Source organism: Oncorhynchus gorbuscha, linkage group LG10, assembly GCF_021184085.1.
Source record: "Oncorhynchus gorbuscha isolate QuinsamMale2020 ecotype Even-year linkage group LG10, OgorEven_v1.0, whole genome shotgun sequence".
NCBI lineage: Eukaryota > Metazoa > Chordata > Actinopteri > Salmoniformes > Salmonidae > Oncorhynchus > Oncorhynchus gorbuscha.
This window is the reverse complement of record NC_060182.1, coordinates 88722914-88783861: the sequence shown is the minus strand read 5'-3', so window position 1 is coordinate 88783861 and position 60948 is coordinate 88722914. Positions and strand designations below refer to the sequence as shown.

The 60948-nt window shown below is 44.2% G+C and overlaps 3 protein-coding genes across 15 annotated transcripts in view; 1 reads left to right on the top strand and 2 right to left on the bottom strand.

The window, feature by feature from the left end:
• The first annotated feature begins 3650 nt into the window (after positions 1-3650).
• Positions 3651-17107, top strand: LOC124046693 (probable inactive protein kinase DDB_G0270444). The gene is made up of 3 exons (XM_046367374.1): positions 3651-4011; positions 15382-15481; positions 15735-17107. Exons 1-3 carry the CDS (start codon positions 3895-3897, stop codon positions 16976-16978), a joined length of 1461 nt encoding a protein of 486 aa, XP_046223330.1. The 5' UTR covers positions 3651-3894; the 3' UTR covers positions 16979-17107.
• A 7504-nt stretch (positions 17108-24611) lies between these two features.
• Positions 24612-33384, bottom strand: rmnd1 (required for meiotic nuclear division 1 homolog). The gene is made up of 12 exons (XM_046367373.1): positions 33218-33384; positions 32305-32773; positions 31931-32036; positions 31738-31813; positions 31568-31607; positions 30629-30729; positions 30284-30390; positions 30070-30134; positions 29821-29897; positions 26296-26416; positions 25850-25966; positions 24612-25679 (listed from the first exon to the last, which is right to left on the bottom strand). The coding sequence occupies exons 2-12, from the start codon at positions 32758-32760 to the stop codon at positions 25647-25649; spliced, it is 1299 nt and encodes a 432-aa protein (XP_046223329.1). The 5' UTR covers positions 32761-32773; positions 33218-33384; the 3' UTR covers positions 24612-25646.
• Positions 33385-55480: 22096 nt separating this feature from the next.
• LOC124046690 (nesprin-1-like) overlaps positions 55481-60948 on the bottom strand; it is a 182390-nt gene continuing 176922 nt past the window's right edge. For 11 of the 13 annotated variants that reach the window (XM_046367362.1, XM_046367361.1, XM_046367360.1 and 8 more), the window contains 3 exons: positions 59762-59851; positions 58596-58666; positions 55481-56753 (listed from right to left, as the gene is read on the bottom strand). In XM_046367362.1, the coding sequence (XP_046223318.1) occupies positions 56504-56753; positions 58596-58666; positions 59762-59851 (411 nt within the window). In that variant the 3' untranslated portion in view covers positions 55481-56503. The remainder of the gene's footprint in view (positions 56754-58595; positions 58667-59761; positions 59852-60948) is intronic. The other 2 variants (XM_046367371.1, XM_046367370.1) reach the window with 2 other exon arrangements.

Sequence of the window (60948 nt, the reverse complement as noted above, 5' to 3'; positions counted from 1 at the left end):
ACATGTTGATACAGTACCAACACTCTACATGTTGATACAGTACCAACACTCTACATGTACCAACCCTCTACATGTTGATACATTTTCTCCAGCATACTGAGTCCTACATAGCACCTCTACATACTAGCCCATTTTCTTCTATTGGTAAACACATTCAGTCCTGTTATCCCACAGAAATGGTCTGTGTCCCAAATGGCACCCTATTCCTTATATAGTGCACTAATTTGACTCAAAAGTAGTGCACTATGTAGGGAATAGGGTTGCCATTTGGAACACAGAGCCCATGACTGAAAACAGCTTTAAAGAATTTGGCAGATCTACTTCATGTAGAAAGCAGAAGAGGACATTCAGATTAATTGGATTACAGCAACCGGTTCGTTAGTACAATTACTTGTGGGAATGAACCACAGCTGGTCCGTTCGGTCCGTCCGTCCAGTCAGAATTTATGGATGACTCAGTTATAGATTATCATGTTCTGATCATGGGTTTTTATGGATGATGTTACAAAACAAAATATTCAAGCTAAGTAAACTGTATGGCCTATAGGCTCTGCCTCCTCTATGGGAATTTCTCAAAGACATAAATATATTAAGCCAATCACAAATGCTTTTACTAGCTACCACAGTAAAGCAATGAAGCCTTATCAGCATCCACTGATGTTGAGAAAGTATGTGACATCATAATCTTATTCCAAATATCCAACGGATAGCTAGACGTGTTTAGGTACTATATATTGAGGGCTGATTCAATGCGGCCGGCGGGTTGTTTGAGTAATAAAACGAATTCAATCTACATTTAAAAAACTAAAACCAAATTGAAACTGACAGGCAGCATAGAAAATTCCAAAAACAATGGAAAGAGGGTTTATTTTTTGGTCATTTTGATGATGATAAAATATAACAAATGTTCAGTATGGCCCTCTGAGTTTGACACCCTAAAGGTAAGGTGGTTATAACGCTGTAATCAGTGGGGAAAACATCAGCTGTTTTCAGTTAGCTTGGAGCTAGCTATAAGCTAATTAACTCATCCCATTAGCTTAGCATGCAGATCTACAGCACAGCAACACCAGTGTGTTTCAGGGACCTTCTATTGAATTAACGTTTAGGTTTGTCATATGTTCAGAGAAATCTCTGCGCTCCACTACTTTCCAAAGGCTTCTGTTCTGCATTATAAAAGTGTATTTGTTGCTTTTCTTAATGAAGCTTCCCATAGTTAGTCAGTGTAATAAAGCTAAATGGCTCAAGATGAGATGACTACTGCTTTTATGCTGCATTCAACACATGGCTATTGGTTATAACTTTGTTTCACGGTTATTACATGATTATTACTTCCTTGATTAGCAACTGTCTAAAAATGGTTTTAGGTTATTGTCCTGCTGAAAGGTGAGTTTGTCTCCCAGTGTCTGTTGGATAGCAAACTGAACCAGGATTTCCTCTAGGATTTTGCCTGTGCTTAGCTCTATTCCATTTATTTTTATACAAAAAAAACTCCCTAATCCTTACCGATAACAAGCATACCCAAAACATGATGCAGCCACCACCATGCTTGAAAATATGAAGAGTGGTACTCGGTAATGTGTTGTGTTGGATATGCCCCAAACATAACGGTTTGTACCCAGGACATAAAGTTATTGTCTTTGCCACATTTTTTACAGTCTTACTTTAGAGCCTTATTGTAAACAGGATGCATGTTTTGAAATATCTTTATTTTGTAGTAGTGATAACTACTTTATTGAGAAAAAATATACTTACTATGACTGTGATACTGTATGTGGTTGTCCCATCTAGCTATCTGAAGTAAATAGCTCAAATGTAATGTAAAATGTAAATGTTGTTGATCCGTCCTTAGTTTTCTCCTGTCAGATCCATTAAACTCTGTAACTGTTTTAAAGTCACCATTACCCTCATGGTGAGATCCCTGAGTGGTTTCCTTCCTCTCTGGCAACTGAGTTAGGAGGGACGCCTGTATCTTTGTAGAGACTGTGTGTATTGATACACCATCCAAAGTGTTATTAATAATTTCACCATTATCTAAGGGATATTCAATGTCTGCTTTTTTTTTTACCCATACACCAATAGGAGCCCTTCTTTGCGAGACATTGGAAAACATCCCTGGTCTTTGTGGTTGAATCTGTGTTTGAAATTCACTGCTCGGGAAGTTAGACTCATGAACATTGAATTATCTGAGAAGTACTTGGAAGGCAGGCGAAATGAGAGAACCGTTTCAAACTTGTTCTACTGTGTGGTTGGGTTGTTTACCCTGCTTGCTCGTGGTGCTCCATTCACATGCCCGTTTAATCCTAAAATCTCATTATGAAGTTTGTTCCTTCGTCTCCAGAATAACACTTGACCAGTCAGTTGATTTGGATTACGTCTTTTTTTTCAGAGGAGAAAAATTCTTACTCTTTTTATGGCTGTGGCTAAATGGCACCCTTTATCCCATGTAGTGCATCCATAGGGCTCTGGTCAAAAGTAGTGGCCTATAAAGTGGATAAGTTCCCATTGGGATACAAACCCATTTCTTTACACACAGTCCTTTTGTCGTTGAAGTTTTTTTCCAAGTGCATCATCATGGCTGTGTTAGCTAATGAGCAGAGATGATTTAAATATGTTAGTTTGGGATGAAACTAAGAGGAGAGAATAATCCTAGAGCTGTCAGCTTCCCTCGACATTGAAGATAAACCATCCATTAAGAAGGACTGTCCTGGATGGGACCAGAGTCTTTCTACTGAATGTGTCGACCCTTGCAATTCTTCCCATTTGGCTTTTCAACCTGACAACTCAATTAGAATTGCTCTCTTAAGTAACTTGGACCAATGACATTAATATTCACAATGCCATCCTACAATTTTGTTACAAAATTACAATAATTTCACATGAAAATGTAATGGTTTGTTGTCAATAACAGTAACATATAAATATCACACTTTCCATTTCTAAGGAAAAGCTAGTTTTTCTAGTTTATGTTCAAGAAAAAAAACACACAGGTTATTTTCTTCAAAACGTAAATACTCAATGGTGTCTGCAGTTTCCAAATTCTGATGTTACTAAAACAGACAGTCCATGTTCATGTTGTGTTAAATGTTGGGTGGGGTATGACCATTATGCCTCCGTAACTTTCTAACTCATTATTCACGATTCATTCATGATTATCTGCAATCTTGGTAGCATCACCATTAATGTAGAAGTGTTCAGAAACATATTATATTCTTATTTTACAACGACTCCAACGTGACACAAAACATTATTGTCCATTCATTTCCATTGGGCACAACGTCATCTGAAACACAACCAAAACAAACTGCAATGCATCCAACAAGTTTGTAGAGTCAAAAGCTTCATGTCGCCATTGCGTGCTAATATAGGACCAAATACGAAACGTTTGACTACTTTAATAAATATACAAGTGTCGAAAATACTAATGACACCTTTAAATGGGGAGTGTATATAGGCCTAGTTTATAATGATGAGATACGTGTATGAATCAGATTCAGATATTCACCTTTAAATGGAGCTCTTGATGTAATTTATTTGAGTATTAGAGCCCGTCTTAAATGGAAGACAGCTGCGTGCGACTGGCCCTCTCTGCCAGTGCCCGATATGCTTGTTGCAATAGTCATCCCAGGACAGATTCTCAGTCTGTCTGCACTCATAAGACTTGATGCAGCAAGGCAAGGCGTGCCGTACTGAGTCGTAGGCTACATGTGTTAACGGGGAGGGTGTTTTTCTCAAATAGTTTACAAGAGGGCCGGACTGCACCATTTGAAAGCCACAGCGTCAGAGCTATCATACCCAACAGCTTTTGCTGCTGTTTTCATTTTTGGCTATATTCAGTGCCATTGACGTCGGCATCAACTCACACAGGACAGGAGCGAGATCCGCTATAGTTTTGATCATGGGTGCGACTGAATCTACGCGGCCGGAGGGTAGCAGCAAGAGCGAGGACGGGGACACTGTGGCGAATGAGGAAAGTGCGAACAATGTCCAGGATGGCGAGAGTATTGATGCGAAGGTAAAAAATAAATTATAGCAGACTGATGTATTAATAACTAACCAACGGGAAACATATTTATTTATCTACAGCATCATCAATTTGTAGACTTTATATCCCTAAATAGCAACAGTGGGATTTTTTGAGTGTTTTAAAGGAATGGACAGAGGATTGCACAAACAATCAACACACTGTTACATTCATTTAATGATATATGTATCTTATTATTTATTCTTATCAAATGGTCGGTCATTATTAGCCTATTTTAATCAGATAATGTATTTATGTCTCCTGGTATTTAGTGAAAGGCTTCTATCGATAATTAAACCCACAACAATAATGAGGGGATGCTTCTCAACTGTCTGTGAAGTGTTATTCTGGTCGGGCTGCAGTGATAAGGCTTGTCATTCAGTTGATTGAAGTGAGTGAGCCCCAGTGCCAAATATTTAGTTGAACAAAAACACAACCAGTTGCAGTTGATACAGTATTGGTTTTATCTGCTAAGTATTCCACTGCATTCCAAATTATTTGAATTAATTAAAGTACTGTATTTTGGACACAGGAAATAGGCCTATATTTACATTTACATTACATTTAAGTCATTTAGCAGACGCTCTTATCCAGAGCGACTTACAAATTGGTGCATTCACCTTATGACATCCAGTGGAACAGTCTGTGCATCTAAATCTTAAAGGGGGGGTGAGGGGGATTACTTATCCTATCCTAGGTATTCCTTAAAGAGGTGGGGTTTCAGGTGTCTCCGGAAGGTGGTGATTGACTCCTCTGTCCTGGCGTCGTGAGGGAGTTTGTTCCACCATTGGGGGGCCAGAGCAGCGAACAGTTTTGACTGGGCTGAGCGGGAGCTGTACTTCCTCAGTGGTAGGGAGGCGAGCAGGCCAGAGGTGGATGAACGCAGTGCCCTTGTTTGGGTGTAGGGCCTGATCAGAGCCTGGAGGTACTGAGGTGCCGTTCCCCTCACAGCTCCGTAGGCAAGCACCATGGTCTTGTAGCGGATGCGAGCTTCAACTGGAAGCCAGTGGAGAGAGCGGAGGAGCGGGGTGACGTGAGAGAACTTGGGAAGGTTGAACACCAGACGGGCTGCGGCGTTCTGGATGAGTTGTAGGGGTTTAATGGCACAGGCAGGGAGCCCAGCCAACAGCGAGTTGCAGTAATCCAGACGGGAGATGACAAGTGCCTGGATTAGGACCTGCGCCGCTTCCTGTGTGAGGCAGGGTCGTACTCTGTGGATGTTGTAGAGCATGAACCTACAGGAACGGGCCACCGCCTTGATGTTAGTTGAGAATGACAGGGTGTTGTCCAGGATCACGCCAAGGTTCTTAGCGCTCTGGGAGGAGGACACAATGGAGTTGTCAACCGTGATGGCGAGATCATGGAATGGGCAGTCCTTCCCCGGGAGGAAGAGCAGCTCCGTCTTGCCGAGGTTCAGCTTGAGGTGGTGATCCGTCATCCACACTGATATGTCTGCCAGACATGCAGAGATGCGATTCGCCACCTGGTCATCAGAAGGGGGAAAGGAGAAGATTAATTGTATGTCGTCTGCATAGCAATGATAGGAGAGACCATGTGAGGTTATGACAGAGCCAAGTGACTTGGTGTATAGGGAGAATAGGAGAGGGCCTAGAACAGAGCCCTGGGGGACACCAGTGGTGAGAGTGCGTGGTGAGGAGACAGATTCTCGCCACGCCACCTGGTAGGAGCGACCTGTCAGGTAGGACGCAATCCAAGCGTGGGCCGCGCCGAAGATGCCCAACTCGGAGAGGGTGGAGAGGAGGATCTGATGGTTCACAGTATCGAAGGCAGCCGATAGATCTAGAAGGATGAGAGCAGAGGAGAGAGAGTTAGCTTTAGCAGTGCGGAGCGCCTCCGTGATACAGAGGAGAGCAGTCTCAGTTGAATGACTAGTCTTGAAACCTGACTGATTTGGATCAAGAAGGTCATTCAGAGAGAGATAGCGGGAGAGCTGGCCAAGGACGGCACGTTCAAGAGTTTTGGAGAGAAAGAAAGAAGGGATACTGGTCTGTAGTTGTTGACATCGGAGGGATCGAGTGTAGGTTTTTTCAGAAGGGGTGCAACTCTCGCTCTCTTGAAGACGGAAGGGATGTAGCCAGCGGTCAGTGATGAGTTGATGAGCGAGGTGAGGTAAGGGAGAAGGTCTCCGGAAATGGTCTGGAGAAGAGAGGAGGGGATAGGGTCAAGCGGGCAGGTTGTTGGGCGGCCGGCCGTCACAAGACGCGAGATTTCATCTGGAGAGAGAGGGGAGAAAGAGGTCAGAGCACAGGGTAGGGCAGTGTGAGCAGAACCAGCGGTGTCGTTTGACTTAGCAAATGAGGATCGGATGTCGTCGACCTTCTTTTCAAAATGGTTGACGAAGTCATCTGCAGAGAGGGAGGAGGGGGGGAGGGGGAGGAGGATTCAGGAGAGAGGAGAAGGTGGCAAAGAGCTTCCTAGGGTTAGAGGCAGATGCTTGGAATTTAGAGTGGTAGAAAGTGGCTTTAGCAGCAGAGACAGAGGAGGAAAATGTAGAGAGGAGGGAGTGAAAGGATGCCAGGTCCGCAGGGAGGTGAGTTTTCCTCCATTTCCGCTCGGCTGCCCGGAGCCCTGTTCTGTGAGCTCGCAATGAGTCATCGAGCCACGGAGCGGGAGGGGAGGACCGAGCCGGCCTGGAGGATAGGGGACATAGAGAGTCAAAGGATGCAGAGAGGGAGGAGAGGAGGGTTGAGGAGGCAGAATCAGGAGATAGGTTGGAGAAAATGCAAAGGTTTAAATGGTTCACGATTGGAAACTAATCCAACTATTATGTTTCCAGGATACATATTGGCCATATCCATGACTAAAAAGAGAAGACGTTTTACAATCTGAGATTATACAATATACACTATATAGACAAAAGTATATATATATGCCATTTAGCGGCAAAAGTATGTGGACTCCCCTTCAAATGAGTGGATTCGGCTATTTTAGCCACACCAGTTGCTAACAGGTGTATAAAATCGAAGTGCACAGCCATGTAATCTCCATAGACAAACATTGGCAGTAGAATGGCCTTACTGAAGAGCTCAGTGACTTTCAACGTGGCACCGTCATACTAGAGCTGCCCCGGTCAACTCTAAGTGTTGTTATTGTTATTGTGAAGTGGAAACATCTAGGAGCAACAACGGCTCTGCCGCGAAGTGGTAGGCCACACAAGCACACTGGAGTGATGAATCACGCTTCACCATCTGGCTATCCGACGGACTAATCTGGGTTTGGCGGATGCCAGGAGAACACTACCTGCCTCACTGCATAGTGCAAACAGTAAAGTTTGATGGAGGAGGAATAATGGTCTGGGGCTGTTTTTCATGGTTCTGGCCCCTTAGTTCCAGTGAAGGGAAATCTTTATGCTACAGCATACAATTACATACTAGACGATTCTGCGCTTCCAACGTTGTGGCAACAGTTTGGGGAAGGCCCTTTTCTCTTTCAGAATTACAATGCTCCCATGCAAAAAAGTGAGGTCCATACAGAAATGGTTTGTCGAGATCGGTGTGGAAGAACTGTACATTTACATTTTTACATTTAAGTCATTTAGCAGACGCTCTTATCCAGAGCGACTTACAAATTGGTGCATTCACCTTATGACATCCAGTGGAACAGTCACTTTACAATAGTGCATCTAAATCTTAAAGGGGGGTGAGAGGGAATACTTATCCTATCCTAGGTATTCCTTAAAGAGGTGGTGTTTCAGGTGTCTCCGGAAGGTGGTGATTGACTCCGCTGTCCTGGCGTCGTGAGGGAGTTTATTCCACCATTGGGGGGCCAGAGCAGCGAACAGTTTTGACTGGGCTGAGCGGGAGCTGTACTTCCTCAGTGGTAGGGAGGCGAGAAGGCCAGAGGTGGATGAACGCAGTGCCCTTGTTTGGGTGTAGGGCCTGATCAGAGCCTGGAGGTACTGAGGTGCCGTTCCCCTCACAGCTCCGTAGGCAAGCACCATGGTCTTGTAGCGGATGCGAGCTTCAACTGGAAGCCAGTGGAGAGAATGGAGGAGCGGGGTGACGTGAGAGAACTTGGGAAGGTTGAACACCAGACGGGCTGCGGCGTTCTGGATGAGTTGAAGGGGTTTAATGGCACAGGCAGGGAGCCCAGCCAACAGCGAGTTGCAGTAATCCAGACGGGAGATGACAAGTGCCTGGATTAGGACCTGCGCCGCTTCCTGTGTGAGGCAGGGTCGTACTCTGCGGATGTTGTAGAGCATGAACCTACAGGAACGGGCCACCGCCTTGATGTTGGTTGAGAACGACAGGGTGTTGTCCAGGATCACACCAAGGTTCTTAGCGCTCTGGGAGGAGCGCTCTGGGAGGAACTGTACTGGCTTGCACAGAGCCCTGACCTCAACCTCATCGAACACCTTGGCATGACTTGGAGCGCAGACTGCGAGCCAGGCCTAATCGCCCGACCTCACTAATGCTCTTGCGGCTGATTGGAAGCAAGTCCCCGCAGCAATTTTCCAACATCTAGTGCAAAGCCTTCCCAGAAGAGTGGAGGCTGTTGTAGCAGCAATGGGTGGACCAACTCCATATTAATGCCCATGATTTTGGAATGAGATGTTCGACGATCAGGTGTCCACAAACGTTGATTCATGTAGTGTATCTCCATTGTAAAATGTGTTCTATTTTTGGTTCTAGATATGACTAGATACAGTACACGTAGGCTATTCTTTTGTTTATTTCTATACACTTTCTTAATTCCTAGGCTACCTCCAATAACATGGAGTCAATATAATGCTCACAATACATAGGCTATCATAACCATAGAGATCCCATTAAATAGTATTTGACCCAGTGTGTGGCTGTGGATTGACTGCACTGTTTGAATGGAATGTTGGCATATTGGCAGTTAATTTGAAACATTTATGGAATCATTCCTCTAAAGCTGTCGGGCTATTATGTTATTTTACATAATATCTTATCACAGCACTGGCAAACCATGGTTGACCAACTCCCTGACCACAATGGCTGATCTTTATACCATCATAAGAAGGTTCATGTCCATTCTAATAGTCCAATTCCTAATTCTATGACCATAGCTTGTTTTTATTGATCTTATTAGGCGACATATGACTTCAAGTCAATAGGCCTGATCAAAGACAGGGGAATACATTACAGCTCTGTAAGGGACCTGACTGTTCACATTCAAATCAAATTGTATTAGTCACAGTGCGCCGAATACAACAGGTGTAGACCTTACTGTGAAATGCTTACTTACAAGCCCCTAACCAACAATGCATTTTTTAAAATTCCGAATGTGAATAAGAAATAAAAGGAACAAGTAATTCCATCACACATTGTGTCACTGCCCTTTTTGCCGCTTCTCTGCAAGTTAATGTTTGGCTTTTGATTGTGTGTTGATATTATTACGTTGCCTCTTAGCCAGGTCTTCCCTGGGATAAATATGTCATCCTCAGTGGGACTAATCTGGTAAAGAGATAGACCATCTTCTGTGTCATTGGAAAGTACATTTTTTTGCATTATCATGGGCCAGTTTTTTAAACTTTCTACCATATTGTTTCAGTTGCTGGAGACCATATAATAGAATTCCAGTGGAAAACGCTACTAGTGGAACGATGACCTTTCATTCTTAGATGTATCTAAGTTAAGCTTGGGTCCCGGAAGGGAGAGATATAGAATTTGACCTTATCTGCACTCTGTGTAGAGCTACATTGATTATCTACATACTGTAACAAGACATGATGAAGTCTGTTAGCTGTGCCTTTGGGGACTCAAATTCATAAATAAATACTTTTGTTACACCTTGTAACTTTCGTGACTAAGCTGTTATAAATTCCTCTAAATGTGCATGTGTAAATGAGCATGCATATAAATGCTTAACAAACGTTGATAAATAAAATAATTCAATACTTGTTTTTTTTTGGTTGGTATGTGAACACTGATAAATAGTTAATCAATGCATATTCACGATAAGTTATTACCGAACATGATCACTTCTACTCTCTTTTGTTTTGATTTGATGACCAATTTCGATATTCTTTAAGGAATTACATGTAAACAACAGCAACGGCTTTGTTGCTGACAGCAGGTTTTGTCCTAAGAGCATTTTAGTTGGTTTCTCTCTCTTTCTCTCTGTGTGTGAGTGAGTATATGCTGTTTTAGAGGATCACTCCACAGCAGGGATGGATAAAATCATGAGTCAGCAGCAGCTATGATTCAGCCAACTGAGCCAAATTTCTCTATAAATAGACAATGTATGCATCCCAAATCGCACGCTATTCCATATTTAGTGCACTAGTTTTGACCAAGGCCCATAGGGCTCTGGTCAAAAGTAATACACTAAATAAGGAATAGGAGGGTGCCATTTAGGACAGAACCTGAAGAGGTACTTAGTCTGTAGAAGGTTTCACTTTGCTTTACTCAGTGAAGATTGACGGCAAAAACAGGGAAAGTAGCTGTGGGTTGTTCAGTCTGTCAGTAAAAGTCACGCGATTATGTCACAATGTAAAAGCAATGTCATGAAATGAAGAACCAATGTGCAATGTTTATTTTGCACCTTGTCTCATGCATATTGGTCCAAAAACAGTGTAGCAAGCATCACACATTACCATATTATAGAAATAAATGAATGTTATATTTTCTCATTACAATGTTATTATAATGTTATAGGTCAGCAGGACAACAAGGTCAAAACACATGCATGAATTGAGTGACTGGATCCCCAAACAGTGATGCAACATGGCGACTGAAACATTTCATTGTTTAATTTAATTTGACACCCCCCATGACACCCCCCATGCACATTTGCTTAGTTCATCGTTGTCTAGCTGTCATAGAATGGCGAGCATCATACTGTAGGTGTCTCCTCAAAATTCATTTCAACACAGCACAAAAGTTACTGTTAATTATCTGTGGTTCCCGTTAGTAACCCACATTTTCCAATATCACTTGTCTGAGGAGGTAAATTATCAGATTTCTAGAATGCAAAACTTCATGGAGGACATCCTGGTTCCTGAGTTAAAAGCAATACATCATTTTACAAGATAACATGCTGTCCCCCCTTTCTCCCAAGGGAAATACGACTGAGGAAAGTGACTTCTCATACATTTAAGCTATGTTGTATATAAGGTTGTCGTGTCTTTACTATCATTAAATGAAGACTTTTAGTTTTTATGAAAGATTCTCTGTACTTAGTATTACGCGATTAAATTGATTAATCATGTAACTGTAATTAACTAGGAAGTCGGGGGACCAAGGAAAATATTCAGATTACAAAGTTATAATCTTCCTAATATAACTTTCCAGATATTTTCATATCTGATCAATAGTCTTCTGAGTTAATTATTTATTTATTTTACCTCACGTTAGTCTCAGTCCAAACGTCGTAAATTGTTGGTTATCTGCACGAACCCAGTCTTCACTATGAGTCATCCATACATCAATTGTCTTAAATCATTTATTTATTAACTAACTAAACAATCACAGAAGTGCACACACAAACAAACAAAGTAAATATGGTTAAAGAAATGATAGGGGAATGTGCCCTAGTGGCCTAAACCGGCATGGCGGCTTGGTGTACAAAAGGGAAGTGGGGGTCGACTGAGATAATACAACACACAGTTGATAATTATAACAATTGAAATACTAATCCTTTGCACATGAACGCTCACTCATTCGCAAACAATTGCAATCAAAATATATATTTACGCTCAGTGTGTCGTCGGGGTCTCTGCTGAAAAGTTAGTTTCTGTTGGAGAGTTTGTCCTCCCTCTCTGTCGTGGTTAGAATGGATAGTTCAGAGTGACATTCATTCATGTTATTATGGATAGATGTGTCGGCGGTTGTCGTTCTTCGCGTTCAATGATACCAAATTCCTAGCTGCAGACTAGTAATTAATATCAAAGACTTGATCTTATTCTGTCAGTATCGATAGTCTAAGTGTTTAACCACGTGGGATGGTTCAAAGATTCAGCAGTCTGGTCTGCAACCTTTGTCCTCTCGTAATTAGGGATACATGGTCTGTTGCGAAATTCTCAAAGTTGGGGTTTTATTCAGGAGTTGCAGAAAAGGGCCTGTCTTAGGATGCCCGACCCTACTGGGCTCATGGGCGGTCCTCTGATTTAGTTAAACTCAAAAGGGAATTGTAGTTTCCTTCATTAATCAGTCCAAAATCACTTTACACAATTTTGCAAACAGTATCATCCTCACTCATTCATCTTATACAACAAATAGATGTAAACCTCATATCTGAAGCTATTATATAAGCAGCGTTATGGTAATGTGGTCGTATTGTCTCCCATGAGTTGCACCAAATTGTACCAAACAGACCAGTTCGAAGCTGGATTCTTCACCGATCGTTTATACCTTCTCCGGAACATAAATGTTGTTCGGACCTCAAGTTCTGTGAGGTGGAAAAAATTCCTTTGTTCTCTATGAAAATTCACTCTGTCTCTATCCTGTGGCCATGAGGGGATAATCTCCTCCTGGAATTTACAACCTCTCTCTGACCACAGCAGCCTGTGTGTAGGAGACAGGGAGAGGGGGGTGGGGCTTGCTGTATCCACAGACGGCAACGTCCTGACAAAGTGCATTCGGAAAGTATTTAGACCCTTTGACTTTGTCCACATTTTGTTACATGACAGCCTCATTATAAAAATTGATGAAATAGTTTTTTCCCTTCCGCATCCATCTACACACAATACTCCATAATGACAAAGCAAAAACAGAAATATCACATTTACATAAGTATTCAGACCCTTTACAGTGATTACCGTCTCGCGTCTTCTTGGGTATGACGCTACAAGCTTGGCACACCTGTATTTAGGGAGTTTCTCCCATTTTTATCTGCAGATCCTCTCAAGCTCTGTCAGGCTGGATGGGGAACGTCGCTGCACAGCTATTTTCAGGCCGCACCAGAGATGTACGATCCGGTTCAAGTCCAGATTCTGGATGGGCAACTCAAGGACATTCAGAGACTCCTGCGTTGTCTTGGCTGTGTGCTTAGGGTCATTGTCCTGTTGGAAGGTGAACCTTCACCCCAGTCTGAGGTCCTGAGCCCTCTGAAGCAAGTTTTCATCAAGGATCTCTCTGTACTTTGCTCTGTTAATCTTTCATCTGGCCCCTCTACCATAAAGGCATGATTAGTGGAGTGCTGCAGAGATGGTTGTTCTTCTGGAGGGTTTTCTCATCTCCACAGAGGAACTCTGCAGCTCTGTCAGAATGACCATCGGGTTCTTGACCAAGGCCCGTCTCCCCCGATTGCTCAGTTTAGGAAGAGTCTTGGTGGTTCCAAACTTCTTCCATTTAGAATGATGGAGGCCACTGTGTTCTTGGGGACCTTCCATGCTGCAGACATGTTTTGGTACAGACATTTTTTGGTACCCCTCTCCAGATCTGTGCCTCGACACAATCCTGTCTCGGAGCTCTACGGACAATTCCTGTGGCCTCATGGCTTGGTTTTTGCTCTGATATGCGTTGTTAACTGTAGGACCTTATACAGACAGGTGTGCCTTTCCAAATCATGTCCAATCAATTGAATTTACCACAGGTGGACTGCATCTGTTTTTTATTTTTAATACATTTGCAAAAAATTCTAAAATCCTGTTTTCACCTCTGACATTATGTGGTATTGTGTGTAGATTGATGAAATGTTAAAAAATATATATTTTAGTATAAGGCTGCAATGTAAAGCTCTGACAAAGGTTGTGAGGCCGATATGTAAGCTTATTAAAGAGCAGTGATACTATCAAGAGCAGTGATACTATCAAGAGCAGTGTGTGGGATTCTTATTTTTTCTTAGAATAAGGCTGTAACGTAACAAAATGTGGAAAAGGGGAAGGGGTCTGAATTTAAAGGCCGACTGACTAATCGGAATGGCCGATTAATTAGGGCCGATTTCAAGTTTTCATAACAATCGGTAATCTGCATTTTTGGACACCAATTATGGCTGATTGCATTGCACTCCATAAGGAGACTGCGTGACAGGCTGACTACCTGTTATGTGAGTGCAGCAAGGAGCCAAGGTAAGGTGTTAGCTAGCATTAAACGTATCTTATATAAAACAATCAATCTTAACATAATCACTAGTTAACTACACATGGTTGATGATACTACTAGTTTATCTAGCTTGTCCTGCGTTGCATATAATCGATACAGTGCCTGTTATTTTGTCATTGAATCACAGCCTACTTCGCCAAACGGGTGATTTAACAAGCGCATTCGCAGAAAAAGCACTGCACCAATGTGTACCCAACCATAAACATCAATGCCTTTTTAAAAATCAATACACAAGTATATATTTTTAAACCTGCATATTTAGTTAATATTGCCTGCTAACATTAATTTATTTTAATTAACTAGGGAAATTGTGTCACTTTTCTTGTGTTCTGTGCAAGCAGAGTCAGGGTATATGCAGCAGTTTGGGCCGTCTGGCTCGTTGCGAACTGTGTGAAGACCATTTCTTCCTAACAAAGACCGTAATTAATTTGCCAGAATTTTACATAATTATGACATAATATTGAAGGTTGTGCAATGAAGCAATATTTAGACTTAGGGATGCCACCCGTTAGATAAAATACGTAACAGTTCCGTATTTCACTGAAATAATAAACGTTTTGTTTTCGAAATTATAGTTTCCGGATATGACCATATTAATGAACTAAGGTTCGTATTTCTGTGTGTTATTGTAATTAAGTCTATGATTTGATAGAGCAGTCTGACTGAGCAGTGGTAGGCAGCAGCAGGCTAGTAAGCATTCATTCAAACTGCACTTTCGTGCATTTGCCAGCAGCTCTTCGCTGTGCTTCAAGCATTGCGCTGTTTATGACTTCAAGCCTATCAACTCCCGAGATTAGGCTGGCAATACTAAAGTACCTATTAGAACATCCAATAGTCAATGGTATATGAAATACAAATGGTATAGAGAGAAATAGTCCTATAATAACTACAACCTAAAACTTCTTACCTGGGAATATTGAAGACTCATGTTAAAAGGAACCATCAGCTTTCATATGTTCTCATGTTCTGAGCAAGGAACGTAAACGTTAGCTTTTTTACATAGCACATATTGTACTTTTACTTTCTTCTCCAACACTTTGTTTTTGCATGATTTAAACCAAATTGAACATGTTTCATTATTTATTTGAGACCAAATTGATTTTATTTATATTAAGTTAAAATAAGTTAAAATAAGTGTTCATACAGTATTGTTGTAATTGTCATTATTACAAATGTATATATAAAAATTGTCCGATTAATCGGTATCGTCTTTTTTTTTTGGTCCTCCAATAATCGGTATCGGCGTTGAAAAATTATAATCGGTCGACCTCTAGTCTGAATACTTTCCAAATGCACTGGTATATCTAAAATGTTCCCTTCTCCATTTTAGTTACTCCAAAAGAATGGACAGATCTCCGGACTGAGTGAAAAAGCAGAGGACAAGACTGAGGAGGTCAATGTCCTGTGTGACGATGGAGTCGTTGCAGAGGGTGAGTCATCACAGTTTGGAAGAGTGTTAGTTTGTGTGTGTCTGTATGAGAAAGAATTTGCTTTTGGTTTCTTGATAAAGAGTTCAATTGTTTCCTCAAGTTTTTACAATGTTATGATATTGGTTAACACTTCACATTAAGCTTTATAGGGGGCTGTAAAGAGTTAAGTAGTTTATAATTATTAGCTGTTCATATGAATCAGGCAATTAGCCCGCAATTGTTTTGAGTAATGGATATTTGTTTCTCATTACAGTTGATGAGGCAAATTCATCTATCGTTTCTCAGAAAGAGGACATTCCGGAGATGATAGAGACTCTCACAGAGGAGGTACCTCCTCTGGAAAACACAGACAGTGATGACAAGGAATCACCGGATGTAGACGACGAAGCATCAACAAATGAGACTGAAACAGAAGTTAAATTGAATGAAGTCAATGATAGTTTTAAAAAGTTCTTCAGTTCAATTGGTTTAAAATTCACATTGAAAAAAGACTCTGACACAATACCAGAAGTGAGCCCTAAGAAAGAAGAGGGCGAAGCACGTACTCCCGAAGACAGCAAGGATACAGAGGAGACCACTATAGATAATGCTGAGGAGAATACTGGGCAGAGCACACCTGAGGATCTGACTGATGATACGATAAAAGAATGTGTTGGCCATACACCAGAGCTTGTAGATGATACAATAGAAGCAAATATTGACGAAGCACCGAACAACGTTGTTGCTGATTCACCAGTGGAACCGGCTGATGATTCTACCTCTCACCCTACGATGACGGACCTCACATTTGAAGAGTTCCATAATGAAACCACCAAGGAACAGACCACTGAAATGATAGAATCAAAGGAGGAAATAACACCTGAAGAAGTGGCACAGGCAGAGGGAGAGGCCCCCCCCACACCCATTCCTATAGTTGAGGAAATGTCTCCATTTAAACGTTTTTTCCTGACAGGAAAAATACACAAGCAGGTCAAGCAACCCATGAAACAATCCAAGGAGGAACCTAAGGAGGAAGTCATGGAAGAAGTCAAGGAAGAACCCAAGACAGAACCCAAGGAAGAAGTCAATGAGGAACCCAAGGAAGAAGTCAAGGAAGAACCCAAGACAGAACCCAAGGAAGAAGTCAATGAGGAACCCAAGGACGAAGTCAAGGAGGAAGTCATCCCTACTGAAGAGACAGACACACCAGCACCAACCATTCCGGATGTTGAAGAAGAAATTATATCCCCGATTAAGAAGTTTTTCACCACGGGAATCTTCGCTAGTTTAAAAAAAAAGAAAACACATTTAGGAGAGGAAACGCCCAAAGATGAAACTGTTGAGAAAGAACACGAACTGCAAAGCATTGACAAACAGGAGTATGTAAACACACCAGAGGAAGCTGGTCTTGAGCAAGAACAAACAAAAGACGAGATCAGTCCAGATGTTGAGACAATACCGGTCATTGAGGGGAAACAAAATGAGAATGAAGTTCAAGAGACAGGAACAGATTCCTGATGGCTGAGACATCCAATGTCCCTGAACTGATGATGAGTAATGTCCCTAAAACTAGTGACAACAGAGAGGATGTCCTTGAAGAGCAGCTAGCTACTGAGGAATTACAGACAATTATCTCAAATAGAGCTGAACTTCTTAGCTTTCAAGAGGAAGCTAAAAGTCAAGGAAGTTCAGTCCAGGATATTCTTGAAGAGCAATCTCCTTCTTTGGGATTTGTAACAGTTTTAACAAATGAAGCTGAAACAAATGAAGACAAACTTAGCTCTCAAGAGAAAGCTAAAAGCCAGGAAAGTCTTGAAGGACAGTTTCATTCATGGGGATTCGTCACAGTCACAGAACATGTTCCTGAAGAGGAGCCAGCTCCTGAGGTATTACTGACAGTTACCTCAAATGAAGCTGAAACAAATGAAGCCAAACATCTTGACTCGCAAGAGAAAGCTAAAAGCCAAGGAAGTCCCGTCCAAGAAGAGCAGTCTCCTTCTTTGGGATTCCACACAGTTATCTCAAATGAAGCTGAACTTCTTAGCTCACAAGAGAAAGCTAAAAACCAAGGAAGTCCACTCAGGAAGCTCTTATATGGGGCTGGTTTGAAGAAGCTTTCTAGGAAGCGGAGAGGCAAGAAATCAGATGAGTTGACCAGGTCTGGTGAGCATGTTACTGAGGATTTACTGTCATCCACAGAGTCAGAGGAGTATCAGAGAGGAGAACATCCTGCCTCTTCAACAGAAGAATTAGCAGCAGAGCAGGTAAAAATGTCTGCTCTGTTAGGGTCAAGCCACGAATCAGATAGTGATGTAACCTCTGACGGTGAAAGGAAAAAGGATGGCACCTGGACTTCTTTCAAAAAGCTAATGACGCCCACAAGATGTCCCAAAAGATCTTCTGAGAGTGAGGATGAGTTAGCACATGAGGAGCCAAAACAAAGTGAAGGAGAGCAGGTACTAGAACGTTTCACAGAAGAGACCAAAAAGAAAGTAGAAATATCTGTTTCTTGGGAGGCCCTCCTATGTGGATCTGCAAAGAGGAGGGGAAGAAAAACATCTGACTCAGAGGAGGAAGCACCCATGAATGAAGGTGAAACACTAAGTGAACCTGGAAACACTGTAGAGTCTCCACTGGACAGTTCTCAGGAGGGAGGTTATGAACATTTGACCTCTTCCCCTGAAGAGGCTGTAAGTCCCGTAGGGAGTGAAGGGGGGTCAACATGGAAATCCCTTAAAAAGCTGGTCACCTCAAATAGGAAGGCAAAAACCGAGGAGTCCAGCAAAGTTATCTCACCAGAGCAGGTGGCATCTGACAGCGAAATCACCAAAGAGGAGTCTTCATTTTCTCTAAAGAAACTCATCCCTGGACGCAAAAAGCAAAAGCATGGAGGAAAGCAGGAACCGATATCTTCTGACGAGGCAGATAAAGGTGTTGGATCGGATGATGAGGAGGACTCTGAAACACCAGCAGTGGTCCCCATGTCCGAGTTTGATGCAGAAGACCTAGGAGAGAAACACATAATATTAACTGAGGCTGTTATTGAAACTCCATTACACATTACAGAAGAAATAACGCAGCCAGATGTCTCTAGGCTGGTCACCGAATCGGCCATACCCAAAGACACCCTGCCCACTGAAGCAGAGAAGGCTCAAGCCAAAGATACTGTGGAGCAGTTGGCCCCATCAACATTCCCCACTGCTACAAAAGACTTCGAGGACCTTACGGAATTCATAAGTAAACATCAGCAACTCAGTGATATACCTGAGGAAGGCGTAATAGAGGAGACCATTGCCACACAAGTGTCCACTGCTGAAGAAGCCACTCGAGACGATACCATAGCCGAGGACCTAATAGAGTTGACATCTGAAGCAGTCACTGCCCCAGAACCTCTAGATGATGAATCAACAGAAATGGTTTCAGCAGTGTCACAGCTGACAGAGGAGTCTCCCAAAACATCGGGCAACACAACGCCTGTGCCTGCAGAATACGAGTTGAAAGACACAGAGGTACTTCTGCATGAGGCTGTTGAAACCATTAACAGAACCCCAACTCTCTCATCGGTAATTACAAAAGACCCGCACTTGGAAGCAGTTACCGTTTCAGTTTCTCCACAAATATTACAGACACCAAAAGAGACGGAAGCAACAGTTTTGACAGCTCATGAAAAATCAGACGCAGTTACAATCTGCACAGGTGAAGAGTCGCAACAAATAGATGCTGTTGATGAAAGCCCAGTGACTCATGTGGTGGAGTGTCCATTAGAAGTTAGAAAGTTAGTACCCACAGAGTTGGCACCTGAGGAAACTGAAGAGTCTGGTGCTGCAAGAATCACTACAGATGAGGTACACAAAACTGAAGATGAATCAATTCCAATTATGCATATAGAAATTGAAAAGGACCAACAAACAGAATTGGTAAACGAGTTAGAAGAGGTAAGACCAGTACTTGTAGCCACTGTTAATTCAGAAGAGGGTGTAGCTCAGGTTGAAGGAAAGGCCATAGCAGAAGACACTCCACAGCCTGATACAGAGTGCCTGGAAGTGTCAGTTACAGACAAACTTGTTTTCACACAGGCTCTCACGGAGATCACTCTTAAAGAAGAAAAAGAGGAATTCATGGATGTTTCTGAGGATTCTGCAGAGATGGAGAATGCACCAGTTGCAGAAACAATCACATGTGATGTTCAAGATGTTGCTACTGCAATGCCTGACGTTCTGAAGTTAGAATCATCAAATGTTTTGGAATCTTTGATTGGCATAGTGGCACCTGAAGTAGAATTCCCAGAGAAAATGGATCGTGTGGGTGCTTTAAGCCCACTTGTAGACTCTTCTATGGTTCAGACACTAAAGAAAGGGGACATGGTTGTGAGGAAGAATGTGCCATCAGCACAGTTTGTTGATGGTCTTGAGATCCGAGTACAAGTGACGGATGCAGAGATAAAGTCAGCTGAAGAAACTATTGAAACAGTGCTTGAAGTTAGCTCAACTGATGTCAACGATCACGAGACTCTAGTACAACAGGTGAACGCTGAGATTGAATCAGCTGAAGCAAATATTGATGCAGTTTTTGAGGTAGTCTCAACTGAAGTCAATCACCACGAGACTCTAGTACAACAGGTGAACACTGAGATTGAATCAGCTGAAGCACATGTTGAGACAACCCTTGAGTTGGGCTCAACTGATGATCACGAGATCACAGTACAAGTGGCGGATGCAGAGATAAAGTCTGCTCAAGTAATTATTGAGAATGTGCTTGAAGTTGGCTTAACTGATGTCACTGATCATGAGATCAAAGTACAAGAGTTGGATGTAGTGATTGAATCATGCGAAGCAATTGTTGATGCAGTTTTTGTGGTCTTAACTGATGTCAAGGGTCATGAGATCCAAGTGCAAGTGACGGATGCAAATGCTGAGATTGGGACAGCTGAAGCGATTCTGGAGACAGCACTTGAGGTGGTTTCTTCAACCGATGTTATGGAAGTCATAGACATTTGTGACAAAATGGAGGACAAAGGAGAGGGTGAGAATGCCATTGAGAATATTAGAGAGGCCATGTTTGAAGAGGAAAGCAGTATTATAACTCAAGAAATACTCCAACGTGTACAGCAGAACTTCTCAGAAGCTGACTCCAATGTTGTACCACAATCAAGTGAAAAGGCTGAAATTGAATTAACGAGTGAAGCCGAAGTTTCTAAATCACCAGAGGGTATACCAGTGGTGGCAGGTACAGATGCTCAAGGATGTACAGGTGTAGCTGCACAGGTGCAAAATACAATTAACTTGTTTGAAAACTACGTAGAACTTAATACTCAGAGAAATGCGCACAAACCTTCAGACAAAGAAACTGAGCCCTCGATTTCTCTCAAAGTTGATACAGTATGTGAGGATAGAACAACTCCCGAGACATTTGCAGAGTCTACTTTCGAGGTTGACAAAGATTACATGGTTCCCAATACATTTGTAGAGTCCTGTTTGCAGTCAAATATGCAAGAAGTTTATGCAACGGAGGCTGAATTTATTATTGCGTCCGAAGTAGATTCAGACTCTACCAGTGGGCATGAGAAAGAACTGGTTGGAATGGTAGTACAAACAGCAAAGGAATCAGTTGAATCATTTGAAAAGAGATTATCTATTGAATCCCATGTCCATATCCATCTTCACATTGAACCCAGAGACGCTGGAGTGGTGTCTGCGGGATTGGATTCACCACCCCTTGCTATTTGGCCACCTCCAAGTACTAGTGCAGTGAACACTGATAGCTGTCTGAAAGAATCAATAGAAATTTTAAGTACTACTGGAAAAAGTGCTGTGAATACTGACTGTGTTCCAACAGAATCAATGGAAAGTACTCAACTTTGTGAAGTCAGTCAAATTGAGCAAACAGATGACACTGCACCTCCTGTGCCACTGCATACCCCTCCAGTGCCACTGCATACGACTCCAGCACCACTGCATATCCCTCCAGCACCACTGCTTGCGACTCCAGCACCACTGCATACCCGAACTGAACTAGTGGTGTGCTCCTCAAACCCTGAAGCAGAACAGGTAATGATGAATGCAGAAGAGTCTATCCTACACACAGAGGACGAGAATGACCAAGAAGTGTGGCTAGATGCTGAGGAAGATTTTGGCACAGTAAAATCCCATGTCTTAGAAGTTCTGAGCAACACAATAGGTGGAGGAGTAGAGGAGACGCTGCAGATCAGTGAAGAGGTCTTTGATATTGCACTCGAGCCTCAAAGCTTTCAATCTATAAGTGAAAACAAATAAGACTTCAGCCATTCCAACAAACGGATGTATTATGAACTGGTAAGTCAGTCCTTTTATTTCTCGTTATATTACTTTTGGTTTTAAGTACTTGAAGGAGTATACTGAAATAATGTCCTCCTGAATTGTTTCTGTCCTTTTTCATTCAACAAGCTGAAAGAGTGCTGGACTACCAAGGAACCTCTGAAAGAGAAGGTAGAAGTCCATACACGAATGATGACCCACCACAACGGAGGTAAAGCTGCATCCATCCTGACTTCCATTACCAAGCACACCTTTGCATCTAGAGACCTTCTTCAGCTCATTGAATACATTCACTTTAGTTGCAATGCTATTATATCGGTATGTCTGTTAAGTACTTGTACCTCTTTGAATACAATTCTTGTTCCTTTTTATGTCACATTATCGGAAGTTGGAGGTACGATAATGTATATATTATTTATGTTTGAATTAAGACAATTTGTCCTTCCCTTTGCATCAGATAAGTTTATTTTACACAGAGTATCTGAGTTTAATTTTCTTTACTCAAATTGTAATTTGTGGATTGAACAGTAGTCTAACATTTATTTGTATCAACATATAATACCCTCACATTACATTCAACACAGAACATATTTACCCACTGCTCACCAAAAGAATGCAAAGACAAACTGTGATTAGATATACAGGTATGTAGATTTGTTCGGGATCTTTCTGTGTTTTATCAGTCTTCTGTCAGACAATAAATGTTTGCTCAAATCAGCACATGCCGGTAATATAACATTTGCTCAGAGATGTATAGTGACTAGAATTTTTATCACATTGCATTTGCATGAATAAGATCATCCTCTAAACATTGCCATTGATCTTCATCATCTTATGGAATTATATAGTTTAATTACTATATGCAAAGTTTGCAAACTATGCACTGTAATGGTTAGTTGACACAGACCAAAATACTGATACAAAACGCATATTTTATCACTAGTTGCATCTGAAAGACAAAACTATATTTGTGTATTAATTTCTTTGCCTGTGAACATATATGTAAAGCTATTTTGTTAACAAGTCACACATACTGACTTTGTTTGTCTATAACTACAAATATATTTGGTAAGTTTAATTTCAGATTTGAAAACTATTGCAGAACATAGCCTTATTGAATGCTTAATGCAATGTCATGATGGCAGCTTGTTTTTACCCTTGCAATAGTTTCCATGTGTGTGTATGTGTATTGTTTTTCTCTTGACTTCTTGTAACAAATGATGTAAACCTGATAACCTTTGTAGAAATTATATATTCCAGTTAATGTAATATTAACTAATATCTAAATGCAAAACATAAGAGTTGCATGAACATTTTTATATTTCAAAGCTGTTAATAAAATAAAATGCTAATCTTTTTATTACGATGTTAAACATTTGCACAACTGTTTTGTCATATACAGTTAAAGTCGGAAGTTTACATACACCTCAGCCAAATACATTTAAACTAAGTTTTTCAGAATTCCTGACATTTAATCCTAGTAAAAATTTAGGTCAGTTAGGATCACCATCTTACTTTAAGAATGTGAAATGTCAGAATAATAGTAGAGAGAATGATTTATTTCAGCTTTTGTTTCTTTCATCACATTCCCAGTGGGTCAGAAATTTACATACACTCAATTAGTATTTGTTAGCATTGCCTTTAAATTGTTTAACTTGGGTCAAACGTTTTGGGTAGCCTTCCACAAGCTTCCCACAATAAGTTGGGTGAATTATGGCCCATTCCTCCTGACAGAGCTGGTGTAACCGAGTCAGGTTGTAGGCCTCCTTGCTTGCACACGCTTTTTGAGTTCTGCCCACACATTTTCTATAGAATTGAGGTCAGGGCTTTGTGATGGCCACTCCAATACCTTGACTTTGTTGTCCTTAAGCCATTTCACCACAACTTTGGAAGTATGCTTGGGGTCATTGTCCATTTGGAAGACCCATTTGCAACCAAGCTTTAACTTCCTGACTGATGTCTTGAGATGTTGCTTCAATATATCCACATAATTTTCCGGCCTCATGCCATCTATTTTGTGAAGTGTTTTGGAGCAGTGGCTTCTTCCTTGCTGAGCGGCCTTTCAGGTTAGATATAGATACTTTTGTACCTGTTTTCTCCAGCATCTTCACAAGGTCCTTTGCTGTTGTTCTGGGATTGATTTGCACTTTTCGCACCAAAGTACGTCCATCTCTAGGAGACAGAACGTCACCTTCCTGAGCAGTATGATGGCTGTGTGGTCCCATGGGGTTTATACTTGCATACTATTGTTTGTACAGATGAACATGGTACCTACAGGCGTTTGGAAATTGCTCCCAAGGTTGAACCAGACTTGTGGTCTATTTTTTTTTCTCCCCAATGTCAAGCAAAGAGGCACTGAGTTTGAAGGTAGGCCTTGAAATACATCCACAGGTACACCTCCAATTGACTCAAATGATGTCAATTAGCTTATCAGAAGCTTCTAAAGCCATGCATTTTCCAAGATGTTTAAAGGCACAGTCCACTTAGTGTATGTAAACTTGACCCACTGGAATTGTGATATAATTCATTATAAGTGAAATAATCTGTAAACAATTGTTGGAAAAATGACTTGTGTCATGCACAAAGTAGATGTCCTAACCGACTTGCCAAAACTATAGTTTAACAAGAAATTTGTGGTGTGGTTGAAAAACAAGTTAATGACTCCAACCTAAGTGTATGTAAACTTCCGACTTCAACTGTAGATATTGGCTGGACCCCGAGCAGTCCTCCGAGCCAGATAACAGGGTTTACATACAGCTTGAAGGACCACTCCGAGCCTCTCAGGGCCTTTCTTACATACAAGTTATGGTTCTGTCGCTATGCTTCTACCTATAGTAAATAAAGCAAGACACGTACAGTACTTACAATATGGAATTAAGTTTACTCCACTTTATTTTAAAAATCAAAACACACAAAAGATTTCACACAGGAGATGACAGCTGTCACTACATTTAAGTGCTGTTGATTTGCATGGATCACATCGTGAACCTGAATAACATTTGACATGGTAAGACCATAGACAATTAGCATCTTCTTATTGACCTGAAGCTCTAGTAGGGCTCAGCTTCTTACAGACCAGTCACTGGGTTCATGAGACATTGGATTGGTTGTTTGAATTATCATACAGTTTGCTAGAATGAAGACAACCAGAAATGTATGTCTCCAAATAAATAAATAAATACAGTTAATCAATACACATAGGCAATTTTAACTTTAATACAAACAAACTCAAGCATATAAAGCCCTAAACACCATTTATATATTAATGAGTACATTTGGATACATATTTTGAACAGAAATCCAACAGTTACAAAGTGAGCCATTTCCTTCCTCATTTACATTTTGTGGCGCAGACACTGGTGATTTGCTTAGTTGTGAACTTCTTTTTAGCCTCGCTCCACCAACCAAAATCCTGTCTTCTACAGTGATATTTCTCAATTTGTATCAAGGCTCTGTCCTTCCATTGAAAATGTGTTACTTCTTGCAACGCCTCACCGCGCGACTCCTTTCCCCCGTGTGACCTACTTGTATGTATGTACTGACATGCACGTGTAACTGATAAATGTAAGAACATAGTGTGTGTGGTCCTCTATGTAAATTGTAAAGTATTTTTTGTTATGTGTAAGACCCCTGTAAGATCAGCTGTTGTTGGCTAATGTGGATCCTAATCAATCAAATCCCATTCCATCGTTGCAAGTGTTAACGAACAGTAAGTCTAACGTAGTTGTGCCATCTTCTTATGTTCAGTAAGTTACCTTCTTTGGGGTCAAAGCTTAGCCTTCTTTTCAATGTCTTGTTCATCATGATCATAATGTAATGTACGTACTTAAATAGGTATCTGTTAGTCTTTTTCTGTCCTTAAATCTGTATTTTAGCATCGCTGATGAAGCTCTTCAGAAAATCATTCTGCCAACTTCAAACAACACCTGAAGAAACCAAACCAAAAGATTAGCGAGAGGATATAAAACATTTAATGATAAGGCTACATTTTGTTCTTTATAATGCTAGAAACAATATAATCTTAAATCATAACCATCATCATCACTAGAACATAAACCATGTAGTTAAGAGGTTTGTGCGCGTTAGGGTTTCTGACCTCGATAGTGATGAGGATGACGATCATCCACTCCAGCCTCAAGCTGTGCTTCTCACTCAAGTGGTTCCTCATTAGGTCTGTCAGCTCAGTGCAGTGTTGCAGTTTCTCATTCACTACCTGAAAAACAATAGGACAACAGGCCCCACTGCTGCAAATGGATTTCAATGCTACTATCATTTCTTGCATAATGACAAGCATTTTTTAAGGTTTGCTGCCTATGACTAAAGTGGACTATATCACAGAAGAAACAACAGATCTACACTTACAAGTAATACTGCATCTGCTTCCAAATCAAATATTATCAAATATGATCCATAAACTCATACTAATGATGAATAAGACACAGACCATATGTAAAATATATGCACCAATGACAGTAAATCGCTTTGGATAAAAGCATCTGGTAAATGAAATATAATTATTATTATATTATAGCACCCCCCTACCTTGACCCGGCGGTTGATGTTGAGGAACTGACACGTCTTGTCATAGAGCATCTCCAGGTTCTCTCTGTCCCAGTAGAAGTCTGGCGTGATCAGCAGGTCAGAGCTCAGGTTGATACAGTGTCTGGAACAACATAACAGCAGGTCAGAGCTCAGGTTGATACAGTGTCTGGAACAACATAACAGCAGGTCAGAGCTCAGGTTGATCACAGTGTCTGGAACAACATAACAGCAGGTCAGAGCTCAGGTTGATACAGTGTCTGGAACAACATAACAGCAGGTCAGAGCTCAGGTTGATGCAGTGTAAAATGTAATACAACTCCGTTTGTTCAAATGTTATATAAAACAAGAGTAGGGCTGAACCCAAATATTTGACTGGTTGATAGGCTGTTGGACGACCAATATATATATATTTTTTAGTCGAGCAGTAGTAAATGTATAAATAAATACACATTTTGGACACACCTTTATTTGTACTATTTTCTACATTGTACAATAATAGTGAAGACATCAAAACTATGAAATAACACATATGGAATCATGTAGTAACCAGAAAAAGTGTTTTATATTTTATGTTTGAGATTCGTCAAAGTAGCCACCCTTTGCCTTGATAGCTTTGCACACTCTTGGCATTCTCTCAACCAGCTTCGTGAGGAATGCTTTTCCAACAGTCTTGAAGGTGTTCCCACATTATGCTGAGCACTTGTTGGCTGCTTTTCCTTCACTCTGCAGTCTAACTCATCCCAAACCATCTCAATTGGGTTGAGATCAGGTGATTGTGGAGGCCAGGTCATCTGATGCAGCACTCCATTACTCTCCTTCATGGTCAAATATCCCTTACACAGCCTGGAGGTGTGTTTTGGGTCATTGTCCTGTTGAAAAAAAAAATGATAGTCCCACTAAGCGCAATCCAGATGGGATGGCATATCGGTGTGGTAGCATGCTGGTTAAGTGTGCCTTGAATTCTAAATCAAATCCCTGACAGTGTCACCAGCAACGCACCCCCACACCATCACACCTCCTCCATGCTTCACGGTGGGAACCACACATGCGGAAATCATCCTACTCTGCATCTCACAAAGACACGGCGGTTGGAACCAAAAATCTCAAATTTGGACTCATCAGACCAAAGGACAGATTTCCACCTGTCTAATGTCCATTGCTTGTGTTTCTTGGCCCAAGTAAGTCTCTTCTTATTATTGGTGTCCATTAGTAGTTGTTTCTTTGCAGGAATTCGACCATGAAGGCCTGATTCACACAGTCTCCTCTGAACAGTTGATGTTGAGATGTGTCTGTTACTTGAACTCTGTGAAGCATTTATTTGGGCTGCAATCGGAGGCAGTTAATTGCCGACTTCTGAGGCTGGTAACTCTAACTTATCCTCTGCAGCAGAGGTAACACTGGGTCTTCCTTTCCTGTGGTGGTCCTCATGAGAGCCAGTTTCATCATAGAGCTTGATGGTTTTTGAGACTGCAATTGAAGAAACATTCAAAGTTCTTGAAATGTTCCACATTGACTGACCTTCATGTCTTAAAATAATGATGGACTGTCATTTCTCTTTGCTTATTTGAGCTGCTCTTGCCATAATATGGACTTGATATTTTACCAAATTGGGCTCTTCTGTATACCACCCCTATCTTGCCACAACACAACTGATTGGCTGAAAACACATTAAGGCACACCCGTTAATTGAAATGCATTTCAGGTGACCACCTCATGATGCTGGTTGAGAGAATGCCAAGAGTGTGCAAAGCTGTCATCAAGGCAAAGGGTGGCTACTTTGAAGAATCTCAAATATAAAATAAATGTTGATTTGTTTAACACTTTTTTTGGTTACTACATGATTCCATGTGTCATTTCATAGTTGATGTCTTCACTATTATTCTACAATACAGAAAATAGTAAAAATAAAGTAAAAACCTGGAATAAGTAGGTGTGTCCAAACTTTTGACTGGTACATTATCTATCTTTTTTTAATGGCACATGAGACACCGGTCTTATTTACTAATCCATTGCGGAGTCTGAGACTAACCCATTGCGGAGTCTGAGACTAACCCATTGCGGAGTCTGAGACTAACCCATTGCGGAGGCTGAGACTAACCCATTGCGGAGGCTGAGACTAACCCATTGCGGAGTCTGAGACTAACCCATTGTCTGAGACTAACCCATTGCGGAGTCTGAGACTAACCCATTGCGGAGTCTGAGACTAACCCATTGCGGAGTCTGAGACTAACCCATTGCGGAGTCTGAGACTAACCCATTGCGGAGTCTGAGACTAACCCATTGCGGAGTCTGAGACTAACCCATTGCGGAGTCTGAGACTAATCCATTGCGGAGGCTGAGACGAACCCATTGCGGAGGCTGAGACTAACCCATTGCGGAGTCTGAGACTAACCCATTGCGGAGGCTGAGACTAATCCATCGAGGAGGTTGAGACTAATCCATTGAGGAGGCTGAGACTAATCCATTGCGGAGGCTGAGACTAATCCATTGCGGAGGCTGAGACTAATCCATTGCGGAGGCTGAGACTAATCCATTGCGGAGGCTGCAAGAATGGCACAGTCCAAGAAAAAGGGGAGTGTGGCCAGTCTTTTACCGTTCTCATTGTCGGAGTGAGTGGACACATAGGTTGTGTGCTCTGCAAACCTATGCTACACTTGTGAGAAACAAGTTTTGGTTCATTTTATTCCATTTAGGAGATTGTCAATTTAGTCATTGTCTTTTGTTTGGAGGGCTCCTGTCAATGTTGAGTAACCTGATTACGCATAAAAGTAGGCCTATAGGCTACCTGGCCTGCTCACAAATGTAGGCATATAAATGTGCCCAAATCTCATAGTATTTCTGATTGGCTTAAAGCACTTCTCAAAGTCATGTTTTTTCCCACCTCAAACAGCAAGCTAACAAAGTCTGTTTTTACATTAACTGAGAATGACAAGGCCATTTTTACATAGTTGGCAATGGCAATATAAGTTACTTTTAGGTTTGTATCATTTTACGCTGGGATAGAATTTTGATTAACCACATGACAATGATTTTGAGAAACAAAGACTTATTATAAATTAAATTAAACTTTTCCACGAAAATGTGCATATGAAAACCATAACTGGCACGCAGATCAGTAGAAATGGCAAGATAAATTGGCATTCCACATGAAAAAGTTTGCAGACTTCACGTGTAGCCTATTACTGACATCTTCAGGAGAGTAGTGGCAGAATCTGCGAAAGCCAGTAGGGGCGGGAGGAGGATAGTCGGGACAGGTTAAGGTTTTTATCTTCTGGTCATCTGGATCTCCGGCTCCCTCTTGAGCAATTTCTGTCTTACTTCATTAAACAGTGAGCTTAAAGCATCAGACAAGCTCAATGTAAACATAATTGATTTCATTAAAACACAGTGTCTATATATGGAGGAGAAAAAACACGTTTTAAAATGTTTACCAATTGATTGGAACAGACGGCTTTCGGTCGACCAAGATTAGTTTTAGTCCAGGACAGCCCTAAATAAGAGTCACAGCTTTACATTTGACTTTACCTCAGAGAAAAGAGTTCTCCGATCTTCTGCATAACCTCTGCTCTGGACAGCTTTATTTTATTGCCAGATTTCAGCATCTGAATGGGAAGTGCATATAATCTAGTCAGTTGGGAGGAACCTCTGGCAAATTATTTTTACAGCGACAAACAATTCGTAATGATAATTTTACGTGATTCTCTACTCAAGATTTGAGATTATTATTTCTCAAGTGCAGAGATCCAAACTGTACACAGATTATTGTTAACCTACCTCTGGAATTGACTGAATCGACTCCACAAAGTCATCCAAAGCCACCTCCCATATGGCCAGTTTCACTGAAACAAAACCCGGACAGACGGGAGAGCAGTATCAGACTGTAAGGATAAATCACCACAGTAGTGTATATACACCTGGACCGTTTAACAGTAATGCTATGTTTCATACATTAACAAACATCAGTAACATGAAAAAGGTTCCAGCTAACCTGACAAAGAAAGGGCATTTGAAAATGCAAATTTATCCAGCACGGCCTCGTCAGGATCTATTTCACTGTTCAGCAGGAAGTTACCACGTTGTAGCTTTGAGTTTCCCCTGGGTTGAACAAAAGACACTGATCACTAAAGACAACAATTGACAACAAATTGTGCCCTATCCCAGGAGAGTAATAAAATTGTTATCATCCAAATGAAAACTAAATAAACGATAAATGTTAAAGACATATCATATCAAGTAATTTATTTTTCAGAAATCTACAATTACTGTAATCCATATAACATGATTGAAACTGCAATAATTGATCTGTAACGACCAACCATATCAGGTGACGTACTCTCCAATAGTGTAGTTGATCTCTTCATTTTCCCAGTGGACCAGAGCTACCTCGTAGGGATGAATCTCATGCCGCTCCAAGAGCCTCATCACTTTCTTCATCTGAAAAACAAAGCTCAATAGTTCAATAGCAAGAAATGTCATTATTGATCTGTAACTGACAATATCTGCAGCTCCCTCTACAAATCACCTGCTAACATGCTGACCACACCGCTGGCGTTGCAAAATAAATGTACACATACATGTTATTCAATCATTGCGCCCACACTGCTCGCAAGCGTCTGCGCGGCCAGGTGCTTGGTTCTATTTGTGACGCTCAAAGCGCTCCAAGTCCTGCCTCTCCCATCTCCTCATTGGTTTTTATGAGCATATACCCATATGGGTGATTGAAAGGTGAACTGACGTCCGCACTCAGTTCATCTTTTGTGGTAATGCACCGTAAAGTTGGTTGACAACTATCAAATAAAGTCCAAAGAAGAAGAAGAAGCCTGAAGGAAGGAGGAGAGATGACGAGAAATGACATTTGGTTTACCGTTTTATCTGTGGATTAATTGTCAGAGTAGAGGAGCTTGTGCGTTTCAGCTAAAACAACAACCCAGTGTGTATATCCCTGGACAAATTAGCTAGCAACAGCAAGCTAGCTAACTAAATTGCCATAAATGTTTATTGCTTTTTGACCAAATTAAAATAATTGGTTCAGAGTTTTTGATATTTCAACCTGTGTGTCCTGATCGTGTCCTGATCGTGTCTGGTGTGGGTGAACAAAATCAACTTTTGCCCATGCATTTTGGTCAGCATGTTAGACTACCTGGTTGAAGAGAACCACAACTTCCCTTAGTGATTTTTAAGCGAGTGTAATGTGATCTTTTTTTTTGTTATTATCAGAACTATAATTACTATTGTGACTTCTTATGTGCAATAGGATCAGAATTCTTCTTACGGTTTTCTCTTCAACATTCCAAAAGACCACTGATCCCTCCCTAGAAGTAAAAATGGCTTAATTAATTCACACTCAAGACATAACAATAAGCTGTGTAAAAGACATAACAATAAGCTGTGTAAAAGACATAAAGACATAACAATAACATACAGAAAAAAAAGAGGACATACCTGAAGAAGAACATTGTTGCATTATCACTGGGTTTTTGGGCATTGTCAGTGCATATTACGAGTGCATTTGAGGCATCTGAAATTAAAATATATTATAATCAAAATGTGTCTTTTGTTACATTGCACAGCCATGAAAAGAGTAAGCAATTAGCCTACAGTATGCATGAAGTAAAGTAAAAAGGTGTTGGCCTACCTCTTGGTAAATCTACTTCGTAGAAGCCGTGGGCTATGAGGTCATGGCAGAGTGTTGGCAGATGGTACTGGTCTGCTGTTGCATAGGCAATGCACTGCATCATATCCTATGGGGTCAGATAGAACATTGATTGAAACATTGTTAATGACATTTTAACCCCACATTATCAAGAATCAGATAGGGCTCAAGTCTATATGCTCTGACGTGTGTGGGTCTGTACTGTCCCTGTATGTACCTCATACAATTTCCTCACTAGGCATCAATAAAATCTATTCCATTCACACGTCCATTCAGCCCACCATCCATCCATTCATCCGTTCATTTATTAAGCATCTCCCAGTCCCCTAATCTGATTGATGGACGGACGGCTTCACCTTGTCCTCCTTTGGGGTCGGCTGATTGGTTCTGGATGGTTGTTTGGTCCTGGGGCCTTTAGGAATTTTTTTCCCACTTCCAAGCACGGTCACTGGTTTCATCACTGATTTAACAGGAACTGTTGAATAAAACCTTCTCTGTATACTGAAACTCCAGTGTCTGGTGGAGGTGGGCTGACCAGGGACAGCTGATAGTGACTGAACACAGGTGTTAAAATGTCGTGCCGCATACAAAACATCTCGTCTGACAGTCCAGCCATGGTGTTGGACGTGTGTGCTTGAGTGACACGTCCTATGATGACCAGAGCCTGTGGTGGTCCAGGGAGCTAGTAGAGTTCTAGATGGTACATGCGGCTTGATAGGGTCTGACAGATTGACAGAGGTGAACCTATAGGCACATGTCCTACTCCCCAAAGGCTTCTGGGTCCTCAGTCGGCACAACAGTGTCCAGAACATGTTATGGATTGGACTATACACAGGAATGCGAAGAGATGGGAAAACATAAGCATACTGTATTGACTAGCTAAATCATGGAACCAACATATCTATGAGGTTTATTCTACTCAAGAGGAACCAATTTGAATACTTTCACACAAAGAAATGCATAATGGACTGTACATTACTAGCGTTTTAGCTATGTACATGCATTTCTTGTATCAGGAAAATTGACCTTGGTTGAATGGAAATGCATGCAATAGCTAAGTAGCTAGCCAGATTACAATAAAGGTTCCGGACATTATGGTCATTGGTTACTAGAATGTATCTGTTCCTGATGGTCACAATAAAGCACGAGGCATGTATGCCACATCAACCCGTCCATGAACAAAGGCTCGTGCACAAGCACTTGCAAGGTAGCTAGTTAGCTTCAAATCAATGAGAGTTATAGCTAGCTAGCTTAAAGAAAATAACTCACCAAATCAAGCTACTAAAACAAGAAGATGCTTGTCATGTTAAAATAACTACAGTATCTGCGTTGAGTCACATCTAACTCGGTGTGAAACATGTGCATTAGATGGTCATGACAGTTTGAATGCAGCCTTGTTGTGCATAAAGTTTCATTTGAACAGCTACTGCATTTCCTGGTTGCGGTGACGCAAATTTGCGTCATCCTCGACTAGAGGATTTTCAACAACAGCACCCCCTGTGGTGAAAGGAGAGACAACGTTTTCTGTTGCCTGGAAACTCCTGGAAACCGCACTGTATCGCAAGCACTTGGTTGAAACCATCAACCAAGAACTCCCCCCTATACAGTTGAAGTCGGAGGTTTACATACACGTAGGTTGGAGTCATTAAAACTAGTTTTTCAACCACTCCACAAATGTCTTATTAACAAACTATAGTTTTGGCAAGTTGGTTAGGTCATCAACTTTGTGCATGACACAAGTAATTGTTCCAACAATTGTTCACAGACAGATTATTTCACTTATAATTAACTGTATCACAATTCCAGTGGGTCAGAAGTTTACATACACTAAGTTGACTGTGCCTTTAAACAGCTTGGAAAATTCCAAAAAATGATGTCATGATGTTTAGAAGCTTCGGATAGGCTTATTGACATAATTTGAGTCAATTGGAGGTGTACCTGTGGATGTATTTCAAGGCCTACCTTCAAACTCAGTGCCTCTTTGCTTGACATCATGGGAAAACCCAAAGAAATCAGTCAAGACCTCAGAAAAAATATTGTAGACCTCCACATGTCTTGTTCATCCTTGGGAGGAATTTCCAAATGCCTGAAGATACTACGTTCATCTGTATCAATCAATCAAATGTATGTCACAAAGTGCTGTACGGAAACCCAGCCTAAAACCCCAAACAGCAAGCAATACAGGTGTGAAAAACTCCCTAGAAAGGCCAGAACCTAGGAAGAAACCTAGAGAGGAACCAGGCTATGAGGGGTGGCCAGTCCTCTTCTGGCTGTGCTGGGTGGAGATTATAACAGAACATGGCCACATTTTTTAAATGCTCATAGATGACCAGCAGGATAAAAAAATAATCATCACAGTGGTTGTCGAGGGTGCAGCAAGTCAGCACCTCAAGACTAAATGTCAGTTGGCTTTTCATAGCCGATCCTTCACAGTATCTCTACCGCTCCTGCTGTCTCTAGAGAGTGGAAAACAGCAGGTCTGGGACAGGTAGCACGTCCGGTGAACAGGTCAGGGTTACATAGCCGCAGGCAGAACAGTTGAAACTGGACCAGCAGCACGGCCAGGTGGACTGAGGAAAGCAAGGAGTCATCATGCCAGGTAGTCCTGAGGCATGGTTCTAGGGTTCAGGTCCTCCGAGCGAGAGAAAGAAAGAAAAAGTGTGAAAGAGTGAAAGAGAGAGAGAATTAGAAAGAGCACACTTAAATTCACACAGGACACCGGATAAGACAGGATAAATACAATAGTATGCAAGTATAAACACCACGGGACCTCGCAGCCGTCATACCGCTCAGGAAGGAGACACATTCTGTCTCCTAGAGATTAATGTACTTTGGTGCGAAATGTGCAAAAAAATCCCAGAACAACAACAAAGGACCTTGTGAAGACGCTGGAGGAAACAGGTACAAAATTATCTATAGCCACAGTAAAACAAGTCCTATATAGACATAACCAGCAAGGAAGAAGCCAGTGCTCCAAAACCTTCACAAAAAATATCATACTTTTTGGAGAAACGTCCTCTGGTCTGATGAAACAAAAATTGGACTGTTTAGCCATAATGACCATCGTTATGTTTGTAGTAAAAAATCCCAACCGTTTTTTTTTTTTGTTGCTGTAGGAGGGACTGGTGCACTTCACAAAATAGATGGCAAAATAGATGGCATCACGAGGATGGGAAATTATGTGGATATATTGAACCAACATCTCAAGACATCAGTCAGGAAGTTAAAGCTTGGTTGCAAATGGGTCTTCCAAATGGACAATGACCCCAAGCATACTTACAAAGTTGTGGCAAAATGGCTTAAGGACAACAAAGTCAAGGTATTGGAGTGGCCATCACAAAGCCCTGACCTCAATGCTATCGAAAATTTGTGGGCAGAATTGAAAAAGCGTGTGCGAGCAAGGAGGCCTACAAACCTAACTCAATTACACCAGGTCTGTCAGGAGCAATGGGCCATAATTCACCCAACTTATTGTGGGAAGCTTGTGGAAGGCTACCCAAAACGTTTGACCCAAGTTAAACAATTTAAAGGCAATGCTACCAAATACTAATTGAGTGTATGTAAAACTTCTAACCCACTGGGAATGTGATGAAAGAAATAAAAGCTGAAATAAATAATTCTCTCTACTATTATTCTCACATTTCACATTCTTAAAATAAAGTCGTATCCCAATTGACCTAAAACAGGGAATTTTTACTAGGATTAAATGTCAGGAATTGTTGAAAAACTGAGTTTAAATGTATTTGGCTGAGTTGTATGTAAACTTCTGACTTCAAATGTAGATATTCTGTTCTATTCATAAGGCGACCTAACCCACTGAAAGATCATGTAAAGTATGGACATAGCAACAGAAGGCAGATAACTGGATAAGGTCAAATAGAATTGTTATGAATAGAACTGACTTTATTCTACCTGTCATGGAAGCATGTTTGTTCCACTTAGGGACAGTTTGAAATTTACTGTGGGGGGGGGGGGGGGATGGTTTTCTCCCAGATTTACATTAATCATTTTGCAGGTTTTACTATATAATGTCTTATATATAGCCATATTTCCTCATCTGTTTGCATGGCCTCTCCTATCAAGGTGTTTTGGTACCTCCCTCATGCGCTTTACTTTTTGCATGCTTTCTATACAACAAGTCAATACCAGTCAACTGTCTATCCTGCCCTCTGTCCATAGTGACAATAGTGGTAGTGGGATCGTTTTGTCAAGATCAGTAAGAGGCTAAATAACAGTCATATCACACGGTCAGTAAGGTTTTCCGCATTGTGTTACGTTACAGCCTTATTCTAAAATTGATTAAATCGTTTTTTTTCCATCTCATCAATCTGCATACAATCCAAAAACCAAAAACACTTTTTATACAATTTTGCAAATGTATTACAAAAAAAGAAGCATATACAGTACCAGTCAAAAGTTTGGACATACCTACTTATTTCAGGGTTTGTCTTTATTTGGACTATTTTCTACATTGTCGAATAATAGTGAAGACATCAAAACTATGAAATAACACATATGGAATCATGTAGTAACCAATATATATATATATATAATATTTGAGATTCATCAAAGTAGCCACCCTTTGCCTTGATGACAGCTTTGCACGCTCTTGGCATTCTCTCAACCAGCTTCATGAGGTAGTCACCCGGAATGCATTTCAATTAACATGTGCCTTGTTAAAAGTTAATTTGTGGAATTTCTTTCCTTCATAATGCGTTTGAGCCAATCAGTTGTGTTGTGACAAGGTACAGTAGGGGTGGTATACAGAAGATAGCCCAATTTGGTAAAAGATCAAGTCCATATTATGGCAAGAACAGCTCAAATAAACAAAGAGAAATGACAGTCCATTATTACTTTAAGACATGAAGGTCAGTCAATCCGGAAATTTTCAAGAACTTTGAACGTTTCTTCAAGTGCAGTCTTAAAAACCATCAAGCACCATGAGGAAACTGGCTCTCATGAGGACCGCCACAGGAAAGGAAGACCCAGAGTTACCTCTGCTGAAGAGGATAAGTTCATTAGAGTTACCAGCCTCAGAAATCGGCAATTAACTGCACCTCAGATTTCAGCCCAAATAAATGCTTCACAGAGTTCAAGTAACAGACATCTCAACATCAACTGTTCAGAGGAGACTGCGTGAATCAGGCCTTCGTGGTCGAATTTCTGCAAAGAAACCACTACTAAAGGACACCAATAATAAGAAGAGACTTACTTGGACCAAGAAACACGAGCAATGGACATTAGACCGGTAGAAATCTGTCTTTTGGTCTGATGAGTCCAAATTTGAGATTTTTGGTTCCAACCGCCGTGTCTTTGTGAGACGCAGAGTAGATGAACGGACTGCATGTGTGGTTCCCACAGCGAAGCATGGAGGAGGAGGTGTGATGGTGCTTTGCTGGTGACACGGTCAGTGATTTATTTATAATTCAAAGCACACTTAACCAGCAGGGCTACCACAGCATTCTGCAGCGATATGCCATCCCATCTGGTTTGCGCTTAGTGGGACTATAATTTATTTTTCGACAGGACAATGACTCACAACACACCTCCAGTCTGTGTAAGGGCTATTTGAACAAGGAGAGTGATGGAGTGCTGCATCAGATGACCTGGCCTCCACAATCACCTGACCTCAACCCAATTGAGATGGTGCTCCACAGAGTGAAGGAAAAGCAGCCAACAAGTGCTCAGCATGTGGGAACTCCTTCAAGACTGTTGGAAAAGCATTCCTCATGAAGTTGGTTGAGAGAATGCCAAGAGTGTGCAAAGCTGTCATCAAGGCAAAGGGTGGCTACTTTGAAGAATCTGAAATATAAAATATTTTTATTTGTTTAACACTTTTTTGGTTACTTCATGATTCCATATGTGTTATTTCATAGTTTTCATGTCTTCACTATTATTTTCTACAATGTAAAAAATAGTTAAAAAAATTAAGAAAAACCCTGGAATGAGTAGGTGAGTCCAAACTTTTGACTGGTACTGCATGTTTTCAGACCCTTTTATGTAGTATGTTGTTGAAGCACCTTTGGCAGTGATTACAGCCTCTAGTCTTCTTGGGTATGAAGCTACAAGCTTGGCACACCTGTATTTGGGGAGTTTCTCCCATTCCTCTCTGCAGATCCTCTCAAGCTCTGTCAGATGGGGAGTGTCACTGCACAGTAATTTTTAGGTCTCTCCAGAGAGTGGGTTAGAGTCTGGGCTCTGGCTGGGACACTCAAGGACATTCAGAAACCTGCCCCAACGCCACTCCTGCTTTGTGTTGGCTGTGTGCTTAGGGTACTTGTCCCGTTGGAAGGTGAACCTTCACTCCAGTGTAAAGTGCTGAGTGCTCTGGAGCATGTTTTCATCATGAATCTCTCTGCACTTTGCTCCATTCATCTTTCCCCCGATCCTGACTAGTCTCCCAGTCCCTGCTGCTGAAAAACATCCCCACAGCATGATGTTGCCACCACCATGCTTCACCGTCGGGATGGTACCAGGTTTCCTCCAAACGTGTCACTTGGCATTCAGGGCAAAGAGTTCGATCTTGGTTTCATCAGACCAGAGAATCTTGTTTCTCATGGTCTGAAAGTCCTTTAGGTGCCTTTTGGCAAACTCCAAGCGCGCTGTCATGTGCCTTTTACTGAGGAGTAGCTTCCATCTGGCCTCTCTAACATACAGGTCTGATTGGTGGAGTACTGCAGAGATGGTTGTCCTTCTAGAAGGTTCTTCACAGAGGAACTCTGAAGCTCTGTCAAAGTGACCATCGGGTTCTTGGTCACCTCCCTGACCAAGGCCCTTCTCGCCTGATTGTTTCGTTTGGCCAGGCCTCCAACTCTAGGACGAGTCTTGGTGGTTAGAAACTTTTCCATTTAAGAATAATGGAGGCCACGGTGTTCTTGGGGACCTTCAATTCTGCAGTCAATTATGTCGAATCAATTGAATTTATCACAGGTGGACTCCAATAAAGTTGTAGAAACTTCTCAAGATGATCCATGGAAACAGGATGCACCTAAGCTCAATTTTGAGTCACATAGCAAAGGGTCTGTATACTTATGTAAATAAGGTATTTCTGTTGAATTGTTTGAATACATTTGCAAACATATCTAAAAACCTGTTTTCGCTTTGTCACTATGGGGTATTGTGTTTAGATTGTCGAGGAAAAAATGTATTTAATTATTTTAGAACGAGGCTGTAACGAAACATAGTGTTGAGAAAGTCAAATGGTCTGAATACTTTCCGAATGCACTGGAAAATCAATGAAATCTCCACCCATTGTCAATTTAAACCCACACGATAAAGGAATAGCTGACTTGTCCGTGGTGGTCGGCGAACCATCAACTTTCTTGCCCATTAGCCCTGCGTGGCATCGACTGTGCTACAAAACCGTGCAGAAGTGGTGAAGTCAATATCCACGTTTATAAACACAAGGTTGGTACAGTTATTGTTATTTATGGTGGTCATAATTATTTTTGCCATAACATAAGACAACATTACATAATATCCCTTTGATCACAAAAGATGTTGAAAATACTCTTCTTAAAAATAAAAAAAACTTTGTGCTCAATAGGATGACACAACATAACACAACATATTTAACACGTTCCCCAACATTGTGCATGCTCTGCTATAACGTGCCCCCAGGTGGAGCCTTTACCTGAGAGGACCAGGCTGAGGATGAGGGTCTCTGTGTTGGAGGAGAGTGTGAGATCCTACGAGGTAGACGTGATGAGACTGGTGACAGAAGTGGAAGGGAGAGGAGGAACACTGCAAGCAGTACAGAGGCTCTGGATCTGATCCGATTTGGTATAGGCATCCATACGTGCACCGTTTTAAAGGCCAAGTGCAGTCAAAAATGTGATTTTCTTGTGTTTTAGATATATTTCCAAACTATGAAGTTGGAATAATACTGTGAAATTGTGAAAATTATGATAATGCCCTTTTAGTGTAAGAGCTGTTTGAAAAGACTGCCTGAAATATCAGCCTGTTGTGGTGGAATGGAGTTGTGGCCTGCCTGGTGACATCACCAGGTGTTCAATTAGTTCATAGACCAATAAGAAAGAGAGTTCATAACCTCTCTGCCAATAACATCTAGTTTTCATTTTTTCCCTCCCCACCCAAATCACACCCAGAAAATCGAGCACACAGCCATGCAATCTCCATAGACAAACATTGACAGTAGAATGACCTTACTGAAGAGCTCAGTGACTTTCAACATGCCACCGTCATAGGATGCCACCTTTCCAACAAGTCAGTTCGTCAAATTTCTGCCCTGCTAGAGCTGCCCTGGTCAACTCTAAGTGCTGTTATTGTGAAGTGGAAACGTCTAGGAGCAACAATGGCTCAGCTGCGACAAGGTAGGCCACACAAGCTCACAGAACAGGACCGTCGATGCTGAATCGCGTAGTGCGTAATAACGGTCTGTCCTTGGTTGCAACACTCACTACTGAGTTCCAAACTGCCTCTGGAAGCAACGTCAGCACAAGAACTGTTAGTCTGGATCTTAACTCTAAGGCATACAATGACATTCGAGACGATTCTGTGCTTCCAACTTTGTGGCAACAGTTTTGGGAAGGCTCTTTTCAGCTGTCCAGCAAGCGAGGTCCATACAGAAATGGTTTGCCGAGATCGGTCTGGAGGAACTGTACTGGCCTACACAGAGCCCTGACCTCAACCCCATCGAACACCTTTGGGATGAATTTGAACACCGACTGCGAGGCCAGGCCTAATCTCCCAACATCAGTGCCCGACCTCCTTAACGCTCTTGTGGCTGAATGGAAGCAAGTCCCCGCAGCAATGTTCCAACATCTAGTGGAAAGCCTTTCCAGAGGAGTGGAGGCTGTTATATAATATAATATATGCCATTTAGCAGACGCTTTTATCCAAAGCGACTTACAGCAGAGGGACCAACTCCATGTTAATGCTCATGATTTTGGAATGAGATGTTCGACAAGCAGGTGTCCACATACTTTTGGTCTTGTAGTGTATATTTTTTCCAGCGCAGTACAGCTTGGAATTGGCTTGGCTCAGTAGGGTACTACTGTCATCTGTGATCTGTGTTATGTGAATAAGAATCAATTCATGTGTTAAATCTTCACACATGCATTGTGTACAGTAAATGGTTATCTACAGTATTTTGCTTTTTGCTTTTGGTTTTCCCATAAATCCTGTTGGAAAGAGACCAGAAACTTGACCAAACACTTGGTTATTCTCTCCTGATGCCGAGAGTCCTCCAAACTGGGATTTCAATTTTGAGAACATTTCCTTAATTTTGTGACCCTATTTACAGGGGAGACTGCAGGCCCTCCTGGGGGAGATAGGGGCTCTTCTGCAGCCGGATCTCTCCATGCCCACTGATGAGAAAATACTACAGACACCCAGGGACCTTTGCACCACAGAGGAGAGCATGACAGCAGTAGAGTTCTAGTCTCTGTGTTTTTTCTGTTCTTATGCTACTAAATTGTTAATACGTTGTGTGACAGTTTCAATCAGAAATTATGCTCTTTTGATAGATAATCCATCAGGATTTTTAATCGTGGAGGTACAATGTTTGAACGATGGCCTACAATGGGATGCAGTCTTTGCACTATACAGTGGATTCACATTACAATACGACACGATACACTTGATTGTCCAGTTACATGGAAATTAATTCTGTGACATCAGCATACAGATACACAAACACAACACACTATAATAGATGCAGTACAGAAAACTGTACTGCATATTATATTATTATTATTATTATTAAAACTGGAAAGTTAGTACAGAAGTCACACATTGTATATTCTTTATCGGGATGCTTTCAAGTTTTATCCGCCGATATTTTCTTTTGGCATTCTCTCAACCAGCTTCATGAGGTAGTCACCTGGAATGCATTTCAATTAACAGGTGTGCCTTGTTATTTCCTGTCAGACCGTGAAGGAGACGGAGAGGAGGCTGTCCCAGGTCACTGAGGTGTCCAGGCAGACAGAGCTCCACCACAGTAACTGAGACAGGCTGCAGGGCCTGGAGGCTGAGCTGATGACTGCAGACGTGCACCGAGACAGGCTGAGTCATAACATGTACCATGTGGGTGCGTTGGCAAATGAACCCTGGTACAAGGATCTTAGCATCCTCTTATGAAAATGTGAACGTGTTTAGATGTTCCTGGAATAGCAGATATGTATTTATGACAGTGTGTAGAAGGTGCCAAGCACATCCAATATTTCTCCACTGGTGCAAGACCAACAAAAAGGGAATAAAGAAGTCCACACACAGTTAATGCTGCTCCTGTGCTGTATGTTGGTACAGGAATTAAGCAGGGGAGCAGCGTACGGTGTACAGGCTTTTCTTTTCTTAATACCAAATTGTCAAGGGACTCTGGTCCAGGCTCATTAGCATCCTCTTATTAAAGTGGCACAGGCACATTTACTGCAAATGCATTTTGATGTTACTGGAATAACAGAGATATTACTGCATGGGCCTGTATCCACAAAGTGCCCCCCCCCCCTGCGTATTCGTTATGAAAGGGAAAGGTGGATACTTAGTCAGTTGTGCATTCGTACTTAGTCAGATTGCATTCAACCGAAATGTGACTTCCGCATTTAACACAAACCCTCTGACCACCCGTACATGAAATGCATGCACACATGACTGTTAGTCTCTTTTGATAAAAGCTTCTACTAAATGGCATATATTGTTTCAAAGGAAGAATTGATCCCAGATCAGCACTCGTACTCTGAGACACTTCTTAAATATGGGCCTCGTGTTTTCCCATGCAGTATGTGTTATGCAGGTGAATGAGGACCCAAAAGCGACTTGGCGAAAACAGAGTCTTTATTCCAGTAAAGGAAAATAGGCAATACTCCTGGACAATCAGAGCAGAAAACAAAACATAAAAAACTAAATTCCACTCGTAGTGACGAGGACAGACTGGAGACTCGACCATTAACTGTAGGTTGCCTCGGGAAGGCACCGACCGTAGCAGACTCAGACACCTGCTCACACGCAGCATCTGAGGGAAACAAGACACGACAGGGCGAGACAAAGACACAGCACGGCGAACAATATACAAGGATCCAACAGGACAGAAACGGAAAACAAGGGGAGAAATAGGGACTCTAATCAGAGGGCAAGATAAGGAACAGGTGTGAAAAGACTAGATGATTGAGTAGGGGAATAGGAACAGCTGGGAGCAGGAACGGAACGATAGAGAGAAGAGAGAGAGGGAGGGAGAGAGAAAAAAGGGAACGAACCTAATAAGACCAGCAGGGGGAAAACGAACAGAAGGGAAAGCAAAATGACAAGACAATATAAGACAAAACATGACAGTACCCCCCCACTCACCGAGCGCCTCCTGGCGCACTCGAGGAGGAATCCTGGCGGCAACGAAGGAAATCATCAATCAGCAAACGGTCCAGCACGTCCCGAGACGGAACCCAACTCCTCTCCTCAGGACCGTAACCCTCCCAATCCACTAAGTATTGGTGACCCCGTCCCCGAGAACGCATGTCCATGATCCTACGTACCTTGTAAATAGGTGCGCTCTCGACAAGGACGGGGGGAGGGAAGACGAACGGGGTGCGAAGAAAGGGCTTGACACAGGAGACATGGAAGACAGGATGGACGCGACGAAGATGTCGCGGAAGAAGCAGTCGCACAGCGACAGGATTGACGACCTGGGAGACACGGAACGGACCAATGAACCGCGGAGTCAACTTACGAGAAGCTGTCGTAAGGGGAAGGTTACGAGTGGAAAGCCACACTCTCTGGCCGCAACAATACCTAGGACTCTTAATCCTACGTTTATTGGCGGCTCTCACAGTCTGTGCCCTGTAACGGCAAAGTGCAGACCTCACCCTCCTCCAGGTGCGCTCACAACGTTGGACAAACGCTTGAGCGGAGGGAACGCTGGACTCGGCAAGCTGGGATGAGAACAGAGGAGGCTGGTAACCCAGACTACTCTGAAACGGAGATAACCCGGTAGCAGACGAAGGAAGCGAGTTGTGAGCGTATTCTGCCCAGGGGAGCTGTTCTGCCCAAGACGCAGGGTTTCTAAAAGAAAGGCTGCGTAGTATGCGACCAATCGTCTGATTGGCCCTTTCTGCTTGACCGTTAGACTGGGGATGAAACCCGGAAGAGAGACTGACGGACGCACCAATCAAACGACAGAACTCCCTCCAAAACTGTGACGTGAATTGCGGACCTCTGTCTGAAACGGCGTCTAACGGGAGGCCATGAATTCTGAACACATTCTCGATGATGATTTGTGCCGTATCCTTAGCGGAAGGAAGCTTAGCGAGGGGAATGAAATGTGCCGCCTTAGAGAACCTATCGACAACCGTAAGAATCACAGTCTTCCCCGCAGACAAAGGCAGACCGGTAATGAAGTCTAAGGCGATGTGAGACCATGGTCGAGAAGGAATGGGAAGCGGTCTGAGACAACCGGCAGGAGGAGAGTTACCTGACTTAGTCTGCGCGCAGTCCGAACAAGCAGCCACGAAACGGCGCGTGTCACGCTCCTGAGTAGGCCACCAAAAGCGCTGGCGAATAGAAGCAAGAGTACCTCGAACGCCGGGATGACCAGCTAACTTGGCAGAGTGAGCCCACTGAAGAACAGCCAGACGAGTAGAAACAGGAACGAAAAGAAGGTTACTAGGGCAAGCGCGCGGCGACGCAGTGTGCGTGAGTGCTTGCTTAACCTGTCTTTCAATTCCCCAGACTGTCAACCCGACAACACGCCCATAAGGAAGAATCCCCTCGGGATCAGTAGAAGCCACAGAAGAACTAAAGAGACGGGATAAGGCATCAGGCTTGGTGTTCTTACTACCCGGACGGTAAGAAATCACAAACTCGAAACGAGCGAAAAACAACGCCCAACGAGCTTGACGTGCATTAAGTCGTTTGGCAGAACGGATGTACTCAAGGTTCTTATGGTCTGTCCAAACGACAAAAGGAACGGTCGCCCCCTCCAACCACTGTCGCCATTCGCCTAGGGCTAAGCGGATGGCGAGCAGTTCGCGGTTACCCACATCATAGTTGCGTTCCGATGGTGACAGGCGATGAGAAAAATAAGCGCAAGGATGAACCTTATCGTCAGACTGGAAGCGCTGGGATAGAATGGCTCCTACGCCTACCTCTGAAGCGTCAACCTCGACAATTAATTGTTTAGTGACGTCAGGAGTAACGAGGATAGGAGCGGACGTAAAACGTTTCTTGAGAAGATCAAAAGCTCCCTGGGCGGAACCGGACCACTTAAAACACGTCTTGACAGAAGTAAGAGCTGTGAGAGGGGCAGCAACTTGACCGAAATTACGAATGAAACGCCGATAGAAATTAGCGAAACCTAGAAAGCGCTGCAACTCGACACGTGACCTTGGAACGGGCCAATCACTGACAGCCTGGACCTTAGCGGGATCCATCTGAATGCCTTCAGCGGAAATAACAGAACCGAGAAAAGTGACGGAGGAGACATGAAAAGAGCACTTCTCAGCCTTCACGTAGAGACAATTCTCTAAAAGGCGCTGGAGTACACGTCGAACGTGCTGAATATGAATCTCGAGTGACGGTGAAAAAATCAGGATATCGTCAAGGTAGACAAAAACAAAGATGTTCAGCATGTCTCTCAGAACATCATTAACTAATGCCTGAAAAACAGCTGGCGCATTAGCGAGACCAAACGGCAGAACCCGGTACTCAAAATGCCCTAACGGAGTGTTAAACGCCGTTTTCCACTCGTCCCCCTCTCTGATGCGCACGAGATGGTAAGCGTTACGAAGGTCCAACTTAGTAAAGAACCTGGCTCCCTGCAGAATCTCGAAGGCTGATGACATAAGGGGAAGCGGATAACGATTCTTAACCGTTATGTCATTCAGCCCTCGATAATCCACGCAGGGGCACAGAGTACCGTCTTTCTTCTTAACAAAAAAAAACCCCGCCCCGGCAGGGGAGGAAGAAGGCACTACGGTGCCGGCGTCAAGAGACACAGACAAATAATCCTCGAGAGCCTTACGTTCGGGAGCCGACAGAGAGTATAGTCTACCCAGAGGAGGAGTGGTCCCCGGAAGGAGATCAATACTACAATCATACGACCGGTGAGGAGGAAGGGAGTTGGCTCTGGACCGACTGAAGACCGTGCGCAGATCATGATATTCCTCCGGCACTCCTGTCAAATCGCCAGGTTCCTCCTGAGAAGTGGGGACAGAAGAAACGGGAGGGATAGCAGACATTAAACACTTCACATGACAAGAAACGTTCCAGGATAGGATAGAATTACTAGACCAATTAATAGAAGGATTATGACATACTAGCCAGGGATGACCCAAAACAACAGGTGTAAAAGGTGAACGAAAAATCAAAAAGGAAATAGTCTCACTGTGGTTACCAGATACTGTGAGGGTTAAAGGTAGTGTCTCATATCTGATACTGGGGAGATGACTACCATCTAAGGCGAACATGGGCGTAGGCTTCCCTAACTGTCTGAGAGGAATGTCATGTTTCCGAGCCCATGCTTCGTCCATAAAACAACCCTCAGCCCCAGAGTCTATCAAGGCACTGCATGTAGCACCCGAACTGGTCCAGCGTAGATGGACCGACATAGTAGTACAGGATCTTGATGGAGAGACTTGAGTAGTAGCGCTCACCAGTAGCCCTCCGCTTACTGATGAGCTCTGGCTTTACTGGACATGAATTGACAAAATGTCCAGCAAGTCCGCAATAGAGGCACAGGCGGTTGGTGATCCTCCGTTCCCTCTCCTTAGTCGAGATGCGAATACCTCCCAGCTGCATGGGCTCAGTCTCTGAGCCAGAGGAGGGAGATGGTTGCGATGCGGAGAGGGGAAACACCGTTAACGCGAGCTCTCTTCCACGAGCTTGGTGACGAAGATCTACCCGTCGTTCTATGCGGATGGCGAGTGCAATCAAAGAGTCCACACTGGAAGGAACCTCCCGGGAGAGAATCTCATCTTTAACCTCTGCGTGGAGTCCCTCCAGAAAACGAGCGAGCAGCGCCGGCTCGTTCCAGTCACTAGAGGCAGCAAGAGTGCGAAACTCTATAGAGTAATCCGTTATGGATCGATCACCTTGACATAGGGAAGCCAGGGCCCTAGAAGCCTCCCTACCAAAAACTGAACGATCAAAAACCCGAATCATCTCCTCTTTAAAGTTCAGGTAATTGTTAGAACAATCAGCCCTTGCCTCCCAGATAGCTGTGCCCCACTCTCGAGCCCGGCCAGTAAGGAGTGATATGACGTAAGCCACCCGAGCTCTCTCTCTAGAGTATGTGTTGGGTTGGAGAGAGAACACAATATCACACTGGGTGAGAAAGGAGCGGCACTCCGTGGGCTGCCCGGAGTAACAAGGTGGGTTATTAACCCTAGGTTCCGGAGGCTCGGCAGACCAGGAAGTAGCAGGTGGCACGAGACGAAGACTCTGGAACTGTCCAGAGAGGTCGGAAACCTGAGCGGCCAGGTTCTCAACGGCATGACGAGCAGCAGACAATTCCTGCTCGTGTCTGCCGAGCATGGCTCCTTGGATCTCGACGGCAGTGTTACGAGAATCTGTAGTCGCTAGGTCCATTCTTGTTCGGATCCTTCTGTTATGCAGGTGAATGAGGACCCAAAAGCGACTTGGCGAAAACAGAGTCTTTATTCCAGTAAAGGAAAATAGGCAATACTCCTGGACAATCAGAGCAGAAAACAAAACATAAAAAACTAAATTCCACTCGTAGTGACGAGGACAGACTGGAGACTCGACCATTAACTGTAGGTTGCCTCGGGAAGGCACCGACCGTAGCAGACTCAGACACCTGCTCACACGCAGCATCTGAGGGAAACAAGACACGACAGGGCGAGACAAAGACACAGCACGGCGAACAATATACAAGGATCAGACAGGACAGAAACGGAAAACAAGGGGAGAAATAGGGACTCTAATCAGAGGGCAAGATAAGGAACAGGTGTGAAAAGACTAGATGATTGAGTAGGGGAATAGGAACAGCTGGGAGCAGGAACGGAACGATAGAGAGAAGAGAGAGAGGGAGGGAGAGAGAAAAAAGGGAACGAACCTAATAAGACCAGCAGGGGGAAAACGAACAGAAGGGAAAGCAAAATGACAAGACAATATAAGACAAAACATGACAGTATGAGCAGTTCCTGGAACAACTGTCAGACCTGGGCTTCGACATGAGGCTACAGCTCATTCTGTCTCGAGTAGAGCAACGGCTTTGGTGGAAAGCAAGACCCTGGCCCACCCACAACCTACAGCGAATGGTACACAAAATGTAGTTTATCGCTACTGTAACTAGCTACTACTTTAGAGCTGTAATATGTCTAGACAGTATTATTCTTTGTAATTATTGTTTCATTTACTTCACACCTCCCCCTGCTGCTCCCCTATTAACATTCATACATTATCATGTACCCTGCCCCCACCCCCCAAAGGACATGTACCCTGCCCTCACCCCCCAAAGGACATGTACCCTGCCCCCATCCCCCAAAGGACATGTACCCTGCCCCCATCCCCCAAAGGACATGTACCCTGCCCCCACCCCCACCCCCCAATGGACATTTACCCTGCCCCCATCCCCCAAAGGACATTTACCCTGCCCCCACCCCCACCCCCCAATGGACATTTACCCTGCCCCCATCCCCCAAAGGACATTTACCCTGCCCCCACCCCCACCCCCAATGGACATTTACCCTGCCCCCATCCCCCAAAGGACATTTACCCTGCCCCCACCCCCCAAAGGACATTTACCCTGCCCCCTGCCCCCACCCCCAATGGACATTTACCCTGCCCCCTGCCCCCACCCCCAAAGGACATTTACCCTGCCCCCTGCCCCCACCCCCCCAATGGACATTTACCCTGCCCCCTGCCCCACCCCCCAAAGGACATTTACCCTGCCCCCACCCCCAAAGGACATTTACCCTGCCCCCACCACCCAAAGGACATTTACCCTGCCCCCACCCCCAATGGACATTTACCCTGCCCCCACCCCCAAAGGACATTTACCCTGCCCCCTGCCCCCACCCCCCAATGGACATTTACCCTGCCCCCACCCCCCAAAGGACATTTACCCTGCCCCCTGCCCCCACCCCCCAATGGACATTTACCCTGCCCCCACCCCCCAAAGGACATTTACCCTGCCCCCTGCCCCCATCCCCCAATGGACATTTACCCTGCCCCCACCCCCCAAAGGACATGTACCCTGCCCCCACCCCCCAAAGGACATTTACCCTGCCCCCTGCCCCCACCCCCAATGGACATTTACCCTGCCCCCACCCCCAAAGGACATTTACCCTGCCCCCACCCCCAAAGGACATATACCCTGCCCCCTGCCCCCACCCCCCAATGGACATTTACCCTGCCCCCACCCCCAAAGGACATTTACCCTGCCCCCCACCCCCCAATGGACATTTACCCTGCCCCCACCCCCCAAATGACATTTACCCTGCCCCCTGCCCCCACCCCCCAATGGACATTTACCCTGCCCCCACCCCCCAAAGGACATGTACCCTGCCCCCACCCCCAATGGACATTTACCCTGCCCCCACCCCCCAAAGGACATTTACCCTGCCCCCACCCCCCAATGGACATTTACCCTGCCCCCACCCCCCAAAGGACATTTACCCTGCCCCCAACCCCAAAGGACATTTACCCTGCCCCCACCACCCAATGGACATTTACCCTGCCCCCACCCCCAATGGACATTTACCCTGCCCCCATCCCCCAAAGGACATTTACCCTGCCCCCTGCCCCCAATGGACATTTACCCTGCCCCCATCCCCCAAAGGACATTTACCCTGCCCCCACCCCCCAATGGACATTTACCCTGCCCCCACCCCCCAATGGACATTTACCCTGCCCCCATCCCCCAAAGGACATTTACCCTGCCCCCACCCCCCAATGGACATTTACCCTGCCCCCACCCCCAATGGACATTTACCCTGCCCCCATCCCCCAAAGGACATTTACCCTGCCCCCTGCCCCCACCCCCAAAGGAAATTTACCCTGCCCCCTGCCCCCACCCCCCAATGGACATTTACCCTGCCCCCTGCCCCCACCCCCCAATGGACATTTACCCTGCCCCCTGCCCCCACCCCCAATGGACATTTACCCTGCCCCCACCCCCCAATGGACATTTACCCTGCCCCCACCCCCACCCCCCAATGGACATTTACCCTGCCCCCACTCCCACCCCCCAATGGACATTTACCCTGCCCCCACCCCCCAATGGACATTTACCCTGCCCCCACCCCCACCCCCAATGGACATTTACCCTGCCCCCACCCCCACCCCCCAATGGACATTTACCCTGCCCCCACCCCCACCCCCCAATGGACATTTACCCTGCCCCCACCCCCACCCCCAATGGACATTTACCCTGCCCCCACCCCCACCCCCCAATGGACATTTACCCTGCCCCCACCTCCAATGGACATTTACCCTGCCCCCACCCCCCAATGGACATTTACCCTGCCCCCACCCCCAATGGACATGTACCCTGCCCCCACAACCCAATGGACATGTACCCTGCCATGACCCCCAACAGACATTTACCCTTCCCCCACCCCCAAAGGTCATGTACCATTGCTGCAGTTGTAAATCTGTATATATTATTATTTTTGTATTATTGTATTTTCTTTTTTAGACCTGCATTGTTGGATCTCGGAGCATAAGAATTTCACTGTACCCTGTGATTACTTCTGCAACCCTGTGCATGTGACTAATACATTTACCTAATCTACATGTCATTTGTTGAATGGTCAGATAGTTGTTTGCACACCTTAAGTCGTTCTAGGCGCATATGCTGTAGGGGGAAAAAACTCAAGCACACTGGTGATTTTGTATGCTCCCACATTCCACAATGGATTAAATGTATTTCATACCAACATTTCTGTCAATCTAGTTCAATCCAGACCTCCATGGGTTGATAAATTTGATTTCCATTGATAATTTTTGTGTGATTTTGTTGTCAGCACATTCAACTATGTAAAGAAAAAAGTATTTAATAAGAATATTTAATTCATTCAGATCTAGGATGTGTTATTTTAGTGTTCCCTTTATTTTTTTGAGCAGTGTATTATATTCTATCTAATGCATCTGTTATATTTTATTATAGTCTACAGAAAAAGGTGGAGCGACTGCAGGGGGAACTGGGTTCCAGTATGGTCTCCATCACAGACCTCAAGGCCCAGCTGTCAAATACCAACAAGCTGAAGGTAGAGGGCAGGATGCTTACAGCCCACACATCCTCTAGAGTCATAGAACTTCACCTACCTACTCTTCTCTGTCTGATTCCTCTAACTGCCTGTGAAATACCTGTACAAGATTCCAAATGTAGTTTAAAAATGTTGGTTATTAACACTAATTAGCACTTTGTATTATATGTAAACTGTGATAATTGTTTACTGACAGTATAATTTCTACTTCTGCAAAACATTGTTATAACATACCATTGGTCGCAATGTTATGTTTTTGTGAAGTAATATCATGAAACTTAAAGGGCATTCCTGTCAAATTTGGAATGCTGTATCTAAGCTCAAAGTCCCGGAGCAAAGCCAGATCATTGGGGAGCAGAGTAAGAGTCTGGAGCAGCTGGAAAAGGGGAAGGCCCAGGTAGAGGAGAGGCTGACCACAGCCAGGAAGATCTACAGAGCCAGGAGCACCAGGCCAGGGAGGCTCAGCAGCAGCTTACCACCCTCAGACAGACTCTGACCCAGCTCACACACAGTGAGAAAGAGGTGGTGGGATGGATACATAGTCGTATTAACACGCACAGGCATGCATGCACAAATGGATGCTCTCATAGAAAGACAGAAACACACATGCACACACACACATACAAACAGAATGGCATTTGATTGAGGAGTACAGAAAATAACATCAGAAACCTGGCTTGAGGTGTATCTGCTCTATTGTTTCAGTTGGTAGACTTCCTGAATGGTGGTCAATCAGATGTTAGGTCTAGAAGTCACAGCCCTGGTGGTCTCTCAGATGTTAGGTCTAGAAGTCACAGCCCTGGTGGTCTCTCAGATGTTAGGTCTAGAAGTCACAGCCCTGGTGGTCTCTCAAATGTTAGGTCTGGAAGTCACAGCCCTGGTGGTCTCTCAGATGTTAGGTCTAGAAGTCACAGCCCTGGTGGTCTCTCAAATGTTAGGTCTGGAAGTCACAGCCCTGGTGGTCTCTCAGATGTTAGGTCTGGAAGTCACAGCCCTGGTGGTCTCTCAGATGTTAGGTCTGGAAGTCACAGCCCTGGTGGTCTCTCAGATGTTAGGTCTGGAAGTCACAGCCCTGGTGGTCTCTCAGATGTTAGGTCTGGAAGTCACAGCCCTGGTGGTCTCTCAGATGTTAGGTCTGGAAGTCACAGCCCTGGTGGTCTCTCAGATGTTAGGTCTGGAAGTCACAGCCCTGGTGGTCTCTCAGATGTTAGGTCTGGAAGTCACAGCCCTGGTGGTCTCTCAGATGTTAGGTCTGGAAGTCACAGCCCTGGTGGTCTCTCAGATGTTAGGTTTGGAAGTCACAGCCCTGGTGGTCTCTCAGATGTTAGGTCTGGAAGTCACAGCCCTGAACCTTCCAAACTACGACATGATCAAATCACTGGAGTGCCTGCTTCACCCCCACCGCCACCACCATGACCTCTACCACCACCACCACTCCCTGGTCCTGTCCTACCCACCACCATGACCTCTACCATCACCACCACCACTACCTGGTCCTGTCCTACCCACCACCATCACCTCCACCACCACCACTACCTGGCCCTGTCCTACCCACCACCATGACCTCCACCATCACTACTCCCTGGTCCTGTCCTTCCCATCACCATGACCTCTACCACCATCACCACCACTCCCTGGTCCTGTCCTACCCACCACCATGACCTCCACCACCACCACCACCACCACCACTACCTGGTCCTGTCCTACCCACCACCATGACCTCCACCACCACCACCACCACCACTACCTGGTCCTGTCCTACCCACCACCATGACCTCCACCACCACCACCACCACCACTCCCTGGTCCTGTCCTACCCACCACCATGACCTCCACCACCACCACCACTACCTGGTCCTGTACTACCCACCACCATGACCTCCACCACCACCACTCCCTGGTCCTGTCCTACCCACCACCATGACCTCCACCACCACCACCACTACCTGGTCCTGTACTACCCACCACCATGACCTCCACCACCACCACTCCCTGGTCCTGTCCTACCCACCACCACCACCACCACCACCACCACTACCTGGTCCTGTCCTACCCACCACCATGACCTCCACCACCACCACAACTACCTGGTCCTGTCCTACCCACCACCATGACCTCCACCACCACCACCACTACCTGGTCTTGTCCTACCCACCACCATGACCTCCACCACCACCACTCCCTGGTCCTGTCCTACCCACCACCATGACCTCCACCACCACCACCACCACTACCTGGTCCTGTCCTACCCACCACCATGACCTCCACCACCACCACCACCACCACCACTCCCTGGTCCTGTCCTACCCACCACCATGACCTCCACCACCACCACCACCACTACCTGGTCCTGTACTACCCACCACCATGACCTCCACCACCACCACTCCCTGGTCCTGTCCTACCCACCACCATGACCTCCACCACCACCACCACTACCTGGTCCTGTACTACCCACCACCATGACCTCCACCACCACCACTCCCTGGTCCTGTCCTACCCACCACCACCACCACCACCACCACCACTACCTGGTCCTGTCCTACCCACCACCATGACCTCCACCACCACCACAACTACCTGGTCCTGTCCTACCCACCACCATGACCTCCACCACCACCACCACTACCTGGTCTTGTCCTACCAACCACCATGACCTCCACCACCACCACTCCCTGGTCCTGTCCTACCCACCACCATGACCTCCACCACCACCACCACCACTACCTGGTCCTGTCCTACCCACCACCATGACCTCCACCACCACCACTCCCTGGTCCTGTCCTACCCACCACCATGACCTCTACCACCACCACTCCCTGGTCCTGTCCTACCCACCACCATGACCTCCACCACCACCACCACCACCACCACTCCCTGGTCCTGTCCTACCCACCACCATGACCTCTACCACCATCACCACTCCCTGGTCCTGTCCTACCCACCACCATGACCTCTACCACCACCACCACCACCACTCCCTGGTCCTGTCCTACCCACCACCATGACCTCTACCACCACCACCACTCCCTGGTCCTGTCCTACCCACCACCATGACCTCTACCACCACCACCACCACTCCCTGGTCCTGTCCTACCCACCACCACCACCACCACCACCACCACTACCTGGTCCTGTCCTACCCACCACCATGACCTCCACCACCACCACAACTACCTGGTCCTGTCCTACCCACCACCATGACCTCCACCACCACCACCACTACCTGGTCTTGTCCTACCCACCACCATGACCTCCACCACCACCACTCCCTGGTCCTGTCCTACCCACCACCATGACCTCCACCACCACCACCACCACTACCTGGTCCTGTCCTACCCACCACCATGACCTCCACCACCACCACTCCCTGGTCCTGTCCTACCCACCACCATGACCTCTACCACCACCACTCCCTGGTCCTGTCCTACCCACCACCATGACCTCCACCACCACCACCACCACCACCACTCCCTGGTCCTGTCCTACCCACCACCATGACCTCTACCACCATCACCACTCCCTGGTCCTGTCCTACCCACCACCATGACCTCTACCACCACCACCACTCCCTGGTCCTGTCCTACCCACCACCATGACCTCTACCACCATCACCACTCCCTGGTCCTGTCCTACCCACCACCATGACCTCTACCACCACCACCACTCCCTGGTCCTGTCCTACCCACCACCATGACCTCTACCACCACCACCACTCCCTGGTCCTGTCCTACCCACCACCATGACCTCTACCACCACCACCACCACTACCTGGTCCTGTCCTACCCACCACCATGACCTCCACCACCACCACCACCACCACTACCTGGTCCTGTCCTACCCACCACCATGACCTCCACCACCACCACTCCCTGGTCCTGTCCTACCCACCACCACCATCACCTCCACCACCACCACCACCACCACTCCCTGGTCCTGTCCTACCCACCACCATGACCTCCAACATCACCTCCACTACCTGGTCCTGTCCTACCCACCACCGGATCCCTCTCAGCTGTCTCTCAGAGGTCCACTGACCCTGTGGCTCTCCCCGTGAATGAAGCGTACCGGCTAGATTCAATCCGTATCATGGAATTGAATGTCAATCGCACTGTAGCACGAATCTATGCCTAAATCTCCTCAAAGGACTCTGCTAAAGACAGGCACCTGAATGAAATTTGAGAGGTATCATATGTTTTTTGGACCATTGAAATTGTGCTTTGAATTGAGTTTATGATGTATGGAAAGTAGGATTCAAAGACTGATTCAGCGTTATTGACTTAACAGAGTAGAAGAGTTAGAAATGTTGCTTCCCACAGAGAGAAATTATGTTAAATAAAAGACAGAATCAAAATGAGAATTTGGCATTCAATATTTGTAATTTAGGGTCAGATATAGATTATTGCTATACATTTATATTATGTACAGAATATGTTAAGTAATCCTGGACTGTTGTACATTTAATACTAAACACACAGAGCCATAGAAAATATACAGATTTATAATTCGTTATACTGTTGATTAATAGTTTGTTTGTAGAATACATATTTTCAGCTAGAAAAATAAAAATGAGTGTTCATTATTTTTAATGTTTCTTATGCTTTTAAACAGTTTATAGCAAATAACTCTTCATTACAGCCTTTCCTTTACATACACATTCAATACACAATTCAGACTAAATAGATTCTTACACCCAGGTATAATTCAGATTAAAAATCAAATATTCATCACGGACAAACCCATAAGCAAAGATCATAACCGCATGCCACAACACATGTAAAAAAAAAAAGATTGCAATATAAGTCATCTTAAAATGTTATTTCACAAGTGTTCAATTGTTACAACAGGCACATTCACAGAGTATATGCTCTGCATTGAACTAGAGGACAAATGTCAACACATGGCATGTACCTTTACAGGTATCCAGGGGATATCCACTGACTGCCGTCACAATCATTTTGGGTTCTTACATTTGCTGCCCCTAAGACGTTTCTTCGTCTATACATACAACATAACAGAAAACTAAAAGAAGACACGAGTGAAAAGACAAGAGTGCTGCTGTACTTCATCCATACAGAACAAAGAAGATCCAACTAAGGTTTTGGCATCCTATGATGCTTGCTTATACAAGGTGCAGAATGACGGAACGCCATATCTCTATTCTTCATGGAAGCTGCAAACTAGCGGAGCATTGAAACAGTTCCCGCACTGTTATTGGGGGAAAAAACTTCAAGAGAGAGACCCATAGAGTTGAAATCCACAACAGTCATGAAGTTCAAAAAGCCCAACTATCCTCCTCAGGTTCGTCTCCATACCAAGGGCCAGGCTGTAATCTCGCTCGGCACCCAGAACCAAATGTTTGGTCTGTCATGAAAGACTATACAGGAGGGGGCCCGTTGGTGTATTGTAGCATCGGGTGGAAGGAACGGGCAAAGTTATTGGACTGGCTGCAGTCGAAATCCCCCTCACACACTGGCACCAGGCAGACCATGACCACCAGCAGCAAGAGGAATAGCAACTGGAGGGGCACCGCCACCCATAGGACGTGGTACAGGAAACGTGACGATGACAGTGATGATTTCCTCTCTGCCTCAGAAGGGGAGGAAGCGGACCCAGCGACGGGAAACCTGATAGGATACGACACGGAGAGCACACAACAACACAACAACAAGCAGACTTAGGTTATGACACCTACAGCTAAGGACATGCATCCAGACCAGACCATCCATCCAACTATCCATTTTGTCATTGGATTCAACAGAATCAAATATCTATTTCCTTTGTAGTTTACAAGACAGAAACTATGTTATTGCTCTACAAGTATAATGATGAACTGTGTATTGACACAGCCATGATCACATTACCAAACTATATTTAATCAATAAGGCCCGAGGGTGTGGTATATGGCCAATATACCATGGCTAAGGGCTGTTCTTAGGCACGATGCAACGCAAACCCCCTAGGTGCCTTATTGCTATTATAAACTGGTTACCAACGTAATAAGATGAGTTAAAAAAATGTTGGGGTCATACCCGTGGTATACGGTCTGATATACCACGGCTGACAGCCAATCAGCATTCAGGGCTCAAACCACCCAGTTTATATTGGTAATCAATACACCCACAGTCAGTTGAATGACACTTGACAAACACTGACAAACATTTTCAAGAAATGATTTTCAAACCCATAAAACAAACACAGGATGTTGAGCTGACATTCCTTTGTAAAATGATGTAAGGTGTTAGGACGGGAGACAAAATGCATGCAGGAAGTAGCAGTTTAAATGTTTTAGATAGTCCTTCAAGACCTCTCTGTGAGGAGTTTATATCCTGATGAATGCAAAGCATGCCAAGACAGGAGCATAGCAGCATAGAGCAGTCTGTTTTAAAGGGTGTAGCTAGGTGAAGCTTGCTGTAGCATTAGTCAGCAGCAGAACCATCTTAATATACCCTCATCTGACTGGGCTGCTGTCAAACTGAGAAGACAGACTAAATCTATTAACATGCTAAATAACATGTTTTGTACTATTCACTATTAACTCATATTTCTCAGGTAAGGGATGAACACTACAGTAACACAATTATAGCGTTCTGATTAACAACACTTTACGACAATGTGGTACCTGCTGTTTCTCTGACATAGCTGACAATGGGGCCTATTTGAATTAGCTTACACCAAAGGGAATCCTAAAATGATAAATCATGGTATGCATAGCTAGATAACAGTGATGTTCGTTTTACCCTCAGGTCTGTCTGTCTAGACTGTGATCAAAGTGCCCCCTGACATTCCACAAATGGAGACATGACAGGGGCGATGGCTGATTGAGGGGAGTGAGGGGGAGATGGTGGATTAGGTATGTGAAATAGAAGAAATAGATGAAATAGATGTCACACACAAGAGAAAGAAAGAAAGAAATAGAGAGATAGACTTGCTGCCATCATATTGTTCATTGCAGATGCTTGCTGGCTTGGCAATTCAAGAGAACAACTGCGTGTGCTCACTAGCAGTAGAGAAGGAGCGGTAAGAGCTCTATAGTTACCAAGAGGTATTAGAGAAACTGTTGACAGTATGTTAAGAACTCACGGTGCATTCTGGGTAGCGTAGTTAATCAAGCAGCCGAGGACATTGGCAACAAAGAGGCCTATATATTTAGTTATTGCAGAACTGTAGTGTAAAGGATGTGTGGGCAATAACCACATTTTCTGCTAAACCCTATAGCCTCTACATAGTGTCTAGAATGGTAGAAGATGATGGAATTAATTTTTCATTAAACTTTTATGAACCTTTGGAAGTAAGTAAAAATCAGTATTCAGGGTTTTCTATTTTTTCTTTTACAATACAGTTGTTGCAATGTACTGTATGTGTTGTCAGTGCAGTGCAGCACAACGGACTAAGGTTCCAGAACAGGTGTAACATGTTCCAGGAGTTCTATTGTCTTCTGGGTGTTCTACAAACCAGGAGAAAGGTACCTGTGTGATCTGTGTGGACTGCTCACAGAGGGTCCAGAGGTCTGCTGTGACATACTACATTTGCCCCGTTGCTGTTTGCAATGAACACGGGGGTAAAAGAAAGAGAGTATGTTTCAGTCCAGGCAAATAAAGAACAAAGCTACCGATGAAAAGAAAATACCCCAAATAAAAGAATAGAAGGTGATCTTAGAACAAATCAAATATGTGAAGGAAGGTGACAACTAGAGAAAATAAACAAACTAGCTTTTTTCAAAGTGTACAGCTACTTAGAACAGCTACAGCTGGATGGTCATGCTGGTATTTGGAACAAAGGGAATTCATTCGCTGCTGAAGCACAACGTATCATATGATGCATGATTTGCTATGTGGAAGACAGATATAACAAATGTAAGATATACATGTACTGTATCTTCAAATCACTGAGATCAACCATTGGGATTGAAGTGAAGACAAGACTTAACTTCTATAGAATTTAATTGATAAAAACCAAGGGTTTTAAAGAGCCAATATTCAATGAGCACTAAACTACAGCACTCTAAAACTACAGGACTCTAAAACCAAAAGACTAAAATCACAGGACTCTAAAACCACAGGACTCTAAAACCACAGGACTCTAAAACCACTAGACTCTAAAACTACAGGACTCTAAAACCACAGGACTAAAGAAAAGAAGATAAAGATGGGACACATTTGGTCAGGAGAAACCAGAAGTAGATGTTGAAGTTTAGGGGACAAAGTCAATCAATAAAATAAGATAATATATATATATATATATATATATATATATATATATATATATATATATATATATATATATATATATATATATATATATATATTTAAGAGGGGGTATAATGATGTCTCAAGTGCTCTGGTCGGTTTGTCTCTGGGAGATGATATAACATGAAAGAATAAAGGTGTGGAAAAAGAGTCAGAGTTGTGTGTGGAATGTATATACATGTAGGAAGGTGTACAGAGAAGAGGTGAGAAAGAGAGGTCCTGGGAGGGTGGGAGGGAGTGACTTTGCATGGCCTTAAACTGGAGCAAACTGGGCGTTGCATTCAGGGGCACAAGTGACGCACTGTCAGTCTTAGGGAGGAAGTGCCAAACACCTTCCTTCTGGTAGGGCACCATGTAACCACGTCAGGAGTATTACTATACGTTACCGATCGACGGCGACTTGGCGTGCTCCTGCCCGACACCGGGCTTATGGAACCAGACTCTAGCTCATCAGCTGACGACCACGTAGACAGATCCTGAGATGAAAGAGAGGAGAAAGAGAGAGACAAGAGGGAGGGAGAAAGAGGATGAGAAGGGGGGGGGGGGAGAGGGAGAGAGAGATACACACAGAGGGAGGGAGAAAGAGGATGAGAAGGGGGGAGAGAGGGAGAGAGAGATACACACAGAGGGAGGGAGAAAGAGGATGAGAGGGGGAGAGAGGGTGAGAGGGAGAGAGAGAGAGACACACAGAGGGAGGGAGGGAGAGAGAGAGAGATACACACAGAGGGAGGGAGAAAGAGGATGAGAGGGAGGGAGAAAGAGGATGAGAGGGGGAGGGAGGGAGAGAGGGAGAGATACACACAGAGGGAGGGAGAAAGAGGATGAGAGGGGGAGGGAGGGAGAGAGGGAGAGAGGGAGAGAGAGAGATACACACAGAGGGAGGGAGGGAGGGAGGGAGGGAGGGAGGGAGGGAGGGAGGGAGGGAGAGAGAGAGATACACACAGAGGGAGGGAGAAAGAGGATGAGAGGGGAGAGAGAGAGGAGAGAGAGAGAGAGAGAGAGAGAGAGAGAGAGAGAGAGAGAGAGAGAGAGAGAGAGAGAGAGAGAGAGAGAGAGAGAGATACACACAGAGGGCGAGAGGGAGAGAGGGAGAGATACACACAGAGGGAGGGAGGGAGAGAGAGAGAGAGAGAGAGAGAGAGAGAGATACACACAGAGGGCGAGAGAGAGAGAGGGAGAGATACACACAGAGGGAGGGAGAAAGAGGATGAGAGGGGGAGAGAGGGAGAGAGAGAGAGATACACACAGAGGGTGAGAGGGAGAGAGGGAGAGATACACACAGAGGGAGGGAGAAAGAGGATGAGAGGGGGGAGGGAGGGAGAGAGGGAGAGAGGGAGAGAGAGAGATACACACAGAGGGAGTGAGGGAGAGAGAGAGAGAGATACACACAGAAGGAGGGAGGGAGGGAGGGAGGGAGGGAGGGAGGGAGGGAGGGAGGGAGGGAGGGAGGGAGGGAGGGAGGGAGGGAGGAGGGAGGGAGGGGGAGGGAGGGAGAGAAACACACAGAGGGAGGGAGGGAGAGAGAGATACACACAGAGGGAGGGAGGGAGATACACACAGAGAGAGAGAGAGA

Coding starts and splice junctions, on each gene's coding strand:
- LOC124046693 (XM_046367374.1), top strand. CDS start 3,895: ATGGGTGCGACTGAATCTACGCGGCCGGAGGGTAGCAGCAAGAGCGAG. Junction 4,012..15,381: donor GCGAGAGTATTGATGCGAAG/GTAAAAAATAAA, acceptor TCTCCATTTTAG/TTACTCCAAAAGAATGGACA. Junction 15,482..15,734: donor CGATGGAGTCGTTGCAGAGG/GTGAGTCATCAC, acceptor TTCTCATTACAG/TTGATGAGGCAAATTCATCT.
- rmnd1 (XM_046367373.1), bottom strand. CDS start 32,760: ATGTTCTGGACACTGTTGTGCCGACTGAGGACCCAGAAGCCTTTGGGG. Junction 30,135..30,283: donor AAATGCCCTTTCTTTGTCAG/GTTAGCTGGAAC, acceptor GTTTTGTTTCAG/TGAAACTGGCCATATGGGAG. Junction 29,898..30,069: donor CGATTCAGTCAATTCCAGAG/GTAGGTTAACAA, acceptor CTTCCCATTCAG/ATGCTGAAATCTGGCAATAA.